The sequence below is a fragment of the Erigeron canadensis genome, chromosome 1, assembly GCF_010389155.1.
Source record: "Erigeron canadensis isolate Cc75 chromosome 1, C_canadensis_v1, whole genome shotgun sequence".
In the NCBI taxonomy this organism is placed as follows: Eukaryota; Viridiplantae; Streptophyta; class Magnoliopsida; order Asterales; family Asteraceae; genus Erigeron; species Erigeron canadensis.
The window spans coordinates 3613814-3685902 of NC_057761.1; the positions used below are offsets into that span (position 1 = coordinate 3613814).

The 72089-nt window shown below is 36.4% G+C and overlaps 2 protein-coding genes and 2 long non-coding RNA genes across 6 annotated transcripts; all 4 read left to right on the forward strand.

The window, feature by feature from the left end:
* Positions 1 to 5577: 5577 nt before the first annotated feature.
* LOC122578981 (hydroxypyruvate reductase) lies at positions 5578 to 10184 on the forward strand. Its single transcript, XM_043751058.1, has 11 exons — positions 5578 to 5667; positions 5757 to 5849; positions 6207 to 6342; positions 6431 to 6575; positions 6685 to 6812; positions 7429 to 7500; positions 8027 to 8153; positions 8234 to 8358; positions 8455 to 8496; positions 9184 to 9396; positions 9914 to 10184. Exons 2-11 carry the CDS (start codon positions 5761 to 5763, stop codon positions 9980 to 9982), a joined length of 1146 nt encoding a protein of 381 aa, XP_043606993.1. The 5' UTR covers positions 5578 to 5667; positions 5757 to 5760; the 3' UTR covers positions 9983 to 10184.
* A 15773-nt stretch (positions 10185 to 25957) lies between these two features.
* LOC122610344 lies at positions 25958 to 27801 on the forward strand. Its single transcript, XR_006325456.1, has 3 exons — positions 25958 to 26079; positions 26528 to 26730; positions 27217 to 27801. It is a non-coding gene; the product is annotated as an uncharacterized LOC122610344 (long non-coding RNA).
* Positions 27802 to 28767: 966 nt separating this feature from the next.
* Positions 28768 to 38290, forward strand: LOC122591555. 3 transcript variants are annotated; one of them, XR_006322696.1, is made up of 7 exons: positions 28768 to 28893; positions 29983 to 30131; positions 36718 to 36808; positions 36887 to 37125; positions 37206 to 37551; positions 37652 to 37750; positions 37851 to 38290. It is a non-coding gene; the product is annotated as an uncharacterized LOC122591555 (long non-coding RNA). The 3 variants fall into 3 exon arrangements; XR_006322695.1 differs by lacking the exon at positions 28768 to 28893 and having other exon boundaries at positions 29827 to 30131; XR_006322697.1 differs by lacking the exons at positions 28768 to 28893; positions 29983 to 30131 and adding an exon at positions 35162 to 35966.
* Positions 31152 to 32059, forward strand: LOC122591550. Its single transcript, XM_043763814.1, has 2 exons — positions 31152 to 31715; positions 31801 to 32059. The coding sequence occupies exons 1-2, from the start codon at positions 31322 to 31324 to the stop codon at positions 31968 to 31970; spliced, it is 564 nt and encodes a 187-aa protein (XP_043619749.1). The 5' UTR covers positions 31152 to 31321; the 3' UTR covers positions 31971 to 32059.
* Positions 38291 to 72089: the final 33799 nt, after the last annotated feature.

Below are 72089 nucleotides of genomic sequence, written 5' to 3' on the forward strand. Positions count from 1 at the left end.
TAGAGGTCGAGCTTGACCTGCCTAGGTCGAGCTAGACCATCCTAGGTCGAGCTAGAACTGGCCGGGTTCGGATTCATACGCGATTTGAGCAAAAGGAACGATTTTGACGCGCTTTTGTTAAAAATAACGAGATCTAAGGCTAGCCAATTCATACCCATGAGTCTTGATTGCACAAAAGTGTCACAAATCAGTACAAACAGGGTGAAGTTCGACCAATTTTATACATCATGTGATCGACAATTGCACAACCTTAATCTTGGATACGGAATCGACTAGTTTTAGAGTCTTTTAGCCAAGTAAATGATATCTTCAATTCTTGTAGTTTCACAAAATCCAAATTACATGAGTGCATAATGTATCAAATCAAAGCCTTAATCAAGGTTCAATTCGTTTCTTACACACAAATGTAACCGAAATTGCACAATCAACAATCAAAGACATGATTCGCTTAGCTTTTGATAAGAACCGAAAGAGTAAACATATATATACATATAAAAACGAATTGGAGAGATTAAGAACAGGACTTACACAAGTTTTTGATGAAGAGAATGATAATATTCACTTGTTTCTTGATAAAAGATCGAAGCCTTGATTGATTGAAAGCGTTTGGAACTGAAATCGAGAGAATGATTTAAGAGAGGATTTGAAAGACAAACTCTTTTCTCTTCTTGTCTATGAAATCTGAATTTTTTGTGAAGAAAGGGTGTTTTTCAAAGAAAACCTTAGAGAGAAATCTTATGTGTGTAAACCCTTTTGATGGAATGAAAGATCAAGTTTATATAGGCATGTATATGGTTGAATTCAACCATAGTCGAACTCAACCAAGTCGACCTCAACCAGGTTGAGCTCGACCCATATCTGTAAACTAGACTCTTTTACGAAAACGTGGCCGCTTGAATCGTCAAAAACGACGTTACGGTTTAAAAGTTATGACCAAAACAAAATCAATACGTTGTTCTGTTGTTGATTCGTTTAATTAATTAAAACGACGCCATATACGGCAAAGGTAAATGCTATCCGTTGATTCGCTTAATGTTTTGAAATTTCATTTTAACTTTATTTGGCATTTCTATGAGACAACTAGTCTTCCTCAATCATTTGCTCCAAGTCTTAAAAAGTTAAAGGCACTAGTACTCAATAAACATGTCTTGTCTTATTCATACTCTAATCCATATAGCCACACGTCTAAAGAGTTAAATTGATAGTTTATGACCTTCTACAAACGGAAAAGTATAGTCAAACGAACGCTCAGGTGACGGTTGTCACAGCATTACCCCGTTAAAAGAATTTCGTCCCGAAATTCAACTCGCACCCATCCCATTAAACAACTGGGGGTATTTTGCCATGAAATGATCTTAAAATAGTCTTATCATTTCCAAGTATATTCAGTCCCACGCTTTAAATTCCAACGAACCTTAACAAGGGTATACTTGGTTTTCTTGAATTTCCGCACCTTACGATCTTTAATCTCCAAAGGCTCTTCAACGAAATTCAAGTTATCGTCAATTTGGATTTCGTCCATAGGCACATGACATTCCTCTTCGGCTAGACATTTTCATAGATGCGACAATTGAAATACATAGTGAACTACCTCAAGCTCTCCCGAATGTCTCAATCGATAACCCACCTTACTAACTCTTTTCAGTACCTCAAATGGTCCAGTGTACCTTGATCCGAGCTTTCCGCTCACAACAAATCTAAGGGGAAACCTTAAGAAGTACACGGTCTCCGACACTGAATTCTAAAGGTCTACGCCTGACGTCAGCATACTTCTTTTGTCGTTCTCGTGCTACTCTAAGTCGCTCTTTAATCTGAATTATTTTCTCGGCAGTATCTTCAATAAGCTCAGGCCCAACCAATTGGCTATCGCCAAAGTCAGACCACGCGACAGGTGATCTACACTTCCGTCCATACAATGCCTCGAAAGGAGCTATCTTAATACTTGTGTGATAACTATTGTTGTAAAAGAATTCTATCAAATGTAGGTGATCATCCCAGTTACTACCAAGGCATAACACACACGCTCTCGACATGTCTTCTAAAGTCTTAATCGTACACTCGCTTTGACCATCGGTCTGAGGATGGTACGCCGTACTCATGTCTATCCTAATTCCGAAAGACCTCTGAAATCTTCGCCTAAAATGAGAATTGAAACGAGTATCATGTCTGAAATGATCAGAACTGGTATACCATGCTTCGACATGATTTCCTTTACATACTTCTTCACCAATTCCTCTGTGGAGACTTTTTCACGAATGACCAAGAAATGAACAGACTTTGTCAATCTATCGACAATCACCCAAATCATATCCTGACCTTCCTTCGTCCTGGCAAATTTGGTAATAAAATTAATAGTCACACACTTCCACTTCCATTCAGGAATCTCTGGTTGTCCGAGTAACCCAACAGGCTTCCGCTGTTCCGCTTTCACTCGTAAATACGTCAAGCATTGCCTTACAAACACAACAACATCCTTTCTCATGTCAGTCCAAGAATACAACTCACGTATGTCATGGTACATCTTGTAAGTATCCGAATGTACCGAATACATTGAATTATATGCTTCATTAATGACCGCATTTCACCAGTGAAAGGAACCCATAGTTTGTCCACAAAACACAAGCCGCCATCGTCTCTTTTTTCCAACCCATACCTCGTAATTCCTTCTTAAGAAGTTCTTCATCATTAATAACCACTGACTGTGCTTCTATGTGCTAGTTGGCAATATGCCTAACCATTTCCCCTGCGTGGGAACTCATCTTAAATTTTATTTGAAAGCTATGGAATTTATGTTTGTGAACTAAGTTTTGCTTATTTGAACTATGTAATCGACTATTTATGCTTAATCTATGCACTCATTTAGTTATTCCTATGTAACATCCATGTGCGCGTGTACTTTATCTAGTATCCCGAGTTTTCCGCCGTAGTCGGGGTGTTACAAAAAAACTGTGTTTGTTATCAATTAAGAGAGAAACAACAATACAAAATTTAATTTGTTTTGCAAATTAACCATGCATCTGATATATTCGGATTTCTAAATAAGTTAGTGGGCCTCATGTAGTCAAATATGAGTTTGCATTGGATAGGCCAAGTACACTACATGAGTAAAAACCTTGAAAATTTATACGTATAGCTATAATATTATTAGTATGTTGGGATGGGCCATGGCCATGCCTACTTCTAACGTAGCTTCGCCACTGTCATTAAGGTTATTATAACTATATTTGGTGAATATATTTAATTTATATCTTAAATAAAGTAAGATCATATATTTAATGGAAGAAAATTTACCAAACCAACCATAGTTATGGAGTGATAAGATTGGTGTTTTAAAAGCCACTCATCCCATGCTCGAGTTTTGACTTTTCAACATTTTAATAAATATGGGGATATTTATGACTTTTCAGATGTTGAAAAGTTAAAAGGAAAAGAATGCTATTTGCTTTGTAAGGGTTAAAGATAATTTAACATATTGTACACTAAATCAATTCTCTCTTTTTTCTGCTATCTCTTTAACGACTCCCTTTCTCTCACTCAACTCTCTTTAGATATTTAGATTTGATATCAAGAGCATGAGATTAAGATCAAGAATTTAGATTGAGAGTTTGAGATCAAGTTTTCTTCTTTTTGACTTTACCTTTGCCTTGGGAGTAAGGAATTTTTTCAAGGATAAAATCTTAAGGTAGAGGTCCTTCTAAGAGCAATATTTTCTATCTTTGGGTAGAGATCAAACTGTATTCATCAAACTCAAGCCCCACTTTACTAGGATTGAATATTGTCATTGTCGTCGTTTTTAAAAATTTCTGATTTGATTATAACCCATTTTAATTTGGTTTATAAATATAAACTTTTGATGGAAAAAATCATTATTCTATGAAACTTGTTTATCTATACTATATTATAAAAAGAATAGCCCACATGTTGAAATACATGGGGAAATGTCTAAGTATTTAGCATTATCAGCCCTTTATCTTTTAAAATGTCTCTATTAACCATCTACATCAATTACTTTTACATCAATAATATATATCACTCGACGCAATCTTTACCACCAATAATTGTCCCCCATCACCACACCACCTTCGTCACGAATACCGTCGCATTGCGCGGGTACCGTATTAGTCTTGAACAAAAAAATGAAAACACATGGAAAAAGTAATGGGGTGTGATCATTTGAAAACTAAAATATTTGTGAAAACTAAAAAACTGACCAAAACACACTGTGATCTGAATTTAACACAATGTGTTTTTATTTTTTTTTCGAAAATACATTGTGTCAACCTCATATTACAGTGTGCTTGAACAATTTTCTGATTTTCACACGCTTAAAACTTAACACAATATATTTTTAGAAAACACAATAAAAAAATATTGTGTTAAATTCAGATAACAGTGTCGTCAATTGTTTAGTTTTTACAAAAATTTTAGTTTTCAAATCAAATCAGTGTGGTCAAGGTTTGATGCATGCCGGAGGTTAGGGCTGTAAACGGTTCGGTTCGGTTCGGTTCGGTTCGGTTAGCTAGAAATTTCGAACCGTTTTTCAGATTTCGGTTCGGTTAGTTAGAAATTTTGAACCGTTAAGTTCGGTTACCCGAAAAAGTCAGTTAATTTCGGTTTTATTTCCGGTTAACCATTTATTAAAGTTATGCTAATATAAAGTTTAAGTTTTAATTACAATAGTCAATTTACATTGCATTAATTAATTTTTTATATATATAATAGTTATTTAACTACATTAATATTTTGTTTTATAAATAAATATACATTTTATCTAATTGTGAATTACTTTTTTCTAACGTTTTATTTATACAATGCAAGTTTCTATCTAAGAGTATCATGATTTACTACTTAAAATGTCTTTTATATGATATTACTAATGTTTTTCATAAATATCTTAAACAAAGTTAACAACTTTTCTTAAAAAGAGTACGAGCATGGTACCCATGCAATACGGCGGTGAGACGACGATGACAGTGGCGGCGACATCTATTGGTATAGGTAAAAATATATTTGATTTAAAGGGGTTAGTATAGATATTTTATAATATAATGTACTAATGGTGTAATTTAATATTATGAGTTGATGGTGATTTAATTCATTAAGGGTATTTTGGTCAATTCACATGTCCAATTTATGTAAACTTTCAACATAGGGGTTATAATTTTTATATAGTAGTATAGATATATATAAGAAAATTACTTATAATATTCAAAATTAATTATAGATTGTGAAAGAAAGTTAGTAAAATTGTTAATATCTTAGACAACAAATACAAAAATTTAGCTAAAGAGATATGTAAATGATGTATTTATGGAATACATATATGTATAAATATACATATATATGATTATATGTAGGTATATATCAAAATTCGGTTCGGTTCGGTTCGGTTAACCGCGGGTAATGAATATTGAAAGCCGTAACCGAACTGTTACACTTCGGTTTTTATGTTTTCGGTTTTTGTTTTTTTCCGGTTTTGATTTTTTCAGTTTCGAATCACGCAGTTCGGACCGATTTTTTGGTTTTCCAGTTCATTTCTTACACCCCTACCGGAGGTACTTCTCACAGCACAGTACCGTGGAGTATATAGAAAAAAGTAAGTCAAACCAAGCAGGCTTTACCAAACTACAAATAATCAAAATCCCACTATTAAAAGTCAAATTTAAGGTAAATTATTCTCATTACACTACATTACTATTTACTAAATACTACTAATTACTTCATAGGTTTAAGAAATATTTTGCATTGCATTGCAGTTCTATGTTGTTTAGGTTTCATAATTCTCTGAACTCCAAGATTTTTGGAAGACGATCTCTGTCCAAAGATGCAACCTATAAGAGTTTCTTAGAGTAAGTGTCTTTTTAAATAATAATCTTGTTGTAATTTGGTAGTGGTTATGTTCTGCACACCAAGTGTTTGATAAAAGTTTCCTATATATATGTAGTATAGTATTTTTGAATGTATCCAAGAAATGCTATAATATATGTCATATATAAAACAAAGGACGTTTTTTAGTATGGTGCGTTTCGATGAAGCTGAAAATGATGAAATGTTTCATCTTTTATATGTTTCGTTTTAAAAAAATCCGCTCTCAGATATTTGTGTTTATCTGAAGGGTAAATTAACGGTTTTTTGTAATTTCTAGCTGGCAATTGTGAAATTTTTCTATATAGCATAAGTAGTTTACTTTATTTTCCTTGATGCAGGTTCTATCGGAATATCGGCAAACGAAATATGTCTGACGATCGGAAGGCTATCACCCGTGTTCTTTTTTGCGGGCCTCACTTTCCAGCTTCACATAACTACACTAAAGAATATTTGAAGAGCTATCCGTTTATCCAGGTTTTTAAATAGATGAAGTACTACTACACATCAGACACGATTTGAAAGTTGCTTAGGTACAAAAATCTCTGCACCTTTTGTTTTGTAGGTTGACGATCTTCCATTTGATACTATACCTGATGTTATCGGTAAGTATGATATGTGCGTGGTAAAAAGCATGCGGCTTACATCAGATCTTATTGCTCGGGCGACCCAAATGAAGCTTATAATGCAATATGGTGTTGGCTTAGAAGGTCTAATATTTTATGCTTAGTATTTGAGTACAGAACAGTTTAACTGAAAATCCCGACCTACTTTGGCTCCAAAAGTACAATTCTAACTGTATTCTGATGTTTAATAAAGGTGTTGATATAGCTGCTGCTACAAACCTTGGAATTAAAGTTGCTAGAATTCCTAGTGGTGAAACAGGAAATGCTGCCTCATGTGCTGAAATGGCCATTTATTTCATGTTAGGTCTTCTTCGTAAGCAGGTAGGTTCCCATAGAGATTAATGCAGTATATTTCTTGCTACAAGTTTCTAATGTAGATAATTAATATTGTATAGTTGAAAAGTGAGTTTTGTTTGGGATTATTTAATTCCTTAACGTAGAGGAGGTTGGCTTAAGAGGACTAGAATGTTATGACTAGGAATCCTAATGCTTATCTCTTTCTGCCAATAGCTGTTCTTTATTAGTTCTTTTTTTCTTATTTGTTAATTACAACAAGTATTTCATGTACCCTTCTTGTGGACTTCTGTGTAACTTACATTCGTAGTGCAAGCATGTGAAGTAGATGTCTAGACCATTTTCAGTAAACCTAGAAACATATATACATTGTTGGGTTCTTTTGCAATGGAGCCTAGAGGGTGGGCTTGATGCGCCAATAAACCCTCGTTTGAAGACCTAAAAGCAGAAACATTATTGGATTTTTTTTTTTTTTTTGCAATCTATAAATTCTTGTTGCAAGATGAGTTTGAGATTTTGAGGGTAGGTTTGAATGCCCATGTTCTTCCTTGTGTTTTCCCCCTTTTTACTTCGCTTTCTGTCTCTGGTTTTGTGCGTGTGTGTGTGTTGTGTTTAGTTATGTAAACCTAAATCTTGGCTGCAGAATGAGATGCAAATTGCTGTGAGGCAGAAGAAAGTTGGAGAACCAGTTGGCGATACATTGCTCGGAAAAACAGTAAGCTCGGTCAATTAATTTGTCATCTATGTGTCTCATATCTAGAATAACGTGCCTCATTATTTATTTATGATGGAAAATGATTTGTTATAAAATAGAAGAGATACTGAATAGCGAATGAACTCCTGCTCCCTACAAAAATAAGTAAAGGTAAAATAACCCTGCTAAGTTCGGATGAAGTACAACCTTGGCTGTTGCCGTTCTAAGGATACTCATTTATATTTATTGAGGGATCTAATAGTTATGCATTATTATTGAAAAATAAAAAGCTTTTTAAATTTAATGCATATTAGAGAAAAATTGAAATTTTCACTGGTAATTCCAAAAAAGCCCATGTGGTTTTCCCAGGAGTCATGAAAAATGTGTACAGTATAGGTACGTGAGAATGCACAGGTCAGGTTAAGTTGCACACCTTTTATCATATATACTGATAGTCCATCTTGAGTATCATTATAGAACTACACAACTTTGCACATCTCTTGACACTGTCCTGGATAACTTTTGTATAATTTGATGCATTTTTAAGGTTTTCATTATGGGCTTTGGAAATATTGGCATTGAATTGGCAAAGCGTCTTCGTCCTTTTGGAGTTAGGATTCTTGCTACAAAACGCAGTTGGCCCTCGTATGTTCCAAATACGTTCAGTCCTACCGGTATCACATAACTTCTAATTTGCTTTAGTTAATTTTCTGCTGTGATTTTCTATTCACTGTTACCATCGTTCTGCTTCCAGAACCAACATCTCAAAACGGCACACATGAGGATTTGGTTGATGAGAAAGGTTCTCATGATGATATATATGAGTTTGCAAAGATATCTGACATAGTTGTCTGCTGCTTGACGATGAACAGGGAAACTGTCAGACACTTTCATCCTCTGTAACATCTCTAATTATAATTCTTTCTAAATGGGGCTGAACTTCTTGTGACTAACCCTATGTTCATCTATAATCAGGCCGGTGTTATAAACAAAAATTTCATTTCTTCAATGAGAAAGGTTAGTTTTTATAGATACACTCATAGTCTACAAACTTATCTATGGTAGTGAGTATTATAAAACTCAATTTCTGCTTCTTACAAGCCAGTCATACATCTAGTTTGGTTGCATTGAATACTAGTAGTTTTGGAAAGTGTTAATTTCATCTCCGTTTGAAGTTATGTGCATAAAAAGAGGGGCATCTTTGTTTAGACTACCTGGGGAGAGTCAAGCACTCGAGCCTTTGGGGGATTTACGTGGCCTAATCGGTATTCCCGTGGCTGTTGTCAGACTCTTCCGTGGCTATGCAAAGATGTTTACCTGGTTAAGTTCTGCGTGCTTTCTTACCGAACCTTGGAGATGTTATTAGTCACCTGTGTTTAATTTTTATACATTTTTCTTGATTCTTCATTAGCTCCAAGCTTCCGATCTATGTGCTCAAATCACCTATCTCATGGCTAGTATTCGGAGGCGTAATATTTGAATTTTTACCTAGTTAGCTATTTTTGAAAATAATGTAGCTACAGCCTACAGAAGACATGGTAGATAATTGTGTGTGGATGAACTGAATGTGGCTTGCACAAAAATAGGATCAGATGAGAAAATACCATAACTTTGATGTTTGCTTACATTGGTTTGGCAAAAGTCAGTCAACTGTGCGGATAGATTTTCTTAATTCTGTTAAAGATGATCAGCTTGATTTTTTAGGGTGGACTACTGGTCAACATCGCTCGAGGTGGTCTCTTGGATTATGAGGCTATTCATAATGGTCTTAAGTCGGGTCATTTGGGAGGCCTTGGGATTGATGTCGCATGGACAGAGCCTTTTGATCCAGATGATCCAGTGTTGAAGTTCCCAAATGTACTTCTCACACCTCATGTTGCAGGCGTTACGGAACATTCATATAGATCCATGGCCAAGGTATGCCTCTTGTGGTACTTTCTGAGTTAATTTTTTTGCGAAGGTATAATATCCTATTTTCTGTCTTCCAAAAAGTTATTTGTATGACCATTGTCATTAGTATTAAAGTTGAATTTTACACAGTTGACATAATGCCAACCATTTTTTTTCTAAACAAACTACTTCCCAAGTTAACCTTGAGAATTTTTGGCATGGTGGTTTTATATAATTTGTCTGTTTTTGGTTATAAATCCATATGGTGATTATATGAAAGGGCTTTTTTCAACTTAAAATCATGACCTGAGATGTATAATTAAGGTGAAATTACTGATATATGTGTTAGCTTTTATAACAAAACGTCAATACTTGAAAAAGGCTAACATTTCCATCTCAAATTTCTTATTTTTGAGACGAGGTTTTACAATTCTGTAAGATTCATTTGTTCTTAACTAATCTTTACTCAAATGGATACCCTTGAGTGGGAATATATCTCGGACGTAGCAAGCTTGTAATCATCTTTATTTTCATAATTCAACAGGTAGTTGGTGATGTTGCCCTTCAACTCCATTCAGGAAAACCTTTGACAGGGATAGAGTATGTCAACTAATGTTACCCGGTTAGCGATTGATTGAATGTCAATATAACATTTTGCAACCTAGTTATCGTTCTTATTCTTGCACAAGAAGAATTACTTGGACCATTCAGTATCTTGAATTCAGTTGTTTTGATAATTCATGTCTAGACGGTGGCTATCTATATCTGTTTCCATTTTCCATAACATATAACATTCTTCATCATTATTCCAACAATTATCATGGACTTCAGATGAATGACTAAGTTGAAGTTCAAAGTTGAGGTTGATGACCAATAAACAGGAGTCATCAAGTCTGCACACTGTGTCAATCTTAGCATCGCAGAATAAAGGAATGTGTGCACCACATCAAGAGCTTATCAATCACATACGTAATTACATAATAATGCGGTAGTTGCAAAGGCTCCATTTTCAGGTGGTGGAAAAGAAGTTGCATTTTGCACCTTTCTGCTGCGTATTTCTGGCTGTCCGGGCAATACACTTGTTAATCTGTGGCCTTTAGTGATTAGTTTCCTATGCAAAAGTTTCAATACGTACACCTGTTTTGTGTTTGAGAAGTTCTTTAGTCACCATTCAAGGTTTACTTGGACATTTGACTAATAGTCAAAGCTTCATTTGAATATGTATAGTCAGATTCTGCAGCTTTATTTAATGAAATCAATCATTTAAATACAAACTAAATAACTTGTAAGATAGAAAAATTCAGTTATGATTAACTAAAGTATAACTAAATTTAATGAATTGTATGTTAATTTTAGATAGAAATCAGAAAAGATTAATTTTATGTAAGTTGAGTTTAAATTAAGTTTAATAAAAGGGAGTCTGCGCATTGCAAAGGCAACGGTTTATAACGCGTGAGATGCCGTAACGGTAATATAAGCTGTTTAGGTTACTTTCATGAGATGTATCGATGAGACATCTAACCGTGGTTATCATTTTGAATATAAGTCGATGATTAGATGCAAAAAATAATAAGGTGCAAAAATTAACAATTTTAAATACAGTACAACCTTTATAATTTAATACTCGATAAATTAATAAGAGAAAGTTACATTTTTAGTCCCCTAAGTTGACATGATTTTCGGTTATTGCCATTAACTGAATTAATTACAGAAAAAACCCTAAATTTGTTCAATTTTTTCACTTTTCACTCCGTGACTAACAATCGTCTATCAGGTCCGTTAAGTGAGGGGCCGATTTATCATTTTACCGTGATCCCTTCTTCTTCTTCCAAACTCAAACACATACCCAGATTTTTGAAGTAATCACTTCGGTAAAATAACTTTTTGGCTTAAAAATTTTTCTAAGTGATCACTTCGAAAAAATAGGATTTGGTGATTTACTGAATTCGAGTTTGGTAAATGAATTTTTACAGACAACACGGTGGTCGGAAAAGTTAAACAATGTGTCAGAAAAGTTAAATTCGCAATATCTCATTCTTTTCTTCGATTCTGAACACGAAATAGGTACGAAAAAGGTCATAATAGAAGTCCGAACAAACCATAACCAACAGATTTCTGATTTAACGATCGCCAGGAAATTCATAATCTCGGCGGAAGACTAAAATTGGCGATTACTCGCACGTTTTTTCGAATCTGGACCCAAAACAAGTTACAATCAACTCAAAATTCAAACGCGCAGAAACCCTAGCCAAGAGAAATCTGATTTATAGTTTGCCGACAAAACTTGACTTCGGCGGAAAAGTGTAACTGTTAACAAAAATCAACTGATCGAGAAATTGAAACCATCATCATGATCAAAATTCAAACGTGATTAAAACTTGATGAATTTCAATTTGATTTGACGAAAAACGACGATAAGATCTATGAAATAAGTTACGAAAAACTTGATAAATCTAGGTTTATGTTTGAGTGTGAAAGAAGAAGAAAAAATGATCATGGTGAAATGACGAAATTGCCCCTCACTTAACGGACTTAATAGACGGTTGTTAGTCGTAGAGTGAAAAGTGAAAAAATTGACCAACTTCATGGTTTTTTCTGTAATTAATTCACTTAAGAACAATAACTGAAAATCCTGCCAACTTGAGGGACCAAAAATGTAATTTTTGTTAGATCTCAACTCGGGACCAATACAAAAATAGTCACCACTTGATAAATAATAAGATAATAACTTTTTAAAAATCATAATATATTTATTAGTACCGACGAAACTATAAATTAATAACTCTAAAAAATTCCAAATTCTAAGATTGTCCAGTAACAAATGAGTTTGTAATCACTTGTTTGTTGTTGAATTTAAAGTCTATATAAGATCTACCCACTTTACTTAAGAGTTGGAATACTATCTTTTTTTAGTGAGTGGTTCCAAAACTATTGAATTATCATTAACTTCTTCATCAATAAGATTTTGAATGGTACTCATCGTATATTCTTTAATGCTTTGAGCCTCATGACATTTATTATTTTCACGAGGATAATCTAGCAAGTGATTCACATATGTTGTGTTGATAATGCATACACGTATTCAAAAACAATAAACTTGACAAATTCAATAAATTCTTGAATTTACATTAGACTTGAAAATTTAAATGTTATACGTAGAATCTCTTTAAATTAAAATATTATCAACTTATCGATATAATAATATCTCATAAATTAATAAAATATCTCAGTCCCAACATTATTAATTTATAAAGGTTTTACTGTATATTTGTTAAGGTTATTTAGGGGTGGTTGGAGATATTAAAAAAAGTGATGAATTTCCAGAAAAAGAAGAAGGCCAATTTGTTTTATAAGGGACTAGAAGGGTACCCACGTAATGCAACGACGGTAAAGGCGACAGTTGGTGGGGTGGAGAGTGGTGGCGGTGATGGGTGGCATTAGTAACGGCGGCGGCGACGGTGGTAGCGGTAGCATGTGATTATTAATGTAAAAAAAATTAGTGTAGTTAATAGTTATATATGGGTTGAGAGATGTATGTTGTAAATAATTTCATGAATACTGTTATAAGTATATTAGATGAAAATATTTAAATAAATAAATAAGAGAGAGAGAGTTAGTTTAAAAAGATTGATGAGTATTTTAAATATATATAGTGTGTGGGGTTGAAAATGTGTTGAAAGTAAAAGGTATTTTAGATTTTTTAAAGATAGAAAGTTTAAAAAGGAAATGAGTAGTTTGTTTTATAAATGAGTAATATATTAGGGATGTTTAAGGCTAGGGTATTTTGGGAATAAAAAAGTGCTAAATTTTTTAAAATAGATCTAGAAGGGTACCCGCGCAATGCAGCGGCAGTAAGCTGACGGTTGGTAGCGAGGGTGGTGACGATGACGATGGGTGGCATTAGTAACGCCGGCGGCGGTGGTTGTAGCGGTAGTGATGTAATTATTAATGTAAAAAAAGATAGTGTAGTTAATAGTTATTTATGGGTTGAGAAATGTATGTTGTAGATAATTTCATTAAGACTTTTATAAGTGTTTCAGATGAAAATATTTACCATTACTGACTTGCTAGATAGAAGCATTGAACTGGAAGGAGGCAACGATTTATTGTATGCAAAAAGACGGGACCTTATGCTAGAATTACATTCATATGAGCTGCTCAATAATTGAGATTTGAGGCAAAAAGCTAAGGTGAAATGGGATGAAAGAGACGGAAATTCGAAGTTCTTTCATGTAATGATTAATTCAAGATGAAGAAATGGGACGATTAACGGGATCAAGAACAAGAACAATGGAGTTTGGCTGGACAATCCTTCGGAAATAAAAAGTTGTTTCAAAAGTTTTTTTACTAACTGATCAGTGTCGTTGAAGCGATCAAAAATAAAACTAAATACCAATAATTAGTACGGGTAAGTAGAGTATCGTATCCACAGGGAATCAAGGGAAAGTGTTAAACAAATTACAAGAGTTAATTGAACTAGACATAAACTTAAAACGATTTGATTGATTAAAACTAAAATTGAGCATAAACTTAACAAAATACTTCAATTAAATAAACGGGATCATTCTCATGCTTCAAATTATGTTTTCAAAAGTATAACCTAACTTATGTTCGTTGGAAACCATATAGACATGATTCGTTATATGCTTGGATTGAATGAATACTAAGAACTAATCAATTAGGTTGTGATAAGTCACGATAATGAAAACCGGGGAATTGACACAACTAAATTATCTATTCATTAACAAGATTACAAGTTCACAAGAGATTTTTTCAATAATAATTGATTAACAAAAAATTGAAATCAAAAGATAGATGGAATTCATTCAAGGTTATAAACTAGTAATCATTCAAACAATCCAAACAACATTAGATGTTAAAAGACTAATGGGAAATTAAACATCTAATCCAACATGAACATAAGAAAAATTGAATACAATTGTCTTACATAATTGTTCACATGAGAATGATCAAAAGAGAATTAGCCTAAAATCTTCATCATTGATTCTTCAATTAGGGCTTGAATCTCCATGGAATTATGAATTGATGATGAAATTGGGGTGTTGTGTGTGTTAGAAAACTGCTCAGGGATGAGAAAATATGAAGTGGTAACTTCCAAATTCGTGTATGAAGGTTATATAAATTGAAAATTAATAAAACCCTTTAAATTCGGAATTTTGGTGCAGCTATGGTCGTCCCAGACTGCCTCCTCGCCGTCTGAGACTGCCCTCCAGAAATGGCAATTTTCCAGATTTTTGCCTTGACACTTCTTGACTTGATTCTTGACTTTGCTTGACTTGTTTATGATCCATTTAACTTCAATTTGTCACCAAAGACCTGAAACACTTAAACAAACATAAAAACGCCCTAATCCTCTATTAACATTCACAAAACATGTCCGTTTTCATACTTTAAGATTAGACGAATTAGGCGTTTATCACTAACAAGTTTGAAAAATTTGTAGGTGTGCCCTTCTCTTTTCGGGAGGAGTCTTTTAAAAAACTCAATGTTACACAAGGAATTAGTCTTGAAGCCCCATTTTCCATGGAAGAGATCAAGTCGGGAGTATGGAGTTGTGGGGGAGATAAAGCGCCTGGTCCTAATGGTTTTTCTTTTGCTTTAATTAAGCGTTACTAGATATTATGAAAGATGATATTTTCAATATGATGGATACATTTTTCTGGTATAAATGCAATTCGGAAGGTTGTAATTCTTCTTTTATTATGTTGATCCCCAAAATTCATAACCCTACTTTGCTTAACGATTTCCGGCCTATTAGTTTAACTGGTGTGCAATACAAAATTTTGGCTAAGGTCTTGGCAAATCGTCTCGCGAGAGTTATTGATTCTATTATTAGCCTGGAATAGCCGACTTTTATTAAAGGCAGACAAATCTTAGACGGTCCTCTTCTTCTTAGCGAGATTATTGATTGGTATAAAGCACGTAAGAAAGGGTTGATGATGTTTAAGATTGATTTCGCGAAAGCATATGGTTCTTTTGCTTGGGAGTACTCACTTTCTGTCCTCATGGTGATGGATTTCGGTAATAAATGGATTGCTTGGATAAAATCGTGTCTTTCTTCTGCTAGATCTTCGGTTTTGATAAATGGCAGTCCTACTGAGGAATTTCCGCTACAGCGTGGTCTTCGTCAGGGCGACCCTATGGCTCCTTTTCTTTTTATAATTGTCATGGAGGGTCTTCATGTGGGTATTAATAATTTGGTTAGTAATGGTGTATTCCATTGTGCTAGGATTAATCAAATTTCTGTCTCGCATTTGTTTTATGTTGATGATGGGAGAATGGTCAGAATGGAACTTGATTAATACTTCCAACGCTCTTAGATTTTTCCATTGCGTGTCGGGTTTGAAAATTAATTTTGAAAGTCATCCATTATTGGTATTGGAAAGCATACTTATGAGGTTAACTTTTTGGCCAACAAGGTTGGATGTAAAACCGAATCTCTTCCCTTTAAGTACCTGGGTATTCCGATAGGTGGTCGACTTGGGAGTGTCTCTATTTGGGAACCAATTGTGGCTAAGTTTCATAAAAAGTTGGCTGATTGGAAAAGTGGGTTGCTATCCATGGGGGGTAGATCCACTCTTGTGTCGTCCGTCAAGGGTTCTCTTGGTATATATTTTATGTCATTCTTTAGGATGCCGAAACAAATTAACTCGAAGTTGGAATCCCTCAAATCTTTTTTTTTTGGGGAGGTTCAACTAATAAAAGAAAAATGGCATGGATCAGTTGGAAATAAGTTTTGGCTGCGAAAGATGATGGGGGTGTGGGAATTGGTAGTCTCAATGCTATGAACTTGGCTCTTCTTTATAGATAAAGATGGCGTGCTATTGCAAAACCTATGTGTCTTTGGTTAAAGTATTGATGGCTATTCATGGTGATAATTGTTTTACTGATTTTAAGGCCTCGACTAAGAGCATATGGTCTAAGATTGTTGATTCCATTAAAAGTATTCATGTCATTTCCGATCGGATGCTTTTCCGCGAGTTTACGCACTGGAGACAGATAAAGATTGCAAGATAAGTGATAGATTCGTTGATGCTCGATGGAGCTGGTCTTGGAGAAGAAGTACCCGATCGGGCTGTGAATAACATCAATTGGAAAATTTAGTGAAGTACTCCCGAGCACTTTAGAATCTGATGTGGAAGATAAATGGATGTGGACAATGAATAACAAATCCCATTTCATTGTGGCCCAGGTACGTACACATATTGACAACATAACTTTGTAGGTCAATAACATCTTCAAGAACCAACGGAATCCTTTGGTTCCAAAGAAAGTCAATCTTTTCATATGGAGGTTGATTCGTGATGCCAATCCTACTTAGTTGAATTTGTTTGCAAGAGGGATAAATGTTGATACTTTTCGCCGCCTTTATTGTGAAAGAGGGATTGAAACGTCTCTACATGTGTTCAAAAATTGTAAGCTAGTGATTGAGATGGGAAATAAAGTGAGGCAGTGGGTTAAATTGAATTTTCCAATGATGTCACCAAAGGCTGTTCTTGACTGGGTGGAGGCGCTCCAATTGCCTCCTAATATATACTCCAGATTGAAAGCTATATTGTTCATCTGGTGGTGGTTTATATGGAAAGCTAGGAATAATTTTGTTCATAATAACATCCGGGAGAAAAGGGATGAGGTTTTTAATGCCGTTGTAGCGACTTCTTTTTTGTGGATTACGAATAGAAGCAACAAACATAACAGTTCTTGGATGGATTGGATAGTAAGCCCCGGGACTATTGATTGAAGACTCCAGTGCAACTTTTTGATCGAGCTAGTTAGGTTTATTTTATTTTATCTTATTAAATCTCTTTTTATTGGTGATTTTATTGTAATTGTACTTTAGTTGTGATCTCTAGGAACGGTTCAAATTGGACACTTCATCAATTTGGACCCTTTTAGAAATCATCCAGAAAGGATTTGAGAGCACGGTCAACACTGATGCAGTAACTCCGGTAAGTATATAACAGAACTGTAAAAGCTCATTCAGAAAACCCACTTCGATGAAAAGGGGGGTTTAGAGAAGATTGCTGGTTTTAAGGGTGGACCCAAAAATGTTTTATACCTTATGTTTGTAATGCTTTCAAAGATGTAGCAGATTTTCCGATGAAGTTGTCGGAGAAGTTTTTTTGTGGTGTAGGAACTTGAGGTGATTTTTTAGATTTGGATGTGGGAACCTATATGGTGCTTTTTTAACGCGATACGTATCCCGACCATGGAATTTTTGGTATCCCAACCATGACTATTTGGAGCGACTGTCGTTGTTATGAATATATACTTGTGTTTATAAATATAGCTTTTAAGAATGTATATTCTTATGATAAATTGATGTGCTTATAGGTTCATAATAACAAAGACGTAGACTTGGTGGATTTGTACGAAGCGAAACACAAGAAAAAACACGATAAGAAATGGGAACACCCCATGGCCGAAGAAATACATGTAACTGTCTCTTTTTAAGCTTATATATTTTTTAGTATAAAATGTCCATTTAATCAACCTTATATATAACGTAACGTGATTCAAGGCAAGCTGAAGCAGAAGAAGGAGGACGCTGCATCGAACCCCATTCCAACACCCAGCCTAGCCTGATGCAGGCAGCATAGGGCGGATCATTCGGTGTATGGGTACCCAGACATATGACTATACGCATTTGACACAGGGAGAGGGTAGTCAGCCTCATCACGCAGAGTGGAGCCATAGTCAGCAGCCACATGCTAGCCAGTCACATTAACTCCGCAACGGAAGGTAGCCAATCCTGGGTTGATGGCTCTCCCCGGATAGATGATGTCTTTTATTTTTGACATCCAGTTTTTCCTCTGGGACTTTGGTTGTTGCTTCATCTGTACCTTAACATCCTTTACTAAATCGTCGATATATTCGTCATCGTTGGACTCTTTTCGATGATCATTGTCTGGTAGGCACGTCGACGGTGTTAGGTCTAGCTTTTTCCAAAAGTCATCTATCTTACCCACCTCAACACGTTTGCCTACAATTTTTAAAACTAAGTATAAATTTTTTGCATTTTTAAAAAATACCATCAACCCACAACTAATCTGAACCTTACACCCGCACTTTCTCTGGTCTTTACCAATCTTATTTTTGAATCGATTAATTTCTTCACCCATAATATCCAGAGCTGTCACACATACAACACAAAGGAGGTATTTCAAACATGAGTAGTTGTATTTACCAGCTGTATCAATCTTGCTCTCCTCCTGTTGTCCCTTGATTTATGCAACTTGTCCGAGGAAGATAGAATTAACACATTCAATTATTTTTCTGTGAAATGTACATCTCCCCCGTAACTCGGATATTAGGAATGAATGAATAGTTGGAGGGAGCTGCTCCAACAGGTATGGAGCCGGAGGACTGGATGGCGTTGTTGCGGTACTACGAGAGGGAAGACCTCGTGAAAAAGGTCAAAACCAACAAGGATAACAGGGACCGACAATTCCTTTTGGGAACCCACGATCGGCAATCTTACTCTCAATATGTCCCGATAAGCGGTAAGTTGTTGTTTTGAAATATATACTTGTGTTTGAAATTATAGTTTGATGAATATATATATTATTATCACAAATTGATGTGCTTATAGCATGATCATGGTAACCCCCCCAATTTGGTTGATATGTACCGGATAGACACAAGCAAAAACATGGGAGATGGGAACACCCGCTCGCTGAAAAGTGACATGTAAATGTCTCTTTTTTAAGCTATGCTTTTAGCATTAAATGTCCATTTTGTTGACTTTATATATATACTGTAACGTGATTCAGGCTAAGCTTAAGCAGAAGGACAAGCGTGCATAGGACCCATCCCAACACGTGACCCTGATCTCTTTTTGGATGCATTTGGAAACCCAGTCGGGGCACCGTCGTGGAATAGGGAGGATCGTTCGTGGTATGGGACCCCAAGAGTTGATTATACTCATTTGACAGAGAGAGGCCAGGCCGGCAGTCAACAGGCATAGGGTATCCAATTGGTGATGCATGACTCGGAAAAACAGTAAGCTCAGTCAAATTTTGTTGTCATATATGTCTTTCATATTTAGAATAATCTGCCGCATTATTTTCTTATTGATTTGGATGAAAAATGATTTCTTATAAGATAGAAGAGACACTTAATAGCAGATCAAGTGCTCCCTACAAAAACGAGTAAAGACAAACAAACCCTGATAAGTTCAGGTGAAGTACAACCTTGGCTGTCTTCGTTCTAAAGATACTTCTTATATATGAGGGATCTAATAGTTGTGCATTATTAATAAACAATTAACAAGTTTTAAGTTTGATGCATATTAGAGTAAAATTGAAATTTCTAACTTCTGGTTCGTAAAAATATCATACAACCGAGTCTCTTAAACTCGGGATTACTAGTTTTGCAAAAGCCACCTTTGATTCTCTAGTTTTGCAAGTTGTATTGGAAAGATTACTATTCTTCCAAAAAATTCTGTAACTTCTTATTTGCTTTAGTTAATTTTCTGCTGTAATGTTCTATTCACTGTTACCTTTGTTTTGTTCCAGAACCATCTCAAAACGGTATACATGAGGATTTGGTTGATGAAAAAGGTTCTCATGATGATATATACGAGTTTGCAAAGATATCTGACTTAGTTATCTGTTGCTTGACGATGAACAGGGAAACTGTAAGACATTTTCATCCTCTGTAACATCTCTAAATTAATTTCTTTCTAAACGGGGCTGAACTTTTTTTTGATTAATCCATGTTATAAATAAGAAATTCGTTTCTTCAATGACAGTTTTAGTTTTTATAGATACAATCTACAAACTTATTTATGGTAGTGAGTGTTACAAAACACAGTTTCTGCTTTTCACAAGCTAGTCATACATGTAGTTTGGTTGCATTGAATACTAGTAGTTTTGGGAAGCGTTTTGTTAATTGTTGGGTGAAGTTATCAGACATAAAAAGAGAGGGATATTTGATGAGCCTTGCACAAATATAGGATTAGATGAGAAAATACCAAATTATTTTGATACATTCTTAGATTGGTTTCTCAAAATTCAGTTAACTGTGCAAATAGAGCCCTTAATTCTATTAATGATGATCAGCTTGATTTTTTAGGGTGGACTACTGGTCAACGTCGCTTTAGGTGGTCTTTTGGATTATGAGGCCATTCATAATGGTTTGAAGTCGGGTCATTTGGGAGGCCTTGGAATTGATGTCGCATGGATGGAGCATTTTGATGCAGATGCTCCAGTGTTGAAGTTCCCAAATGTACTTCTCACACCTCATGCTGCAGGCGTTACGGAACATTCATATATGTCCATGGCCAAGGTATGCCTCTAGTGGTACTTGCTGGATTATTTTTGCGAAAGGATAATCTCCTATTCTCTTTGTTCCATGTTGAAGTTATTTGTATGACTATTGTCATTAGTATGAGTAATGCCAACTATTGTTTTTTAAACTACTTCCCAATTTGAACTTTGAAAATTAATGCCAAGGTGAATCTATCTGATTTGACTGTTTTTTCCTATAAGCTCCATATGGTGATTGATATTAAAGGGCTTTTTCAATTTGAAATCGTGACCTGAGCTGTATAAGTATGGTGAAATTATATATCTGTGTTAGCTTTTATAACAACTCAATACTTGAAAATGGACTACATTTTTAAACTCAAAATTCTTAGGATGAGGTTTTTCATTTCTGTAAGATTTCATTTTTTCTGAACTAATCTTTACTCAAATAGATACCCTTGAGTGAGAATATATTTCGGTAGTAGCAAGCTTGTAATCATCTTCATTTATTTAAATTCAACAGGTAGTTGGTTATGTTTCCCTTCAACCCCATTCAGGAAAACCTTTGACAGGGATAGAGTATGTTAATTGATGTTACCTGGTAAGCGATTGTTTAAATGTCAATCTAAGATTTTGCAACCAAGTTCTTGTTCTTATCGTTGTACAACAATATTACTTGGACCATTCGATATCTTAAATTCAGCTGTTTTGATAATTTGTGTTCTTTTCACTGTACAAAAATAATACTCGTATTATTACATTGACATACCTAATAGCAGCAAATGCAAGAACACAGTTGCAAACTAAAGGCACATATAGGAAAGTTAGATCGCATGTATGCCGCTGGGCATGTGCAAGTCTAGCATATCTATAAACACATCTTTTCCCAACCTGTTCTGTAAGGTATCTGCCTTTGACTGCTGGAATATTCTTCCACATTGAAGTGACATCTGCTTGCTATGTATTGTTGATTTGTTGCTATGATTAACAAGCATGTCTAGATGGTGGCTATCCATATCAGTTTCCATTATCCATAACATATACATGCATAATCATTATTCGGACAATCATCATGGACTTCACATGAGATGCGGAGTTGAAGTTCAAAGTCAAGTATGATGGCCAATTGATTAGGAGTAATCAAGTCTTGCACATTGCGTCAATGTCTAACCATAAAACCGCACTTTAATGTGAATACAGGAATGTATGCACCACATCAAGAACATATCGATCACATACATACAAATGCAGTATTTGCAAGGCTCCATTTTCATGTGGCAGAAAAGTCTCACTTTGCATCTTTCTGCTATCCGGGCAATACCCTTGTGAATTAAAGTGTCCTTTAATGCTTAATTTCCTATGCAGAAGTTCCAATACGTGCACCCCTGTTTTGTGTTGAGGGAAGTTATTTTGAATGTTTACTTGGATACATTTAAATAAGCGATAAGTATCCTGGAATTTAACAAACTTTGGACGAATGTCTATAGTAGGAAATAACTAAAGTTTTGTATATTGTATGCAAACAACTTTAAAAAATATTTATTGTATGTAAGAAAACATATGTGGCAACCATATAGAGGTGCCACTTGTCTGATTTTAATTGGTTGAATACATTTTCTTATACACAATAAATATTATTTTCGAGTTGTTTACATACAATACACACAACTTTAGTTATTTTCTACTATAGACATTTGTTCAAAGTTTGTTACATTACAAGATAATTATCTCTTTGAATAATAGTCAAAGCTTCATTTGAGCATGTAAAGTCAAATGCTATAGGTTTATGTAATGAAATTAATCATTCAAATACAAACAAAATAACTATTTATCTTATATTACATTATAAAATATTTGATCTCCTCTCAATTTAAAAAAAAGAGTTTGATCTACTCAAATTATCCTTCTCCTTTATTCACTAATTTAAATATCTCTACATTATATACCTGTATTACACTTAATAAAATTATTTACAAGATAGATATCTCAACTCTTAAAATAATTAAACAACCCGTTTTCATCAATTACTTTTACATTAATTACCACATCTCTACCGCCACCGCCGCTATAGCCGCTACCACCACTCGTCACTGACGTCCGTCATTGTACTGTCTCATCGTGGGAGCATATGACTAGTTATAATGAAAAGTATATATACAATTACGTTTACATAATGACGTCGTTGTAGATAGAATTTTTGCTTTTTATCAGTTGTGATATTCTAAACATGCATATACATCATTTAGTTAATTAAATTTGTTAATAGGCTAATGGTAGAGATATTTGTATGGAAGGGTTTGGATCTGTGGAGACTCAAGTTTGAGCCTAAGGTGATAAGGTTCTCTCCTAATATATTTTGTGCTTTTTGGGTGGACTACAAGATTTATAGGAGTATTCCTCCTAGTATGTATTGGGTGAGAGAAATTTCTAGTGTAAACCCGATTAAGACAAGGTAATCTAAACTTGTAATATTTGATCTGGCCATTTATAAAAAAAGAAGTTATTCGAAACTTAAACGCAATTTATTTGTGTTCAAACTGATTGGAACGTGTATAAATTGAATCTACTATATCGTAAATATTTTTAAAATAGGAAAATTCGATCATGATTAGCTAAACATAACTTTTAATAATTTGAAGTATGTTGACTTTAAATTACGTTAATGAACGAGTATTTCATGTACGCTTCTTGTTAACTTCTGTGTAACGTGCATTCGTAGTGCAAGCGTGAGCACTAGATGTCTAGACCATGTTCAGAAAACCTAGAAGCGTATATACATCGTTGGGATCTATTAAAATTTGTAGGTTCTCATTACGAGAAAATTTTGAGACTTGGAGGGTGGGTTTGATGCATGACGCAACGAGAAAAAAGGGATAGATAATTGATCCTGTTGATTCTAAGAATACCAGGAACAACTCTTCAAATTATCGTTGATTCACAATGAATACCGACAACTTGGAAAATTCACACACTAACACACACTTGTGATAGGGAGGAAAAACGAAATTCATATATTGATAAAAAACTATTGAATAACAAGACTTACATCCCAATTTATAGTGGGAATTGTGATAAAGAAATCAAAATATTAAATAAACTATTAAATATTTTGGAAACTAAAAGGTTTGTAACATATAATATTTTGATTGTTCCATATTATTCTAGATTATTCCATTCGGGTCGAGTACCGAATCGGGTCTCGACGAGTCCAAGTCTTACTACTGCATCATTCTCCCCTCCTTAAAAAAAACTCGGCCTCGAGTTTTGCATACACCTGGGTTGAATGGAACCAAGCGTCTCTTGTTTAATTGTCGTTTAAGCTCACAAGTTGTCCTGGTCCGTGTCAAGTATATACAACTTGCATTGACGGGTCCCACGTCTATCGGGTTGCCGGGTGGATTTGCTCCAACGTCGAACAAGAGATCAGTGATAACTTGGCAAATCAAATCTTTTCGCTTCGAATCAAGACCAAGTTTAAATCGTTTGGAACAAGCGCAACTAATACTAAAATTTTCAATTAATGCATTAGTTAATGGCTTGCCTTGAAAATCTCTAGTAACTTCGGGGTTACTTTTGGAATGTAACTCTTGATTTTCCATAACAATTAAACCCCATGAGACACCTGTATTTTGAGAAAGAGTCATTTTATCGTCATATGCAGTTCCATAGTATCCATACTCTTTTTTCACGTGTGATAAGATGATGGGACCTCCTTGTGATAAATATAACTTGTCTTTCTTCATTATATTCACAATAAGAGTTGTGAAGTTCTGCCTATAATGCAACAGATTAGTTTTAGACATGAGTATTTTATGCACTTGCAGCCCACCGATAACAACCCTATTGTCTTCACCCATACATCTGATCAAAACGCAGTTGGAGTTGACAATCTTATTTGGATTGAAATTGTTGATTTGGATTCTATTCACATCACCGGTAGCCCAAGCGTACCAATCTTCATCTCTGTATTCGTCAAACACCGGTGGATAATCATAGATTATACCATCAATTGAAGACATCTTGATCAGGATATTCGTCTCTGGTACCAACTGACACAGCGAGAAAAAAAGGATAGATAATTGATCCTGTTGATTCTAAGAATACCAGGAACAACTCTTCAAATTATCGTTGATTCACAATGAATACCGACAACTTGGAAAATTCACACACTAACACACACTTGTGATAAAGAGGAAAAACGAAATTCATATATTGATGAAAAACTATTGAATAACAAGACTTACATCCCAATTTATAGTGGGATTGTGATAAAGAAATCAAAATATTAAATAAACTATTAAATATTTTGAAAACTAAAAGGTTTTGAACATATAATATTTTGATTGTTCCATATTATTCTATATTATTCCATTCAGGTCGGGTACCGAATCGGGTCTTGACGAGTCCAAGTCTTACTACCGCATTCTACCGCATCAATGCATCACTAAACCCCCTTCTGAAGGCCTAAAAACAGAAACATTATTGTTTTTTGTTCTTCCTTTTTTGCAGTTTAATAATTTATAAATTCTCGTTGCAAGATGAGTTCGATATTTGGAGAGTAGTTTTTAGTGCTGGCATAATATCTTCCTTATGTTTTCTCCTTTGTACTTCTCTTTCTGTCTTTGGTTCTGTGTGTGTGTTGTCCTATTTAGTTATGTGAACCCAAATCTTGGCTCTGCAGAATGGGATGCAAATTGCCGTGAGGCAGAAGAAAGATGGAGAACCAATTGGTGACGCATTATTCGGAAAAGCAGTAAGCTCGGTCAAATTTTATTGTCAGTTATGTCTTTCATATTTAGAATAATCTGCCGCATAATTTTCTTATTTATTTGGATGAAAAGTGATTTGTTATAAGATAGAAGAGACACTTAGTAGCGGATCAAGTGCTCCCTACAAAAACGAGTGAAGATAAAGAAACCCTTATAAGTTCAGGCAAAGTATAACCTTGGCTGTCGTCGTTGTAAAGATACCCATTCTTATATATGAGGGATCTAATAGTTGTGCATTATAAATAAACAACCAACAAGTTTTTAAGTTTGATGCATGTTAGAATAAAATTGATATTTCTAACTGCTGATCCCAAGAAGTCCGGCCTGGGTTTGCCAATCTCGGTTCGTAAAAATATTATACAACCAAGTCTCTTATACTCGGGATTACTAGTTTCGCAAAAGCCACCTTTGATTCTCTAGTTTTGCAAGTTGTATTGGAAAGATTACTAGCTTCCAAAAAATTCTGTAACTTTAGTTGTATTGGAAAGATTGCTTTAGTTAATATTCTGCTGTCATGTACTATTCACTGTTAGCTTTGTTTTGCTTCCAGAACCATCTCAAAAAGGCAGACATGAGGATTTGGTTGATGAGAAAGGTTCTCATGAAGATATATACGAGTTGCAAAGATATCTGACATAGTTACCTGTCGCTTGACGATGAACAGGGAAACTGTAAGACACTTTCATCCTCTGTAACATCTCTAAATTGATTTCTTTGTAAACGGGGCGGAACTTCTTTTGACTAACCCATGTTCATCTTTGACGACGGCGGTGTTATAAATAAGAAATTAATTTCTGCAATGACAAAGTTTAGTTTTTATAGATATAATCTACAAAGTTATCCATGGTAGAAAGTGTTACAAAACTCAGTTTCTGCTTTTCATACATGTAGTTTGGTTGCATTGAATACTAGTAGTTTTGGGAAGTGTTTTGTTAATTTTTGTGTGAAGTTGTCGGACATAAAAAGAGAGGGATTTTTGATGAGGCTTGCACAAAAATAGGATCAGATGAGAAAATACTAAATTTTCTTGATGTTTTCTTACATTGGTTTCTCAAAATTTAGTCAATTGTGCAAATAGAGCCCTTAATGCTATTAATGATGATCAGCTTAATTTTTCAGGGTGGACTACTGGTCAATGTCGCTCGAGGTAGTCTCTTGGATTATGAGGCCATTCATAATGGTCTGAAGTCGGGTCATTTGGGAGGCCTTGGAATTGATGTCGCATGGTCTTTTGGTCCCAGATGATCCAGTGTTAAAGTTCCCAAATGTAGTTCTCACACCTCATGTTGCAGGCGGAACATTCATATATATCCATGGCCAAGGTATGCCTCTTGTGGTACTTGCTGGATTATTTTTTGCTAAAGGGTAATCTCCTATTCTCTTTGTTTCATGTTTAAGTTATTTGTATGACCATTGTCATTAATATTACAGTAATAAGCTGATAATATTGATTTCGGTCCATATCAAAGGGCTTTTTCAATTCGAAATCGTGACCTCAGCTGTATAATTATGGTGAAATTATATATCTGTGTTAGCTTTTATAACAAAACTCAATACTTGAAAAAGGACAACATTTCCAACAGGTAGTTGGTGATGTTGCCCTTCAACTCCATTCAGGAAAACCTTTGACATGGATAGAGTATGTTACTTGGTGTTACCCAGTTAGCGATTGGTTAAATGTCAATCTAAGATTTTGCCACAAAGTTCTTGTTTTTATCATTGCACCACAATAATTACTTCGACCATTCAATATCTTGAATTCAGCTGTTTTGATAATTCATGTTCTTATCGCTGGGGCTTCATTGAAGGATGTCTCGTATGAAGGGAATCTCAGCAATAATTATCTTGAGCATCCTGGGCAGATTATTAATACTAATAAGGCTGTGACTAAGAAAAACTGCATCTAAACAATGAAATTGACATGCCTAATAGCAGCAAATGGAAGAACACAACTGCAGACCAAAAGGCATGTATAGGAAAGGTAGATCGCATGTATGTTGCTAGGCATGTGCTCGTTTAGCACATCTATAAACACATCTTTTTCGGACATGTTCTGTAAGCTACCGGCCTTTGACTTCTGGAATATTCTTCCACATTGAACTTACTTCTGCTTGCTATGCATTGTTGCTATGATTAATAAGTGTGCCTAGACGTTGGCTATCGATATCTCTTTCCATTTTTCATAGCATATACATTCCTAATCATTATTACAACCATGATCATGGACTTCTGATGAGATGATGGCCAATAAAATAGGAGTCATCAAGTCTGCACATTGCGTCAATGTCTAACTATGATTACTAGAACCACACTTAATGTGAATAACGGAATGTGGTGTTACTGTCAAGAAAGGAATATGGTGCTAAGGTGAATAAAGTAATGTCTGCACCACATCAAGGGCGTATCAATCACGTATATACAAATTCGGTAGTTGCAAAGGCTCCGTTTTCGGGTGGCCGAAAAGAGTCACATTTTGTACATTTCTGCTGTGTATTTCTGGCAATACCCTTGTTAATTAAAGTGTGTCCTTTAATGCTTAGTTTCTTATGCAAAAGCTCCAAAACATGCACCCTGTTTTGTCCTGAGAGGTTATTTTGTCACCAATACCATTGATGGTTTACTTGGACATTTGACTAATAGTCAAAACTAAATACGAGTATAACTTTTATAATGAAAACTGAAAAGCATACACACGGTTAGGTTAACATAATACATTGTTATATATTAGACTTTTTTTTTATTTTTTTATTTTTATGGTTTGTGATATTTTAGACATGTATATACATTATTTAATTATAAAAGTTTTCACCTTCAATCAAAGACAATATCTGAGAATTAAGCACAAAATTATTTTGAATTCAAATTTTATATAAACTAAATATAATACATTGTAGATATTTTTAAGAATAGGAAGATTCAAACTTATACATTGTTTGATTTTAAACTAAATTTAACGAATTGGATGCTTTTTTTAGATCGAAAAGTTTAATTTTAAGTAATTTGAGTTTAAATTAAGTTGTATAAATTTTCAGATTTTTATATTTTAAAATAAGTTACTTTTGTATTCTATAATAAAGTTTTATTTTTCATTTATTGGCTTGGATCAGAATAGGAGAAAGTATTAAAAATGAATACTTTTATAACTATCACATGACTATGACCCCACCTCCACATGCATTGCAGACACTTTTTGAAAATTCATAGTCATTCACCCTACATCCTACAAATAAACATCAATTACTTTTTTTTTTTTTTTTTACTTTCTTAATTTTTTCCTAAAATTAAACCGTATTTGCTATTTGACCTGTCATCAAAAACAAAATACCAAATCTTCATTTTTTAAGTTGAAAAAGAAAAAAAAAGGTTCCCAAGTCTGTAGGTATGAGGTTTGCTCAGATCTGTAAAATTGCACATCTTCAATGGCGCATGATTCATCATCATCATCATCATCTTGTTTTTTCCAGACGTGTTTTTGAAGTTCAGAGGTAATATCACTTTTTTCTTGTAAATCACATGAGGTTTAGTTGTATTTGATGGATGATGAAAGTTGTTTCCTTTTCTTGTCGTTCTTTAAAATCTGTTTATCCATATAGCGTAGTGGCGGCATTATATTTTTCTTTGAATCTGTTTATGAACCACAATGTTCAATTGACTAGCCTACAAATTGACCATGTTCTTTTTTATAACAAACAAACATCGATATATTTTGTTGGTTAATCTGTTACATAACAAATAAGTAGCAGTGTCAGTTTAGCATGTTGTAATAATTATGGGGGTAAAATTATGAACTCTAAAAGATAGTTTTAGGTCGGTTAGAACATTCACATTGCCCCTCACTCATTCTTCAAGGACTAGTTAGATATGATATGATAGGATTTTATTTTACTAAATTACTAAAAGAAAATACCAAATGTTAACTCAATATTCTGGAAACTATCTTTTAGATCAATATGTAGATTGGTTAACTGTTATATCATTTTGAACATATAATGTCAATTCCAAATGACAACAACATTAGACGCATTGTAATTCCAAATGTTGTTGTTGTTGTAATTCCAAATGAACAAAATTATGACCCTGTGTACTTTTACTCAAACCTTAAGTCAATTGGCAAACAATTGAATCCAAATTGTGGATATATATAGGGGACGTGTAGGCCTACCACCCCATATGTAATCCGACCACCCCTTTTGGAGCGGCTGTCGCTCCTAAAGGGGTAGTAGGATACGACAACAGGCGACAGCATACGACAAATGTTATGTACGATTCGAACCTACCACCCCTTTAGGAGTGACTGTCGCTCCTAAAGGGGTAGTAGGTTCGAATCTAACTATTTGCCCCTATAATGTTTCTGTTTCCCCGTGACGATTCATATTCCCTTTAAAAGTTCGATCGATCGAGGCATTTCATTCGCTCACTTTTACACTTCATAATCTACACATTCCTCATTTGAATTTGCTCACTTTTACACTTCATAATGTTTCTGTTTTCATTTATTCAAACTCATTCGGTCGTTTTTGGATATAAAGTATAGTAAGTATAGATATTACTGATAAGTGTTTTTATTATTTTAGATGGATTGCTTGGAGGAAATTTTCTTAAATCCAAATGCGCCGGAAGGTGTAAATGACGAGTTTGTGTACGAAGAGCCCGATGACGAATTTGAATCCCCAGATGTCCGTGCTAATTTGATTACGATCACGATGTTTTTTATACCAAGGAGGTATGTATATAATCCAACCTTTTCATTTTTTGTGTTGTTATTTTGTGAGTAATTGTATTTTGTTATTATTCATTAGATTTGTTGCTATAAAAGCATGTAAGAAAACTAATTATTAAAACTACGGATAAAAAATTGTTTATAAAAACATATTAAAAAATGTACGTAAAAATGTAGATTAACAAAAGCTATTGAAAAATTGTTAAAAAAAAAGTGTATAAAAAAGTGTATTATAAAAAAGTGTATAAAAAGTGTATTATAAAAAAGTGTATAAGAAAGTGGATTATAAAAAAGTATATAAAATAGTGTATTAAAAAAATGTATTATAAAAAAGTGCATATAAAATCTAATTATAAAAAAGTATATAAAAAAGTAAAATTAAAAGTGTATAAAAAGTGTATTAAAAAAAAGTGTATAAAATATTTCAGGTGTTTGACACACACATAGATTTGGTAGACTGGGCTCAAAGAACGGCAAAAGAGCTTGGTTATGTGTTAGTAACACGAAGATCAAATGCCACAAAAGGCGGAGAAGTTAAAAAGGTGGTCCTTATTTGCAACCGTGGTGAAAAAAAAGATAAGCGGTCAACCGGGGCACCCAAAGGGAGTACCAAAATTGACTGTCCATTCAAATTGGTAGGCCGTCTCACAAAGGACCATAGTTGGTGGGTTGAAGTTATAGATCACCGACATAACCATCCATCAGCTCGTAATTTAGAAGGTATTGCGTACGCAAGACGACTAACCAATGTTCAAAAAGAATTTGTGGACGAAAAGGCGTTGCTAGGTTTTGGGCCAAATAGCATAAGGGACCAATTGAAGGATGCATTTCCCGGCATCTTGACCCGTTCACAAGATATTTCTAACTACCTGCGGCAACACCGGCTAAAGCACGCCCAACAACGAGGGGAAACTCGAACGCAGGTGAAATAAGAAACATACCTGCATGTGAATCGTATAACTATATGTTTATTTTTTAAAAAAATACGACTTCCTTATACTTTGGTTGTTTACCCGTTGCAGATCGTGCTCCAATTACTATCTGACCATCAGTACACGTATCAGTACACGACGGATAGCAAAACCGGATGTTTGACCAATCTCTTTTTCGTACATCCTACATCACTTGACATATGGCGTGCATTTCCTTGGATCATTGAAATAGACGCCACGTATAAAACCAACGTTTACAACATGCCGCTTGTTGAGATTGTGGGTGTCACTCCAACTGGCAAGACATTCAGCATTGCGCACGCACTTATTGAAAATGAGCAACATGCGGCATACACATGGGTGTTACAGTGCTTGAGGTCGACGCTCGAAGAAGGGTTCGTCGTGCGTGTGGCACTCACTGATCGGGATCTGGCCCTCATGAAAGCGGTTAAGGATGTGATGCCGGAAACGAAGCTGATACTGTGTAGAATACACATTTGGAGGAATATTGAGTTACATGCCAACCCATCGTTTGGGTCAAAAAAAGATTATGGTTCGTTTAGACACCGGTGGGATAAACTCGTAAAGTCAATCACGGTTAAAGAATACGCAGAGAATGAGCAGCGGCTAAAAGTATTCTTGGCAGATAAACCAAGTATATACATCCCGTCCCCATACTGTTTTTATGATAACGCTTACGATGTAACCATGTAGCTAAATCACTTTTTATTTTCCTGCAGATCTTTATAAGTATCTACAAATACAGTGGCTTGCCTCGTACAAGGAGTTATTTGTGTCATGTTGGGTCGACCAACACCGCAACTATCGTAACTATACTACCAACAGGGTTGAGAGCGAGCAACTCAACAGGGAAATCATGGGATCCGAAACCCCTGAGAATCCTCCCTAGTCCGCGCTGATGTCCCGATCGCGATCCAAACGCTTCCGGGAACAACTGGGTTGGAGGTGTTGGTGCAGGATCCTGTGAATGTCTCACCTGCACAGCTTCCAGAAGGGACTGCATGTAAATAGTAAGGTAAGTTTAATAAATGGAGCAGTAATTAAAAGTAATTTAACTTAAAGTTATGTATATACCGCAACTTCTGGAGGTTGTAGTCTGTGGGTTGCCGCCCAAGTCGACTCCCACGTGGGCGGTAGCCCCTCCTTCTTTTCGTTATGGTGCTTGGCCTGCAAACAAGTCAAATAATTAGCATAAAAAAAACACAAGAATTGTATACTTTTGTTAAAACCAAACGTACCAACGCCCGATCGTGGGCAAGAGAAATAGATCGCCGACCCTGAGTCCCCACCGCCTGTTTGGACCGGTTTGTCTTGTTTGTCTCGGCCCGCTTGACCCGGTCATCCCTCGTATAGAAACGCAATAGTTTTCCCCACTCTTCCGGGTCCATACCAGTTGGCGGTGCTGTCTGCAGGGTATCTGCTGCGCCTACACCGCCCCGTGCTGTAAAATGCTGAGATTTGAATTTTGACTTTCTCTGCCTATATATGCTAGCTGCATCAGCACGGAAAGCCTGTTTTGCTGCCTTCCGGGTGGGGTCGTCTTCATCAAGCTCTAAGTACTGGTCCATCGCAAACCAGCGCTACATTGTTTACAAATACAAGTTAGCATTTTCGGGGTTATCATTGTAAAACATATTAAGTAAAAAAATATAAAAAGAAACATATTCTAACCTGTATTTCCTCCAAGATATTGTCCCTTAGAGACTCAGGCACATCGTCCCATGACTCGTAGTACTGGGGGATATCTCCGATCAATGAGCCTAACAAAGATTTGTACATAGCCCCGTAGTCCCCGATCGACTGAAAGGTCTTTGATTTGTAATCGAAGTACATGGGTAACGGGCCTCCATTTTTCTTGAAGGCAGCCTCAAGGTTTAGATGTTTGGCTGCCCCTCTTGGTGGTGGTGGTGTTTTCTTTGACCCTACAAAACCAATAAGTAACAATAACATAAATAAGTTACTTTAAACGATAAGAATACAATTATTTCAATGCATAACTAAATTTAATGTAAAGTCAATTTTCTTACCGCTGTTTTTGCAGCCTGTTATTTTCTTCCACCACGATCGGTGCGGATCGTTTCCATCGTCGTCGCCGCCGTGAGCTCCTAGCATTTTTCTTATATCTACATAAATAATACACGTATTATAATACTTTTTATATCAACTTTTTTAACTACTTTTTTTTAACTTAATTTTTTATATGACTTTTGTACTACTACTTTTTCAATATATGTTTTAATATCTTTTTATACTTATGTTTTAATACCTTTTTTATTTATACATTTTATATTTTCTAATACAAACATTTTCTAGTACAAACTTTTATAAACTTTTTTTAAATATATTTTTTATATACTATGTAATACACTTTTTTTACATTTTATATTTTTTACACTTTTTTACAAACATTTTTACATAACAAAAACAAGAACAACAACAAGAACACAAGAACAACAATACATTAAATCTATGGGCGTATACAATACGTTAAATCTATGGGCATATAAGATCGATCCTAATACATCTATGCATAACAAGAATAACATCAAACTAATACATATACTATATAGTAAATTAATAGATACGAAATAAAAAAATAAAAATAAAAACTTACTTCAACATTGGGTTTATGAAAGGGGTAACGACGGATCGCTCCTAAAGCCTCACTGAAAAACTGGGTCGCTCCTAAAGCCTCACCGGAATATCTTGGCCGGAAAATATGGGGGAGAGGGGGGTTGGATCGGTTGGAATGGAGAAGAGAAAGGGAGAAGGGAATGAATAAGGGGATGGATCGGTACAGAGAAAGAATATATTAATTTTTTCGAGGCACCCCTTTAGGAGCGACAGTCGCTCCTAAAGAGGGGTTTGACGGGTCAACGGTTCCAACGGGTATATGCATAGGTATCCGCGAGCAATAAATGGGTTGACCCTTTAGGAGCGACAGTCGCTCCTAAAGAGGGGTGGTCGGGTTACCGAACATTCCGTGGTCGGGGTATGTGGCCTGTATATATATAACATCAATACTATTATGAATGTAGCTCCAAGTTAGAAGTCCATTTCATTTACTATAAATAACTCAAATGAAACCAAAGTTAGTAGACAAGCTACTACACGACAACCAACTAAAAGGAACAAAAATCTATTTGATATCAAGCAATATCCTCCTATTGTCAGACAATATTCTCACAATATACCTTCTTTCTTTAGTTAACCATAAGACCTTGATAATATTCTTAAGTAAAAGATTCTTTTGAACACATTAATACACAAAGCAGCCCATTTCCCCATTGTTTCCTTTAAGCTGATCGGTTCCAAGGAGGAACCATGTCTACATTTGACAAAGTCCAAAACTTACTTTCAATTTTAGGAACACAAACCTCTTAGTTTAGGCAAGTTCTCTACAGGAATTTTTCCACCGTGGAGCCACCCTTCTTGACCACTAATGTGACCAGTTTTTGGCCTCCTCCATCACCTCTCCAAACCATCCTCAACCTTCTATAAATACCACAATGTATTCAAATTGCACAACATCTCTACTCATACAACACTAAAAGACTCCTTCAGAATATGTTACTTATCACTATCTTGGAGCAACAAGAACAACCTGGTACTCATTACGAGTTCATTACCCAATACGACTACAATGCTCACGGGTCCAAAGGTAGTAGGGGTTATCTTTTGTCGATCTTCGTTACGGTTTCGGGTTCTATTTTCAAAGGCACAATCACTCTCGTAAATATCCATGTATTCTTCTTATGCCATTCGAATTCTCTATGTTTCTAAATATGTCATTAAACTCGAACTTCCTTGTTCGTCAGCCATACGTTTTCAATCACCACAGTCCAGGAGCTCGTTTCGTCTTAGAATCATCCCTACGTTCTCGATTCCTGTTGGTGTAAGTCTTATTACCCTACATACGGATGTATCGATCTAAAAACTCATGTCACGATATCCCTTTGTCAACACCATGAATGAACTTATGAAAAAATGGACTAAAAACATGAAATGCTAAGTGATACTCTAAAACTTGTTTCACAGGACCTTAGGTAAATCATATAAGCAAACCTTCACTAAGTAGTGTTGTACTCACAGAGATCAAGAATCATGTATGTAGAAATATAAATGTGTCAACACGATATATGGATATCTAAAGAACTGTTGGACTAGACTTCTTTTTTCCTGTCAATTAACTGTTAGTCCTACACTCTCTAGCTGGTAAAAGATTGTCGACCTTATAGTCATGTCACGTACAATAGTTAACACCTAAAATGAGTTATGGAAAAAATATAAGATACGAAGCGCGTAACACGACCAGGTCAAAAAGGGTATCCCCACCACCCACTATTAGCGGCGACGTCGCCGCAAATAGTGGGTCCCACTGACAAATTGTAGCCATTCAACGCGACCGTTTCATGTGCCATGGACCCCACTATTTGCGGCGACATCGCCGCTAATAGTGGACCCCACTGAAACTACATAGATTTAAACGCGCAGATCTCTTCCTTTCTTCTTCACACCTCCTCCGGCCATCTCTTCCTTCCTTTCATCTATTTTTGAGGCAATATATCCTTTTTATTTGCATAATCCGGCCATCTATCCCCTCATCCTCGTTATCAACAATCTTATTTGTTTGTCCCACGTTTTCCGGCGTCCCGACCTCCATTTTCAGACGCGGTATTAGCGGCGACTGTTTTCTGGCGAATAAGTTATCCGGCGAACCAGTTTTACGAGGAACGATTTTTCCGGCGATATCCGGCGAACCAGTTTTTGATTTTTCCGGCGATATCCGGCGAACCAGTTTTCCGGCGAATGGATTTTTTCCGGTGACCCAGTTTTTCCGGTTTTCCGACTACTCATTTTTCCGGTGAACTAGTTTTCAGACGAGGTAACACTCGTTTACCTTTTAAATTGTTTTTATTTTAATATATAAAAATGTTATAAAATATGTATTTGTTATAGAAATTATTAGTTATAGAAAATAAATGTTAGAAAATATATGTTTGTTAGAAAATATATGTTGAAAAAAAATGTTAGAAAATATGTGTTAGAAAATATTAGTTATAGAAATGTTATAGTTTAATGTTATAAAATATATGTTTCTATAGAAAATATATGTTAGAAAATAAGTGTTAGAAAATATATGTTAGAAAATATTAGTTATAGACATGTTATAGTATTATAGTTAGGAAATATATGTTTGTTAGTTTGATTGTAAAAACTTTGTAGAATATGATTGTTAAAATATTATGTTATTATAGTTAGAAATGATATGATTCTTAGATATTAATTGATTTTTAGGAATTATTGGTAGTTAGAATTATTGTTTAAAGTGTTATATTATTATAGTTAAAAATTATATGATTATTAGAAAATTTATGGTTATTGTTAATATGATTGTTAGTATTATGTTAGAAAACACTTGTTAGTATGATTGTAATTGTTAATATAATTGTTATTAGGTTAGTATTAATGTTAGAAAAGAAGGTTTGAAAAATAAGTTGCAAAAATGTGGTCATTTTAGGTATAATAAGTTTGAAAAACAATTGTGTCCAAAATATGTTAATTTAATTTGCGCCTTTTTTTTTGACATTTATGATTGTTTTTATTATTTTATAAGTTGTGTATAACTTATGTAGGTTAAAATGGCTGCCCTTCATGGCGGAGATGGTGGTAATGACCCTCCAAATTGGGGGTGAAATCCCGAATGGGGCTGTAGGCGTACGGGTGGTAAGTATATATTGATGTATTAAGCATATAAATATATTATATATGTATATATATTTGTTATTTTATTTTGTTTTGCAGGTATTAGCACAGGGAGAGCTGCCGCTGTTAACAATGATCTGGAGCGGGAGTTTCAGAATTTCGAACGCCGTATATCTCTTATGCTTAATAACAATCTTAGTAGGTGGCAGGCCATCGGGGACCACGCCAAATGGTACAAGAGCTATTTGGGGACCTATGTCGCTACCGTCCCACATAATTACGAGTCGTGGGATCAGGTGCCCCAGCCCATCAAGGATGGACTTACTGAATGGCTTGTGGTATAAAACATTAATTTTTACAATTTAAATACTTCATTAAAAAAATAGGGTAGATGCTAACTATTACTACAAAATTGTAGAGACGGTTCTACTTGGAACCCTATCTAGATCACCCAGAAACTCACCCCTTACGAGAGGCCGTGACTAAGATGATTCGTCAGGATGCCCTGAAGATCTACAGGGACAAAAAATCAAAATTCAAGAAGACTTGGTTCACTGACAGGGGTGGGTCACAGAGGCGGGCAGAATTGGAGAGTCAACCGCCGTATGGAATGTCTCCACAGGTCTGGAGTCATCTACTACGTTACTGGACCAGCGAGCCCCGGATGATTGCTGCCCAAAGAAACACGACTAACAGGCATCAACAAGATAGTATTGTCAGTACTCACGGTCGGCAGTCATACGCTCAGCGTGAATAGCGTTATGGTGTAAGTTATACGTAAATATTTATATCCACATATGTGTGTATATATATATAGAGAGAGATACACATACATATATATAACTTTGATTAATGTATATACAGGAAGATAATGAGGGGCGACGTGAGGAGCCGCCTGAGTTCTATTTGCGGGCCCACACGAGACGAGATGGGACGGTGCAGAACGCAGCTATGCCCATTTATGTAAGTTCTCGCACAACACTTAAATTCGTAATTTTTTGTAAATTTCTATTAAGTATAACTAATTGGTAGTTTTTTGTAATTTTTTGTTCATGTGGTACAGGAGCGGCTTGTTGATACCCACCATAGACTTTCCGAAGTGCCCAATACCCCTCCTACGCAGACATTTGTGGACGCTTTAGGGACCCGATCGGGACATACTCGTGTGGTTGGGCGTGTCGTTAGGGGAACACGTGGACTGAATGTCCCCCTCCTAGAGGATATAGAGGAACCTCTCCTAGCCTAGCAGTCACCCGTCGTTTAACGTGAATGATATGTTCGCCCAGGTTAGCCCTGGAGCCAGGCATCATTCCAGGCCGGGCCTAGGACGTCATCATCCCAGGCTGGGCCTAGCACGTCACGGGCCCACACACAGCGGTTGGGTACTGATAGTGATAGTGAAAGTGATTAGTTTTTATTTTTTACGAACTTGTTCGTTTATGTTTGTATTCATGGTTTAACTGAAGTTCGATTTCCTTTTATAATCTTTTTTTTTTTATGATCCGATCATTTGTTTTTTTATGATTGTAACAAATTTGATGCTAAAAAAAAATATTATAAAAATATAATCCGATGCACTTTATAAAAATACGATGGATATCAACTTTACAACAAAATTAATGATGGTAAACTTGTTTTGGAACAATGAAAACTCGAACATAAAAAATATGTACAATAAAAAAATACACAAACATACAACCTATATACAACATCGAATGAATTTAATCATTTATTACAATAGGAGGCCTAGGTGGTACTCTTGGTATGTTTGCATACATCCAATTTTGATACGCTCGTTCTTGATTTGCGTACATTGATGCTAGTCGACGTGCAGGACCGCTTGCGTGGAAATCCCACTCTGGATTCTTGTAAGCCATTGGGTACTGGCCTGCTAATTGCACTGCAACAAAATGGTTTTCGCCATTTATGAGAGCAATACTTATCGGTTGCTCGAATAACAGTTCATCCAAGCCGTGATGCATCGGGAATACCGTGCGGGGGTCACGTAGGCTTATGCAGTTGATTATTATACCCAGCTTATTGGCCAGGAGGATATGGAACCACACTTTACTCATCCAATGATCTTTGGGTCGGCTTCTTCCATAATAAGATGTTCGCAGATCCGACAACATGCGGGTGCCCTCAGTTTGCCCAAACATTCACATATACCCATCGAGGTCAGATTCATACTCCGCGAGCATCTGCGTACGAACCCACTCTGTACCCATCTTCTCATCTAGCCCCAAAGCAATAGCGGTAGCTCGAAATCCACAATTACCATCTCCTTTGACATTCTGTGCGCCGACAACGTACGGGCGTATGTACGATGGTAGTTCATCTAGTACCCAATCTTAATTTTTGGACAAACTGGCGTTATACGGTTCCGCAACATACCCAACCCAACTGGCGGAGGATTGTGCCTCTGACTCTGGATCTGACACCTGCTCTTGCGTTGTTTCATATATGGGTGCATAGTTAGGTTGTGTCGGTGGTGCCCGGAACAAGTCATCGACAAATTCAGAATATGGTTGCTCAAAGTTGACCCCATAGGACGGGTCCCCGAAGCCATATAATTTTTCAAAAATGTAGGACGTTTCCCCGACGCTATATACTTTTCCGACCCCATAGGATTGGGTTGGGTCCCCGAATGTATATATATCATCAAGACCTGGATATGGGTGTAGGTTTTCGAAAAAGTCAGGATTATCTTTGACCCACTCTGCCTCGGAATGGGACTGCTCCCCGAACAAGTTTCATTTCTCGGGATAACGACAGGATTGGGACGGCTCGTACATACTGTGTCGCGCACCCTTTAGGTCATCAAAATAATCATGTGTGTTGTCGAACCGTGATGTGGTGGGGGCGTACTCACTTTGTTTGGCGGGCTGCGCAGGTGGGCGTTTGTTCAGATCGGGCACCTCGTCTTCCCTCGGTCGACTAGACTTGGATTTTCGAAGCCCAGGTGGGTTTTTGTTGAGATCTGGCACCTACACCATTAGTAAGAATCAATTACCTAAACTGAGGTAGTTATATATGATGTATTTCTTTAATCAGCTTGAAAAATTTATGATGTATTTTGTATACCTTTGGCGGCTTTTGTTTCGACCCGACTGGTCTTCCGCGTGTGCTCTTTTGAACAAGAGGATCTTTCACTAGTGTCTTACCGGGCTTAAACATGTCCTTAATCTTTGACAACCAATGTTTCTGTTGGGCCTTGGGTTGCTCAACCAAGAAATTCGTAAGACCATCGACGACTTTATGGACATCGTCTTCATCGTCTACGTCTTCTACACATGTCCACGGTGTTAAGTCAAGCTTTCTCCAAAACGGGTCTATCACATGAGGCTGAATACGAGTCCCTGCATTTTTTTGATATCAATAAGTATACGACATTATGTCCTTATCATGGAAAAAAATTGTAATAAAACATACTAACCGCGCTGCATGTACTCGATAATCTTGCAGGCACATGGTAGCCCGCAACTAGACTGAACCTTGCACCCACATTTTTTTACGTGTCTTTTAAGAACTTTGTCTAAGCGTACGATTTCACCAGCCATGATGTCTAAAGCTTTATGTGAAACCTTTCCCAACAGGTCCTTCATACAGTTGTAGTTATGACTCCCCTTCTGGGTCCCGTTGCTGTACCCCAGTTGGCCCCTTATTTCTGTCTCTTGACCGATCAGGACAGAATCAACACATTGCAGGATTCTAGTAAATGTGCATTTCCCTTTTGATATGTCCATTTATATGCATATTCCCATATCGTTTATAAGTCGTTTTAAGCTTAATAATGTGCAAATTGTATGTATATTCGATGCTTTGATGGTATTGTTAGTGATTGCAGGCTTAGAACAGGTACATTGGTTAGAAATGGCATTTGGAAGGTTGAAAGATGCATTAGGATGATTCTTGGACGAGTACGAGTGAAGACGAGTTGAAAAATACAAGTTTCGTGAATTCTGGAGCTTTATGCGGCGCACAAAAGGTCTATGCGGCGCACAAGAAGAAGGAACTTTGATCAGGGAATTTGGCAATAGTTCCTGTGTGGCGCACAGGAGGGGCATGCGACGCATATCGGGCGTCCAAAAATAAGGAAAGTAAGGTTTGTGCGGCGCACAGACCATTTGTGTGACGCATAAACTAGGTCGGCTGAAGGGTTTTTGATTTTTCACTATAAATACAAGACCAAAACCCTCCCATTCGATATATAATCAACTCCAGTCGATTTTAGGGTTCTTTGGGGCAATATTCAGCAGCTTTTTCGTCCATCAAGGTCTAGGGGTTGTTCGTGAGCTTCAAGGCATTCGGTTATCGATTTTCTTAGCTTCTACTTGTTTTCTACACATTGGTACAATATGTTCTCTTATACTTTTACTCTTTGTGCTATGTTTATGATTATGAGTAGCTAAATAATTCGTCATCCACTGAGATGAAGTGATACATTGACTATGGTTGCATATTTTTAATCCAAGTTGATTTTATTAATGTTATGTCGTGATCTTAATGAATCGTTTTCTTGTTCTATATTATTGTGCTTGTTGGTGATTCTTACATGCTTTGTCGATTGTGTCGGAAGTATATAGACAAATAATTGAAATCAAAACAAATTAATTAATTGGGGTAAATCTTATTAAACGTTGGTGGTGCCAATTTTTCTAGGATTGAACTAGTTAGTTAATGGGTTTGAAAAGAGTTATAAGCTTGTTGGCCACCAAGTGAGTTTCTTTGTTCGAGTCTAGGTTATCTTGTCAACAATTTTGGACTGGGTCTTAATTTAAATGCAACCGGAGTTAGTGTATCACGGAGTCGAAAGTGGATGATCTTCTCATCCTATTTGATATAAGACAATTTTCTTTTCGATAAATTCTTAGGAATTTCTAACTCTTTCAATCAACTAACTTTTAATATAAAATCAAGATGACGTGGTGTCTTTAAAAACCAAAATCTTTTTAACTACTTTAAACTTGCTAGCTCTTTGTAGTCTCCGTGGAACGAACCTTTACTTACTTTAATCTATATTGCATATGGACGGGTCCACTGCCCCATTGTATGTGGTATTCGATTCGGAGTATTTTTTAAGGATTTTAATTTAACTAGATTTTCACACATCAAGTTTTTGGTGCCACTGCCGGGGATTAATTAAGGAGCTTTAGGTTGAGATTTCGTAGTTGATCCTTTCTTGTACTCACGTGCAAGAGAGTTACTTGTTTTTTTAGGTTAATTTTCGATTTTTAGTTTTAAATTTTCTGTTTTGTTTTGTTTGTGTAACTCGGTGCGTTTTACGGTTTTCTTTGTTTGTGTTTTCAGGTTGTTTCTTAGTTGATGACCACAAGGGCTGCCGGTGTACCACTAGTAAGTCCTCAATCTAATCCGGGAAAGACGAAGAGACGTGGGAAGAAACCTTCTAAAACCGTTAACCTTTCACTTAGCAAAATAGATTCCTTAAACTTAAACGTTGAAGCTGAAAGTTCCATCCACTCCACACCACCGGAAAATAAACAACCAACTCCATCGAAAACTTCACCTAAAAATTCATCACAATCAACACCAAACTCCACTCCACCCTCTACACCTCCTACTACACCTAGAAACATGGCCGAAGACATGGTTCATCCGTTTGATAGGACTATTGGGGAGAGTACTCGAGTCATTGCACCTAATAGGGGCTCGGCTATTCGTCCTCCAACCACCGCTCCGAATTTCAATGTCAAGGGTAATCATTTGTCTCGGGTTGAGAAAAATCAGTTTGACGGGGTTGTTAAGTGGGATCCGTATGATCATGTGGAGAAGTTTGAAAAGTTTGTCGATTGTTCAAGTATGGGGAGACTCAAATGCCACATGTTAAGCTTGAATTGTTTCCGTTGTCTCTCACGGGAGAGGCGGCGACTTGGTATAAGAATCTCGATGAAAACATGTTTGAGACATGGGAAGAGTTGAGGGAAGGATTCATTGAGCGGTTCTTTCCAGCTCAATTAGTTGAAACAATGAAGTTGGAGATCCGGGCGTTTAAGCAACATAGAGGTGAGGATTTGGTAGATGCTTGGAAAAGATTGAAGGAGTTGATGAGGAATTGTCCCGGGCATGGTATTCGATTAATTGAGCACATTCTTATTTTCTTCCGGGGTTTAGATAGCCGCACTCAAAGGGAATTGGATTGGGCTTGTGGAGGTAACATTAATAATGTCACTTACAACGAAGCCTATAAGATTATGGAAGATATGGTTCGTACAAGTGTGATTCAAGAAGCGGGTAGAATTAAACCGGATCTTATGAAAATGGGAAGAAGAAGTGTGGCTCGGGTTGATAGTAGTGGAAGTAATGATGTTGTGGCTGAAATTAAGGCATTGGCAAGTCACATGGATAAGCAATTTGCAAGTATGGATGGTAGGCTTGGATTGATTGAAAAAGATTTGAAGACGGCCGTTGCGGGTTGTGATATCTGTGGTGATAGGCATTACACGGAAGATTGTGATTAAGCACCACAAAATGAAGAAGTTGATTATGTTCAAAATCAATATCAACCACCGTTTGCAAATCGAGGGCTGTTTCAAAGGAATGGAGCTTATCAAAACCGGTACCAAGGTAATTCAAATTCTAATTTTAATTCTAATGGTGCAGGAAATTATAGGTCTACATTGGGAGCTTCATGGCAAGGAAGAAATCAAGGAGGTCTTTCGGTTCAACCGGTTGAAATAGTTGATCCTAATGCCGAGCTTAGGGATCTTGTTAAGAAGTTTATGGTTGATCAAGAAAAGAAGAATGAGAACTACCGAACCGATATCACCGCTTTGAATGATAAGATGAATCAAAATATCAAAAGTCAACAAGCGGCGATCAAGGATTTAGGTGTGAGGCTTGATAGAATGGGTAATTCTAATCGTCAACAAGGATCTTTGCCAAGTCATACCCAACAAAATCCTAAGCCTTCCGGTTCAAATGATGGAGGTAATAAGTATCAACACCCGAATGTTAGGAATGAGCATGTAAATGCCATTACTACTCGGTCCGGTAAGGTAGTTAATTCTCCTATTTCTCCTCCTCTTTCTAGTGCTACTAATGTTCCTATGCAGGTTGATAGTGAGGATGAAGATGAACAAGTTGATGAAGAGATTGTAGTGGAGCCGAACCAAGCCGTGAAAACACCGGCCGTTCCACTTACATCTACTACACCGGTTGCTACACCGGTAGCTAAATCGGCGGCTGTTGAGCTTCAAGTAAAGCCATATAAGCCTAAAGTTCCTTTCCCTCAAAGATTGAAGAAGGAGAAGCTCAAGGAACAATACGGTAAGTTTGTAGACATGATTAAATCGGTTTATATTAATGTGTCTTTGGTTGATTTGCTTTCAGGAATGCCGAACTATGCCAAGTTTATCAAGGATCTTATAACGGACAAGAGGAAGCTAGAGGAAGCTAAGGCTACTTTCCTAAATGCGGAGTGTTCGACAATTGTGCAAAATCAAATCCCTCCTAAGCTTGAAGATCCAGGGAGTTTTTTGATTACTTGTTCTCTTGATGCTAAGCTTACTTGTGATGCTTTGGCCGATATTGGTGCAAGCATTAATTTGATGCCTTTTTCAGTTTATAGGCGATTGTCTTTAGCGGCTTTAAAGCCAAGTCGGATGAGCATTAGGCTCGCCGATCATTCATTTCAGTATCCTATGGGGATTGCTGAAAATTTGTGTGTTAAAGTAGCCCATATCGTTTTTTTTGCCGATTTTGTTATCCTTGAGATGGAAGAGGATGCCAAGGTGCCTCTTATTTTAGGCCGACCTTTCTTGTATACAGCCGCTGCCATCATTCGTGTTAAGGATAAGATTATTTCGTTGGGTATAGGAAATGATAGAATTTCGTTTTCAATTGATAAAGCTTTGCAACATCCTTACTCTACCGATGATTCATGTTTCAGGATTGATGTGATTGACGAGGATGAAGCTTTTGAGATAGAATTGATGAACTTCTTAGACACGGATGAAGGAAAAGCTTTGCTAGCTTGTAGTGAAGAGGAGCAAGTAATGGTGGCGGATATGGTAAGAGAAATCATGGAGTTAAGCACGGATGAGTCACCACCGGAGGATGAGACTTTTGAGGAGATTGAGAAGGATGGTTTGAAGATTGAAACTTCGGTGGACAATCCACCAACCGATTTGGAGCTCAAGCCACTTCCCGAGCACTTGGAATATGCATTCCTCGAAGGTAAGTCACTTCTTCCCGTTGTCATATCATCATCACTTTCGGATGATGAAAAAGGTAAGTTAATGACTATGTTGAAGGCTCATAAAAGAGCCTTTGCTTGGCGTACAACTGATATACCCGGAATTAGCCCCGAATTTTGCAAACATAAGATTAATTTGCATGAAAATTTCAAACCAAGTGTTCAAAGACGAAGGAGGCTAAATCCTAATATGAAAGATGTTAAGAAAGAGATAATAAAACTTTTAGATGCTGGAATTATTTATCCTATCTCTGATAGTCCATGGATAAGTCCGGTCCATTGTGTACCAAAGAAGGTGGGAATGACCGTTGTCACTAATGAACGTAATGAACTTGTACCTACTAGAACGGTTACCGGGTGGCGGGTGTGTATTGATTATAGGAAGTTAAATGATGCAACCCGTAAAGACCATTTTCCCTTACCCTTCATTGACCAAATGCTCGAACGGTTAGCCAGAAACGAGTATTTTTGTTTTCTTGATGGTTTCTCCGGGTACTTTCAAATACCCATTGACACCAATGATCAAGAAAAGACGACCTTTACATGTCCCTTTGGCACGTATGCTTATTGTAGGATGCCATTTGGATTGTGTAATGTTCCCGCCACCTTCCAAAGGTGTATGATCGCGATATTCCAAGACATGTTGGAGACATCTATGGAGGTTTTCATGGATGACTTCTCGGTCTTTGGTGACTCTTTTGACAAGTGTCTTTCCAACTTGGATAAGATGCTTAAGCGATGTGAGCGGGCACACCTTGTTTTTAATTGGGAAAAATGTCATTTCATGGTTAGAGAGGGCATTGTGTTAGGTCATAAGGTGTCTAGTGTGGGGATTGAGGTAGATAAGGCTAAAATTGATGTCATCGCTAAGTTACCTCCACCAACTAATGTAAAGGGCGTTAGAAGTTTCTTAGGTCATGTCGGGTTCTACCGTAGGTTTATTAAAGACTTTCCTAAGATAACCCGACCTATGACTCGTTTGCTTGAAAAAGATGTGCCTTTTGAGTTTAATTCGGATTGTTTGAAGGCATTTGAATTGTTAAAAGATTGTTTGACTCACTAACCCATTATGGTTTCTCCTGATTGGTCTCAACCTTTTGAATTAATGTGTGATGCGAGTGATTTTGCAGTTGGAGCTGTTTTAGGACAACAAGAAGGTAATCATTTTCGTCCGATTTACTTTGCTAGCGAAACTCTTAACAGTGCTCAACAGAATTATACCACTACTGAGAAAGAGTTGCTTGCGATTGTGTATGCGTTTGATAAGTTTAGGTCGTATTTGGTGCTTAGTAAGACCATTGTTTTTACCGATCATTCAGTCCTTAAGTACTTGTTTGCTAAACAAGATGCTAAACCTCGTCTCATACGTTGGGTCTTGCTTTTGCAAGAGTTCGATATTGAGATAAAGGATAAGAAAGGGGCTGAAAATTTAGCGGCCGATCATTTAAGTAGGTTAGAGGATCCTCACCGTGAGGAACCAAAGGGGGATGATATTGATGATACGTTCCCGGATGAGTCTTTGATGAGTATTGTATCTAATGTTCCATGGTATGCAGATTTTTGCTAATTATCTTGTTGTAGGGGTACTTCCAAAAGGATGGACACATCAACAAAGGAAAAAGTTCTTATTGATGTTAAACATTACTTTTGGGAAGACCCATATTTGTTTTGTGTTTGTGTAGATGGAATGATTAGAAGATATGTTTCCGGTGGCGAAACCCGGAAAATCTTGGATGAATGTCACCGAGGGCCAACCGGTGGTCATTATGGACCATCTATCACCGGTAAGAAAGTTTTTGATGCAGGATTTTATTGGCCAACAATCTTCAAGGAAGCTTAAACTTTGGTGGAGACTTGTGATGCATGTCAACGCCAAGGTACTATCACAAGAAGAGATGAGACGCCTCAAAATTAAATCTAGGTTTGCGAAATTTTTGATATTTGGGGTATTGATTTCATGGGTCCATTTCCACCTTCAAATAAGAATGTATATATTTTGGTGGGGGTAGATTATGTTTCAAAATAGGCCGAAGCAAAGGCTTTGCCAACAAATGATGCTAGAGTTGTCATAAATTTTTTGAAACAATTGTTTAGTAGGTTTGGTTGTCCTAGAGCCTTGATTAGTGATAGAGGAAGTCATTTTGCTAATTCACAAATTGATAAAGTACTTAAGAAATATGGGGTCGAACATAGGTTTTCTACTTCGTATCATCCTCAAACTAGTGGTCAAGTTGAGAATACAAATAGGGCTTTAAAAAGGATTTTGGAGAAAACCATAGGGGATAACCCGAAAAATTGGTCTAGTAAGTTAGATGATGCTTTATAGGCATTTCGAACCGCTTATAAGACTCCAATTGGGACTACACCCTATAGGTTATATGGGAAAACTTGTCACTTGCCAATTGAGATAGAGCATAAGGCATATTGGACTCTTAAAAATTGCAATACAGATTTGATAGAGGCGGGTGAGTTGAGGTTTTTACAATTGCATGAACTTGATGAATTTCGATTGCAAGTTTATGATAATTCTAGGCTCTATAAAGAGAAAACTAAAATGTGGCATGATCGTAAGCTTAAAGATTGTAAGGTTGGTGATAAGGTGTTGTTGTTTCTTTCTAGATACAATATTAAACAACCTAAATTGACCTCTAGATGGATTGGACCGTTTGTTATTAAACATGTTTATCCTACGGGGTATGTGTAAGGTGCCCTATTGTTGCGTGGATCGTAATAAGATATGATTCGTTATGTCAAGAGTGCGGAATCCTCTTGAGATAACTAGATTGCTATTGCCTTTTGTTGATTAATAAGCAATTAACCAACTCAAGGAGATGCACAAGGCTTGTGGTTTGTGTAGGAGGTCACACGAAGGAACAAATAACCTTGATCCGTGTATAATCACTAAGATCTAAAAGGATTAGAAACGATTAACCTAATTCCGTAGATTAGGTCTTGTATTTATACTAGTTAAGTATTGGATCGTGTGGGCTTAGGCCTTAATCGCAGATTAGGCCCGAAACAATAAGTCAATCGACTTACCTCGTGCTGACGTCAGCACGAGGTTGTTTCTACATACTGATGACGTCAGCACGAGGGACAACCTTTGACTCTTTGTTTAGCTTCGTTTGGCTCGTACATAACATCCAATCATTGTTCAAGTGTTCTACGACACTTATAAACCTTGATTCTATGTTCTTGTACCTGCAAAACAATATATAACACACAAACACAATACAAAACACGAACAGATATAATATTGAAGTTCAAACGTAATCATTAAATATCAACACAAGTTCTTATTTAAATGATTACAAACATAGTTCCTAAAACATAAACGATAATCAAATCTATGTTGCGATTGTCACAACCAATCTGCATCTACAGACTCCCCCTTGACGATTGCAACTAGATCTTTTTAAAGTCTTCAAAACTTGAACTTCAAAGCTATCCGTTAAATAAAAGTCTTGTGCTATTCGCATGAATTCTCTCTTGCAAACAATGTGCGAGAATGTTGCGATAGCGTCTTTCTTCAATTCTCCAAAAATCCACTGCTGAACAAGGTGTATCCAAAAGTCTTCTCTGATCACCTCTTGACAAATTGACAACCTGCATTGGATCATACATGCGTAGCAACATTTGTTTTTGTGAATCATCAACAAACATCTGAGCTTCGCCTGACTTGATATCTATTTGCCAAAATGTCATCTCTGTCAGCATATCTTGATCCCATCTGATAGCGGGAACTTTCTTAACACATTTAATCCTTCGTTGGACAAAAAGAAATGTGCCATCTTGATTCTTAATCTTCTTCAAAGGTGTCGGCTTTATCAACCTTTCTTCTGGCTTCAGACCTCTATCACTGAAATACTTAATCCTTTCATCTCTAAATCTATTCCAGTAGAAATCTTCAAGTCCATTGCTCTGAAGATTAACGAACCATCTTCTCCCCAAATCTATCATGTCAGAATCACTAAGAGAGTGGAAATGTCTTTGACTCATCGACATGTACTAGCATCCCTCTTTTCTCTTGATAACAAATAAATCAATTCTCTGATCATTAAACCAACTTTGTATCACTGAGAAATACTTGGGTGCATCCTTGTCTGAGATAAACTCCCAAAACATCGATGGCTTATACGTATCACGTATTATCAAACCAGTATGTCCTCTATAACCTGGAATCAGTCTATTAATAATAAACTCATGATCTTGCTGCAGCGGAGGTATGTTAAATCTTCTAAGATCAATCTCTCGTGTAGCATCTATATTCCAGTATAGATCAAAAATATTATCATGTCCTTCATCAACTATATTTGCATATACAGCAAACCTCAAACTTGCAGTATTCTTAGATTCATTTGGACTGTCTCTGATTGGATTGAGATTGAGATGTTCCACTTCAGCTATTGGTTCAACTTGAATGACTTCATCTTCATTAAAGACACGATCAAAGTCGTTTTTCTATCAGCTTCCGAAGTAATGAACTTCCCTTCTTCGATATCTTCATCATTGATACTTTCTAAATCTTCTTCAACATCAAGATCGTCCAACGCACCTATCCTTTGAAGCTTATCTGCAATTCAAACGATTTACATATACAAAGATAAAGAACATAAATCATAAATCAAGACATAATAAATAGTATAAATACATAAAAGAAATTAAAATAAATAATACTATATCATAAATATAATGCAACAATTACATTAATATTTATCTTATAATCTTTATCTATTTTAACTTACAATAATGTTATATCATAAATATAATGTAACAAATACATTCATATTTAGGTTTTAGGTAAAATAAAACAAGTATTAAAGTAAAACAAATAAAACAATAGGTTTTTCTTCACTGAAGATCACCGTGCAGCATGAAAATCATTGTGCATCAATTGCTTCGTGAATCTTCGTGCATCAATTTAACCATGATCCAAGGGTCAATATCATGTCTTATTTGTTTTACTTTAATACTTATTTTACAATACCCAACCCCTTCATATTTATCTTATAATTATTACAAAAACAAAAATCATTAGCACTAAGGTTCATAATTTGAATCCGAATCTGACTCTGACTCTGACTCTGAAGATGTATGAGTTAACCCTGACTGTTTTTTCATTTGATCCCTAAGTGATCCTGGATCATAATAATCATCATAGTCCATAATCTCTGCTCTAGCTCTCATATGAGCTTATGGATCATATCCCAATCTCTTTTCTAGTCTATGCACAAGTAAAGGGTGCAAATCTGACTCTGTAGAGGCATTGGTAGTAGAATCAGTCTTAGTTGACTCACTATCCTGAGTAGATTTTCCTTTGCTAGGATTTTCTTTTTCTGTATGATTATGAGGATCATTCACTAGCTTTTCTCGAATCTCCCTTTCTATTCTATCAAAATTAGAATTGGAGTTACCTGAATTGGAATCCTCCTTATCATCATTATTTGGATCATCAGGATCTGCATCTGGAGCGGCCATCACAACTTTGCCTTTATTTTGAGTCCTAGAAGTACTAGCACCAGCTGTACCAGCAACCTTTGACTCTCTTTGTCTTGATGACTCCCCCTGAACATCTGCAGTCTCTGTATCCATAGCATCATCAGCAGCATCTTGATATTGACGTCTATTCTCTGGCTCACCATCTGTTGGTTGTTGTTGATTTAGATCTTGAGCTCGATCTTGATCTTCATGATCATCATCTCTAGTCTTCTTAGCAAGCTCATCATCTTTACAACTACTTTTATCTTCCCCTTGAGCCAAGCATTGGTCAAGTCTAGATCCAAGAGAATGAACAAGAGCTGTCATTACGTCCATCTCTTCTTGATGCTTAACAGCTTGGAGCTGTAGCTGATTCTCCAAAGTTGTAACCCTCAACTCTAACATCTTCTTTTCAGAAAACAAACGACTCAGCTGCACTTGAACAGGAGCAACTGGACGTGACGTAGAAGCAACATCAGATGTAGAGGCCTGACGTGGCATCATAGCTTCAAAAGAAGGCATACAAGCATTGAAAGTTCCTGTCGGAGGCATCTGAGGTCTTTGCAGAGGAGCCAACAGACGCCCCATGACAGTAGAAACAGGAACCGTTGCCTGAATAGGAGCAGACGAAGGCCTAGGAGCAACAAGTGTCGGCTCTGGCTCTTGACGAACTGTAGACTCCGGAGCAGTAGGAATCGTAACAGTTGTAGCCTCAGTAACAACTTGTGCACAAGAACCAATTCCTCGAATAATAAACTTTGGTCTCGACCTTCTCTCCCCAATAACAACATCAGAAGCAGAAGTAGCCGACACAGAAACAGGAATCTCAAAAACAGAAGCTCTTAAAGCAGCAACCAATGGAGTATCACCAACAGTAGGTGCATGAGACCTCTCCATGGCTTCATTATAAGCAGCAAATTCTCTATCAACTTGAGCTTGAGATCTTTCTAGTCTTCTTCTTCGCTTTGGTAGCCTTTCTTCCTCTTCTTCATCTGATTAACTAGCAATTCAGAAGGACCAACAACATCAACACCAACTGGAGCAGAGGTAGAAATAGAAACTCCAGAAGTTGGTGGAACAAGATTTGCAGGATCATCAATATCCTCCATAAGAGCATCCATATCCGGATCATGCTCCAGATCTCCAGCATATAAAGGAACATCATTAAGTCCTTCAAACTGATCAGCTCGTTCTTCTTGAGGATCATCTTGAGCCTGATCATCACTATCAGCAGCAACAACGGGTTCTTCATCTTCCCAACCTTGTCTAGGTGCAACATAGTTAGGATCAATCAAATGTCCGAACAAAGGTGGATTATCAACATGTACTGGAACATCTACCCGACAAGTGCTTCATACTTTCAACAAATGCCTTATAAGTAAGACGACCTAAATTGAACGTAGGTCCGTCAAATGGCAATTCAGTTGCAAAGTGACGAATGATTATCATCACAAATCTTGGAAACAGAAAGAATTTATTGTCTGTACGAAATGACCTCAACTGCTTCTCCAAATGATAAAAAACGTACTGAGAAAAGCTATACGGCTTGTTCAGCACCAAGGCAACCATCTGAGAAGCATTCTGTATATTCATCTGGTTATAGCCTGTACTCCGATGACTAACGGACCTCAACATATAATAAGCAAGCAGCTTCCATTTGCCACGAAGATGATTCCTGAAGTATGGGTGAGAAATAGCACCAGTATACCCCATACGACGTAGAGCACCGTCAGAAAATTCCTCTGAAAAGTCAGTCGGACCTTGCTCTATCTTGACATCAACTAAGTGTAATATTGTCCATAAGTCTCCAGCCGAAAACAAGAATGAACGTCCTCCAACAGTAGTGTGAATGTACATATGATCACCCATCTGCACTGATCGGGCTGAGTTCCAAAAATCCTGAATGAGACTTATTACCAACGGAGGGTTCTCTGTTACTGCAAAATGTACACGAGAACGTGCAAGAAACTGTAGGACACCGTGAAACTCTGGTGTGCACCCCGTCTGAGTAATACTGAGATCGAGTGCAGCATTGTGCTCCTTGACGAACACACGAGCATTATTACCTTGTCCTGCCATACCTGCACAAAAACAGACAAAAACGACAAGAAAATGAAAAATTAGAAATTAAAAATCATCTAAAAATTTTCTCAGTATCACGACTGACTTCGTGGTGACGTCATCACGGGAGAAATCCTCTTCGTGTGACGTCATCACGAAGTGTTCTTCGATAACCCAGAAACACGAGGCATAAAACACCTCCATTCGACGATTCAACCAAATAAAATCATCAACGTGGACTTGTTTATGGATCGTGTTAACCCAGAAAATCAACAATCGAAACAAATTCAATGTATATGAACACGAAGTAAAGTGTTCTTCGTGTTCTTCATCTGCTTCGTGTGAATAGTAAACGAGCCATAATTTCTTCAATTAATCTTGATTTTAATCATGATAATATGAACTTTTGTTAGATTTAAAGTGTACAAACATCAATTAATCCAATTTTAAGTCCAAATCATCAAAAATTGAAGATCAAAATCTTGGTTTGTCCTAGTTACTGTTCACGCGAAGAGGATTCAAAATTTGGCCATTAAAACGACATGAAATCGTTAGTTCTTATAGTCAAAACATCAATAATCAATCATAGATCGTGAAAGTACCAACAAATCCAAGTAACAAACACGGAAAGATGAAATCGATCGAAAAGAGCTACGAATGAATAGTGCGCACGAGGGAGGCAAGTTCGTGTGATTTACTTAGGGTTAATTTTCGATTAATGGTAATTAATGAATGGTAATAACCCATATTTATATTCGAATCCTCATGGGCCGGGCTGAACACTCAGTTCGTAGGCTTCGTGATGACGTCAGCGCGAGGCATGCTGTCAGCACGAACGAAGTTGAATTTTCAGTTTTTAAACTCATACGAATTGCTTTCCTTAGCCAAATTTTGTCAAATTTTCCAGAAAACTTATTTAGGAAGACTACAAAAATTCCAAAAACATAAACCTGTAGACACTCGTTACTAAAAACCTGTATCTACTTGAATATGCAATCGTAGATCATCCGTACTAACTTGTCATCACAATAATGTATGAAATAAATCTTACATTATTATCTTGACATAAAATCGATCATTTCTTCATTGATGTTTAACTCAACAATGCAAACTTACATTAAAACATATTTAATGTATAATACATTACAATAGATCAAAATATCATATCAACAACTTATCACATTACATCTTAGGTTGTGATCTTAATAATACAATGGTAACCTATCACACTAAGTCTTAGATTAAATACAAGGCAATCCATCCTTGTAACACAGTTCTTGTAATTTCTGAGCAACTTTTATTGTCCGTCGCAATGCAATTCTAATAAGCAAGCGAATACAATTTTGCCTTCAATCACAATCTGAAATTTTTGATGCCAATTTCATTATAAAATGAGTGTATCATCTGTAACCTGCACACTTAACAAACTTCATCAAAGCATCAAAAACAATAAAAATATCATAAATATGCAAAACAACCAAAATCTTAACCTAGCAATCATTACAAGATGTAAGGCAAGTCCAATCTTTGTCAAGCATACTTATCAACCAAAAAAATTGAAATTTCAAAAATTTACTTGAAACACATTCAAAAATTTTTGACTTTTCAATTTTCAAAACATTTCATTTTCTAAATTAAACAACTTATGTATTAATTAGAAAATCCATCTTTTAAACATTTATACCGTAAGCAACAAGCCTTATATAATTCACTAAGAATTATAACATTTAATGCTTATCAAATCTCTCGTGCAATAAGAACTAGTTTGACACACAAACTGACACTTATTACAAAAAATAAAAATAAAAATAAAGACGAAACAAAATAAAAATAAAAATAAAAACAAAACACTATGCTACTTTATTTATTTACAAGAAATCTTAAATTTCTACAGATTAGATCAGATTAGCATTTACATAAGTCTGCAAGTGAGAAATAATTCTCTTATTATTAATTATGAACAGTGATTCAACCATGATTACCGGTATATTTGTCCTCTTAAACACTCGGTACTTCCAGTTTCCTTTGAGTTATGACACTTTCGACATACCCTGGCCAAGGACAGTCACCATGTAACCCGAGTAGCCTAATATGCCACTGAATAGTTTGCGAACTTATGTGACCCACATTCAGATATACTTCCGTAATCGATACAAGCACTAAGATAACAAATATTCAATATATATTCAAAAACATCCTTAAACAAATCATGAGACACTTTTTAGATAACTGAACTTAATTACTTTGTGATTTAACTTATTTGCTTTTGCATTTCATTATTTATAAGGAACCCGTGATTTTTTGTGAGACCCATGTAGTGAACTTTCTGACAACCTAACCCAAGTTGGAAGCTTTAGGTAAGCTAGGTATACAAAGACACCCCGAGGACATACTTGTCCGAATCTCAAAGACTACATTAGCCCCTTAGTTAACATTCATTTCATTTGCATAAACAATATCACATTTAACTTTTATGCTCATGATTGGTAGAGATTTTTGCCTGTACATTGAACAAATCTTATAGTAATGCTAGATCTTTCACAAAATTTAAGGACTAAATCAGTTCATTACTGAAAAGCAAGCATTCTCAGCCATATATCTGAATATGTTTCCCACAAGAACATTGTAAAAATTAAGTTCAGATTAAGGAAACCTTGCTACTTTGTGTCTACCAATATATCCCAAATTGTAATCACTGAACTAAGCAGTTATATTACGATTAAGCAGACTTAAAAGCTAAGTATCCTCACTTCTAATCATCTGACAGCATTAACTTAAATCTCTCCCATATTTTTGTCATTTTCTCATTTTTCACATTTTTATGGTTTTTATGACACTAAGAACTCTTTTTGTATTTTTATGACTCTAGCTATTTACAGACACAAACTTACAAAATTAGTTCTTTGAGAGATTTAATATGAATCAACATTCTTCATCCCATTGAGAAGAATTAACTTCTCAAATCGAGTCTTATCAAATGCTTTGGTATACAGATTAGCTAAATTATCATCGGTTATAACCTTTTCCAAATGAATTAACTTCTTTTGGGCACAATCACGCAAGAAATGATGTCGAATATCAATATGCTTGGTGACCTTATGCATGACAGGGTTATTTGTAATGTCTATAGCTGACTTATTGTCTATTCTAATAGGAGTATCAAGAAAATCCATACCGTAGTCACGAAGTTGTTGCTGAATCCACAATACCTGGGAACAACAGCTACCAGCAGCCATATACTCTGCCTCACACGAAGACTGAGCAACACATGTTTGCTTCTTGCACTGCCACGATACTAATCTTCCTCCTAACAACTGACAACCTCCAGTCTTAGACTTTCTGTCATTATTAGAACCGCCAAAGTCCGAATCAGTATATGCAACAAAATCAAACGTTCCTCCCATAGGATACCATAGACCAAGCCCTTGGTTTCCCTTAAGATAATGTAGAATACGTTTTGCTGCAGTCAAATGTGACTCTTTCGGACTAGCTTGAAATCTAGCGCAAAGACAAACAACGAACATAATATCTGGACGTGAAGCAGTCAGATACATCAATGAGCCAATAATAGCACGATAATAAGTTGCATCCACAAGTTCATCTTTCGGATCAAGAACCCCTAAACCATGATTTTGTTGAATAGGAGTACCATATGTCTTGGATTCTAGCATTTGAAACCTTTCCAAGATGTCATCGACATACTTAGACTGGTGAATAAAGAATCCATCTTTCCTTTGATCTACTTGTAGTCCAAGGAAAAATTGTAATTCCCCCATAGCACTCATTTCAAATACATTTTTCATGCTCATTTCAAACTCTTTGCACATCTTTATATTAGATGAACCAAAAATGATATCATCTACGTAAACTTGTACAATTAGATAATCTCGCTTCTTCCACTTGATAAACAATGTGCTATTTATTGATCCTCTTGTAAATCCATTTGTCAACAAATGTGTCGACAACTTTTCATACCACACTCTGGGTGCTTGATGTAATCCATAAAGAGCCTTATCCAAACGATATGCTCTTCTTGGATAATTCGGATCTTCAAACCCCGATTGTTGGTGAACATGCACTTCTTCTTTAACTTCACCGTATAAGAAGGCACTCTTAACGTCTAACTGATACACCTTTATACCTTTGAAACTTGCATAGGCTAAAAATAACCTTATAGCTTCAATCCTAGCAACTGGTGCAAAAGTTTCGTTATAGTAATATCCTTCTCGTTGTGCAAACCCCTGAACAACCAAACGTTCTTTATTTCTAGTAATGATCCCTTTGTCATCTCGTTTGCATTTATATACCCAACGAGTTCCAATTGGTTCTTTACCTCTAGGCACATCTACTAACTCCCAAACTCCAAGTTGTTCAAATTGAGCTAATTCTTCTTGCATAGCTTCAACCTAACATGGATCTGGAAGTGCTGCCTTAACATTCTTAGGTTCTACTTGTGAAATGAAACCTGAATATAAACACTCAGTTATCAATCCAGTGTCTTTCACTTCACAAAACAAACTAGTCAGATCCTTATTCAACTGATTTGTAGTTCGAACAGGTTCTGTAGCATTTCCAAGAATATTTTCAACTGGATGATCCTTATTAATTCGATATTGAGGAACCGAATCAACATTCAGTCTTTCTCCTAACTTTGTTCTAATATGAAACTCAGGAGAGCTAAAATCATCTTCCGATTCTTCAGAAATAGGATCATCATCAGGCAGTGTAACCTTTGATGGAGTAAGTGGTGTAGTGTTCGCGGGTTCACTATTATCTGAATCTGGTGTCTTATTCTTGTCCTTACCACTTTCATCAACATCAGTAGTCGACAGAACGTTGGATGGAGTAGTATCGACATTTCGAGTAGGCGGAGATATAGGAGTATTATCCATGTGATCTCTTAAAATAATCACATCATCAACTGTCTCAGGATCTGAATAAGAATCAGGACCATGTAGTGAACTAAACACACTATCATAGTCGAAGTTTTTACCACTTCCAGAATGAATAGCGGGCTTATGACTGACAATCTTGACATTTGTTCCCAAATCAACTTTGCCGGTCTGTTTGTTGTAAACCCGTCTAATTGATGTTCCCGGTTTATAACCCATGAGAAATCCCTCTTCAACCTTTGAATCAAACTTTGACTGAGGTAGAAACTTCAAGAAAGTACACGGTACACCAAATGGTTCAGCATTCTGTAAATTCGGTTTCTTCTTATGTAAAAGCTCATAACATGTCTTATTATGACGCTTAACTACAGTAACCCTATTTAAAATATGACAAGCTGTATTCACCGCCTCCGCCCAAAACATAGTAGGAAGCCCTGAATCTGCAAGCATAGTTCTGGCTGTCTCGATTAGAGTCTTATTCTTTCTTTCAGCAACTCCATTTTGTTGTGGTTCTACGGAGAACTGTATTGATGTTGGATTCCCTTTGACAAACAAAAGACATCCATCACATTATTCTTGAATTCAGTTCCGTTGTCACTCCTGATTCTCTTAACATGAACTCCATAAATGTTTTCAGTTTCAACAAAGAAATTTATCAAAATTTGCGGAGTTTCATCTTTCGATTTAAGAAAGAATACCCATGAGAATCTCGAGTAATCATCAGTAACCACCAAACAGTAGTACATCCCACCGATACTTCTTACATTCACTGGACCAAATAAATCCATGTGAAGTAACTCAAAAGGATTAGCAATAGAATTTTCTTATTTCGGTTTATGTGCAGACATTTGCTGTTTACCTTTCACACAAGGTACATATTTGTCTTTTATTCCAAACCGTTTCATGGGAACGCCTTCAACCAAACCATGTTTGACAATGTCATTCATCTTTCGGAAATTGATTTTTCCCATTCTTCTATGCCATAACAAAGATTCAGATTCGTTTGCTTTTGATAACAAGCAAACAGACTCCTTTGGATCATCAACACCTAACACAAAGCCATAGATGTCTCTCTTCCTAGGAGCTTTCAGCAGGATCCAGTCTTCAGGAATAACATATCCTGGTTTCAAAATAAGTGCTTCTTTCTCATTAAAATGGACATTGTTACCCTTGTCACAAATCTGAGAAACACTTAATAAATTATGTGCTAACTGTTCCACATAATTGACTTTATCCAGTGTAATCTTCCCATTGACAACATCACCTTGGCCCGAGATGTTGCCGCCCTTGGGACCAGCGAAACTAACATATGAACCATTTACATCTTCATAATTGGACAAGACATTCTTGTCCCCTGTCATGTGCCGAGAGCATCCACTGTCAACATACCAAAGATTGATAGGCTTCCTTGGTTCTTCCTGCACATCAGACAATAAGATGGTTAGTTTCTGAAGGGAACCCAAACCTTTTGAGGTTTAGGTTTTCCGAATTCATCTCTAATGATCAATTCGATCCAATATCCATTGCTCTGTAATGGAGCCTTGGATGAAGATGGTGTCACAGACTGTTTCTTAGGTGAAGTGAAATGAGTCTTAGGAGTAGAATTCCTTGGTGAGTGAGTAGCAAATCTAGGTTGACTCCCTAATCGATCATAGAATTTAGACGAACTATTAATTCTAGAAGGAGGAGATCGATTTTGTTGAGCCATCTTCCTAGGTGAATAACTCCTTTGAGGTGTACGAGAACGACTCGGACTTACACTACTAGAAGTAGTATTCTGTGAAGGTCCTTGTCGTTTTGGAGTCTTAGATCTATTATTATGAGCAACATTATCTGAGTCACTAGATCCTCCAGAACACATACCCTTTTCTGGACATCTTCGTTTCCTATTTGGACAGCAAGAAGAGGTCGTGGTGAAAACGAAGACTCTGGTCAGGGTCGTGGTATTGGTCGAGGAACTGGACAGGGTGGAGGCCGTGGTATTGGTCGTGGCACTGGGCCTGAGGTAGTTCAAGGTGTTGGTCGTGGAAATGAAAAGGTTGGAGGTGGAAGTGCTGGCCGTGGCGTTGGTCGTGGTGGCGGCCGAGGTAGTGGTCGTGGAAACGGTCGTGGTGGAGCTGAAAATGAAACTACTAATGAGCAACCTGGAATGCAACCAGACCCAGCTATGATTGCCATGATTACCCAAGTGGTTAATACTATACTCGCACAAAATGCTCAAAATGCACAAAATGCAGAGAATGAAGATGCTTGGTATGAGGATGCTCATAATGAGTATGCTCAGTATGAGGATGCAGAGGATGATCATGGTGGTGAATACTATGAAGACGTTGATCAAGGAATTCGTGTTGGAAATGTACCGAGAGGACTTAGAAGTGGCGTCAGGACCTGTACTTACAAAAATTTCAAGGACTATGGTGTGCAAGAGTATGATGGTAGAGGTGGAGCAGTCAAGTTTATCCAATGGTTAGAAAATATGGAGGCTGTGATCGGTATTAGCGAATGTACCCATGAACAAAGAGTTAAGTATGTGGCAAACTCTTTTACTAAAGATGCTTTGTCTTGGTGGAACACTCAGTGCTTAATCAGAGGCAGATTAGCGGCAGAGGCGATGCCTTGGTATAACTTCAGAGAGTTGATGATGAGAAAGTTCTGTACAGCAACCGAACTGGTGAAGCTAGAACGAGAGTTTTTGGAACATAAGATGGTCGGTGCTGATCATGCTGGATATACTACCCGTTTTAATGAACTCTCAAGGCTCATTCCACATTTGGTTGAACCTGGAAACAAAGGTATAGAGAAGTATCTTAGTAAGTTAATACCTCAGGTTAGGTCGACTATGGCTGCTGTTCACCCACTTACCCTAAAGGAGGCTATATTGAGGTTTGAAGCTATGACAGAGGAGTTGGTTCAGTGTGGAACTATTACTGCTGTTAGGAGGAAAAGGAAGGAAGGCAGTGGGACGAGTAGTAGTAAAAAAGTTTGGTGATCTGATGGGAAGAGACAGAACAGAGGCAAGGTATTTGCAGTGACTGATGCTAGCAAAAAGGAATATGTGGGTTCTCACCCTAAGTGTACCAAGTGCAATCTTCACCATGCAAATCAGAATTGCTTAACATGCTACAACTGCAATAAGACTGGGCATTTGGCAAATTACTGTCCGGAACCAAGGACTCAGGTGGAACCATTGATAGGGCACCATTGAATGTCGTACCATTGAATCAAAGGAGACCTACCGGAGTTCGGGGAGGATGTTATGAATATGGGGCCACTAATCACTATCGGAACATGTGTCCTCAGTGGGTTGGGCAACAGGTTCAAGTGGCAGTTCATCCTAACCAGCTACAGAATACTGGACCCAATCAGAATAGGGGCAATCAGGCTCCAGCTGCTAGAGGTCGTGCTTTTGTTCTAAATGCTGCTGAGGCTCGCAACGACCCGAATGTTGTTGCAGGTACTTTTCTTCTAAATGGTCATTATGCTATTGTTCTCTTTGATTCTGGAGCTGATTATAGTTTTGAAATGACTAGTTTCGTTCCTTTATTGAGTGCTAAGCCGAGCCCTATGTATTTATGTTTTGAAGTAGAAATGGCTAATGGTAGGTTAGTCAGATTAGACCAAGTCATCCGTTCGTGCACATTAGTTTTTAAATAAACACGCTTTCTTTATTCACTTAGTACCTTTTGAAATGGGGAGTTTTGACGTTATTATTGGTATGGACTGGATGTCTTTGGTCGATGCGACGATTCTATTTAGTGCAAAAATTGTTAGAATTCCCTTACCAGATGGCGAGATTTTAGAAGTTCAGGGTGAGGTGTCTAATTCTTTTGAGGGTCGTGTCATGAGTGTGTCTGGTAAAGAGGTTAGCTTGATTAATGTCCTCGTCGTTCAGGACTATCAGGATGTTTTCCCTGATGATTTACCCGGCTTACCTCCGTCTCGACAACTTGATTTTCGCATTAGCCTTGTTCCAAACACAACTCCTGTAGCAAAATCCCCCTACAGATTAGCAACAACTGAATTACAAGAATTGGCTACACAATTAAAAGAACTTCAAGACAAGGGATTTATTAGACCTAGTCAGTCACTGTGGGGAGCACCTGTCTTATTCGTCAAAAAGAAGGATGGTTCTTTTCGCATGTGTATCGACTGCCGTGAGTTGAATAAGTTAACAGTAAAGAATCGTTATCCCCTTCCTAGGATTGATGACCCGTTCAATCAACTTCAAGGTGCAAAGCGTTTCTCAAAATTTGACTTACATTCAGGGTATCATCAACTGCGTGTACACGAGGACGATATACCAATGACTGCCTTTAGAACGAGATATGGACATTTTGAGTTCACAGTGATGCCTTTTGGATTAACTAACGCACGAGCAGTATTCATGGATTTGATGAATAGAGTGTGTCGACCGTATTTAGATAAGTTTGTAATTGTGTTTATCGACGACATCCTAATTTACTCAAAGACAAAGGAAGAACATGCTGAACATCTGAGAAAGGTACTAAAATTACTGAGGAAGGAAAAACTGTACGGAAAATTTTCTACATGTGAGTTTTGGCTTGATGAGGTACACTTTTTGGGACATGTCGTGAGCAAGGATGGAATACACGTAGATCCTAGCAAGATTGATTCAGTCAAGAACTAGAGAACACCAGAGACACCGACTGAAGTCAAACAATTCGTTGGTCTGGCTGGCTACTATAGAAGGTTCATCGAGAATTTCTCTAAGATTGCGTTTCCGCTTACGCAATTAACCCAGAAGGATAGGCCGTATGTCTAGGGTGAAAAACAAGAAGCAGCGTTTCAAATCTTGAAAGATAAGCTATGTAATGCGCCGATTTTGAGTATGCCTGAAGGGTCTGATGACTTTATAGTGTACTGCGATGCATCGGGTCAAGGATTAGGTTGTGTGCTCATGCAAAGAGGCAAGGTGATTGCATATGCCTCACGACAATTGAAAGTCCATGAGAAGAATTACACAACTCTTGACTTGGAATTAAGAGCAGTTGTTTTTGCATTAAAATGCTGGAGGCATTATTTGTATGGAACCAAGTGTGTAATTTACACGGATCACAAGAGTCAACAACATATTTTCAATCAACAGGATTTGAATATGTGACAACGAAGATGGCTTGAGTTACTCAGTGATTATGACTGTGACATTCGTTATCACCCGGGGAAAGCCAATTTAGTGGCCGATGCCTTAAGTCATATGGAAAGGGTTAAGCCTAGACGAGTACGTGTTATGAGTATTATAGTGCAAAGAAGTGTTAGAGATCAAATCATAGAAGCACAATTGGTGGTTGTTGGAGATAAAGATCTTCTTAAGAAGGAACTACGAGGAATGGAACAACATTTGGATAGAAGAGACGATGACGACTTGTATTTCGTGGACAGACTATGGGTTCCTTCCGCTGGTGATTTACGAACATTGATATTGAACTAAGCTCATAATACAAGGTATTCGCTACATCCAGGCACCGACAAGATGTACTATGATTTGCGTGAGTTATATTGGTGGCCTGGCATGAAGAAAGAGGTTGCTGAGTTTGTAAGTCGATGCTTGACATGTCTACAGGTGAAAGCGGAACATCAAAAGCCTGCGGGATTACTCAGACAACCAGAAATTCCTGAATGGAAGTGGGAGAACATAACTATGGATTTCATTACCAAGCTACCTAGGACGAAGGAGGGTCATGATATGATTTGGGTGATCGTCGATAGATTGACAAAGTCCGCTCATTTCTTGGCCATTCATGAAAAAGACCCCACAGAGAAATTGATGAGGAAGTATGTAAAGGAAGTCGTGTCGAAACATGGCGTACCAGTTTCGATTATCTCAGACAGAGATACTCGCTTTAGTTCTCAATTTTGGCGAGTGTTTCAAAAGGCCTTTGGGACTAGGATAGACATGAGTACGGCGTACCATCCTCAAACTGATGGTCAGAGTGAACGTACGATTCAGAACTTAGAAGACATCTTGAGAGCATGTGTCTTAGATTTTGGTGGCAACTAGGATGACCATCTACATTTGATAGAATTCTCTTACAACAATAGTTATCACCCAAGTATTAATATGGCACCTTTCAAGGCATTGTATGGACGGAAGTGTAGATCACCTGTCGCATGGTCTGACTTTGGCGATAGCCAGTTGGTTGGGCCAGAGCTTATTGAAGAGACTGGCGAGAAAATAATTCAGATTAAAGAGAGACTTAGATTAGCACGTGAATGTCAAAAGAAGTATGCTGACGTCAGACGTAGACCCTTGGAATTCAGTGTCGGGGACCGTGTACTTCTTAAGGTTTCCCCGTGGAAAGGAGTGGTTAGATTCGTCAAGAGTGGAAAACTCAGACCAAGATTTATTGGACCTTTCGAGATATTAGAAAGAATTGGCGAGGTAGCTTATCGATTAAGACTTTCGGAAGAGCTTAAGGGAGTTCACAACGTATTTCATGTGTCGCATCTTCGAAAATGTCTAGCTGAAGAAGATCGTCATGTGCCTATGGACGAAATCCGGATTGACGATAAGTTGAATTTTGTTGAAGAGCCTTTAGAGATTGTGGATAAGAGTCGAGTCGATCAGGCTCGACGACCGGGAGAAGCAAAACGAAATCAGGATTTGGCCAAGGTGCGGAAACTAAAGAAAACCAAGTATACACTTGTCAAAGTCGATGGAATTCAAAGCGAGGGCCTGAGTATACTTGGGAACGGGAAGATCATTTCAAGACAAAATACCCCCAATTGTTTAATAGGACTAGTTCGAGTTGAATTTTCGGACGAAATTCTTTTAACGGGGTAATGATGTAACAATTGTCACCTGAGCGTTCGTCTGACTGTAGTAACCGTCAAACATAAGTCTAAAGACGCGAGTTTCTATGGATTAAAGTATGATTAAGACATGTCATTTTATTGTATACTAGTGTTTTAGACTTTTTAAGACTTGGTGTGAATGTTTGAGAAAGACTAGCTGTTTAATAGAAATGCCTAAATAAAGACTTAAAATACTTTTGTGAGTCAAATATGGTCATGTGACTAGTCGTTGTGTTCGTAATTCAAAAATATATCATAAAATATGGTCAAATCATTTCTATGACATTCGGTGTTCGCTCGGTAAGCAAAAAGGACTAAAACTGTCAGACGTTCCGTTAGTCTGACGGACCCCCCCCCCCTCTCCCTTGGCCTTGCCTATAAATACAAGGCCAAGCCTTTTGCTTTTCTTTTCTTGTTTTGGTCGTCCATATCACCTCACACACATAGAATTTTGCTTTCAAATTCTATCTTGCAAAAATCGCTTGATTTCGGTTCTTAACGCTTGCAAATCAATCAAGGCTTCAATCTTCAATCAAGAAACTAGTGTGTGTTATCATTTTCTTCATCAAAAACATAAAAAGGTACTGATTTCCATGTTTTTAATTCGGACCTTAACATATTTATGTAATTAATTTTCGGTTCTTATCAAAAGTTAAGCGAATCATGTCTTTGATTGTTGATTGTTCAATTTCGGTTACAATTGTGTGTAAGAAACGAATTGAACCTTGATTAAGGCTTTGATTTGATACATTATGCACTTTTGTAATTTGGATTTTGTGCAACTACAAACATTGAAGATATCCTTTACTTGGCTAAAAGACTCTAAAACTAGTCGATTTCATATCCAAGATTAAGGTTGTGCAATTGTCGATCACATGATGTATGAAATCGGTTGAACTTCACCCTTTTTGTACTGATTTGTGACACTTTTGTGCAATCAAGACTCATGGGTATGAATTGGCTAGCCTTAGATCTCGTTATTTTAACAAAATCGCGTCAAAATCGTTCGTTTTTGCTCAAATAGCGTATGAACCCGACCCCGGCCAGGTCTAGCTCTACCTAGACTGGTCTAGCTCGACCTAGGCAGGTCTAGCTCGACCTCTACCTGGTCTAGCTCGACCTCTGGTGGTCTAGGTTGACCCTCTGTTGACTTTTGCCGCTTAAACATCACGTAAAGTTACTAGTTTGACCCTAAATGACTTGCTTTAACTCTCGGACATTTAAGACTTGGAATAAACTCATTTTGATCTCTGTCCAGGTCCAACTAAACCTGTCTTGGTCGAGTTCGGCCACTTTCAAACTCATATAGTCGATTTCATTAGCCTTTCGTGTCCATACGCGCTTAACCGGTTCTTAAACTTGACTAGTTTTCTCAAAAAGTGTATTTTTGGTCCAATTGATTAACTTATGATTAAATGGTTTCAAAATAACATTTTTGGGCAGTAGTTGGTCAAGTTCAACCATAAGGTTGAGCTCAACCTCAACTCGTTTCGGTTTCGTAAGCTTTTCGGTTAAAATCTCCGGTTTCGTCTAGTTTTGATTAAATTCAAGTAAAACTTATTTTGGGCTATGTAATGATTTCAAATCAGGTTGTATTGATAAAATAATGTATTTTAAACTTAAGAAAGGTCATTGGTGTCAAATCCAGACTCTTGTTCGGTTTATTCGAGTCTCGTAAATTTTAACAAAAGTCGTTTTAAAAGTAAAATAAAGACATACAGACTTAAAGGCATCTCTAATAGGCTAAGACTTAAAACAAAAGACGTTCATTTTGACTTGTCACGTATTATTTATAGGTGTTGATTGAAGTGGACTTTGATTGTGCTTGTCGTGCTCTTTCATTTTAATGTCATAACACTTTTCAGGTGAGTTTCGTAGCCCCTCTTTTAACATGTTTTGGGGTGGAAAGTATACTTGTTCTTTTTAAACAGTTTTGTCGATTTCTGTTTATGTTAAATATTGAGCCTGTGCGTATAGAGTTACTTATGCCATTTGACGTGCTTATGTCTTATTGTATGTGTGTAATTATGTGTTTGTTATTGTGCTATATGACGTGCTTATTTGACGTGCTTTTGTGTGTTTGGTAACTTGAGACTTTAGACTAAGGCAGGTACCGTAAGGCCGGACTTTGAGACATTGAGATTTTTGGACTTATTATGGCGTAACTCTGCTCGTTATATATTGAACTATCACTTGTTTAGATTTAAAAGAATCTACAAAAGACTTATTTCTTTTACTAAGACTTTTGACATAAAACCTACGAACTCACCAGCCTTTGTGTTGGCACGTTTTAGTATACTTTTTAGGTACTCAGGCTAATCAGGATTAAAGACTACTATGCTAGGCTTGGACTTCGGAGATTAGTGCTCCTTTATTTATTTTCAGACTTTAAGGCTACATGTCGTAAGCTATTTTAGCACTTTTATGACTTTGAACTCGTGTATTTGGGAATATATTTATTATATTCTATTTCATTTAGCAGTATCTATGTAATTCCATGTCGTGCTGTACTTTTCATGACACCTCATGTTTCCGTCAATGGTGAGGTGTTACAATGCAAGAAATGTTCATAACCATACATGTTTGCAAAAATAATATAAATTAAAATGGCACTTATACATAGTATATGCAAACACTCATAAATAGCCACCTACATAATGACAAACATATCCAATCATATACACAAAGGCAAAATTTGGGTTGTTAGCTAGATCATTTTAATTGTATATAAAATGTTTTCAGTTATAAATTTGTAAGAGACCGGGAATATTCGGGTTTTAAATTTAGGTCACACGCGTCAATGTGGGTTAGCCTATATATTTGGTATAGTCTTAAAGCTTTTGGGGATTATACCAAGATTCAAATTTTGACATAGGCAAATTGGGGTAGTTAAAAAGGTCACAGGCAATTGTACTGATTCACACAATAAAAAGTATAGTACCAATAAGCTGTTTTGGACAAAAAGTACATGTTAGTTGTTTGTTACCCATCTTCCTTGATGGTCCGTTTGCCAACCTTTACTTAACAAATCGTACATGAAACAAAATATAGTTCTTAGTCAAGTCATATATATGTCACCTGATAAGTGATTATTATAAATGTATTAAGGTGGTCTAAAACTGATTAAATGAGTTATGTGTATTTCAGGTTTGAGTTAAAATGACAAAATTAATATGGCTTAAAATGGTGATAAGCGGATCAAAAGTCCATAGGTGATTGGGACTGCCATATTACAAATCAATCAAACCATGCATCAATGTACAAGTGGATAAAGGTGGTGTACAATTCTTCAAAGGATAAACCATAGAATGCTAGTTGTTATATTTATAAGCATGGAATTAGTTCCACCTGCATGTTCACGAGAGCAAAAATAAAGCAGCCATAACTGTTTTGGGCCTTAGCTGCGAATGGACTACATCACAAAAGAAAAAATAAACCCAACTTTAATTCTTGATTTTTGGTTTTGTTCTTTTGCGGCTGGATATGAGACGAGGAAGTCAACAACCCTTTTTATTATGGGAAAGCATAAATCCTCTATAGAAAATAGCCTAATTATGTGTATAAATCAATAGATAGAATTAGAAAAAAAGTATAAGTGGATAACACATGTTATATTTTATTGTTATTAGGAAGATTATTATGCTAACTTTTAAAAAAATCTATCATTTCTTTTTAATTATTATTCCCATATCACATTCGAGACATTCTTGGGGAGATATTATGGACAAATGCGGAGCCAAAATTTTCAGTTGGAGGGACTAATGATGATAAATGTACAATTTCAAAGCTAGATTTGAAATTACAAGGCGCCGGCATCTTTTGTTCTAAATTTGTATACCATGCTATTTTCATAATATATTAAAAAGTAAGAACTAATTTTATCTAGAACTAATTATAGTTAATAAGTTAATTAAATCTACATGAAATGTTCTATATATTTCTTAAAAAATGTTAGTGCATCAGTTTTTGTGACTCGTTAATAAAAAAATCCATTGCATTCATAAAATATTTTTAAGTGAATAAAAATAATCTTCAATGGGCTAATAATATACTTGTAATAGTGTAACACTACACACTCACTTCTATCTCTAAAAAATCACACAAACAAATATTACTCCGACTTGTGTAACTCTCTCTGTCATCACCGCCTTCTTCACTCTTTTCAATTCCCTTCTTCTCAATAGTCAACACCGTCCAAACACCCCCACACCTCTGCCAATCTCCAACGCTTGCAACGATATCTTCCTACCCTACACACAGCGGCGGTACCACATGGGGCAAAGGCGGCGGTACCACATGGGGCAAAGGGGCAAATGTCTTTTTCAAAATTTAGATTTTGTCATGTATTTTCAAATTTTTTCATCGATTTTAAAAAACTTCTTATAGGTTTTTAATATTTTGACCCCTTTTATATTTATAATTCACGGATTTTTTAATTTTGCCCCTTCTGGAGTTTTTTTCTAATACCGCCTCTGCCTACACATACACATCCGTATCATCTAATCTCCTACGTGAAACACCCATCGGCCACACCATCGCCGTATCACCGTCAATTCTTTTATCTAGCTCGTTCACAGGTAAAATCAATTACTATGTGAAGGCTGAAGTTTATATGCAATTATTTGCTCATCGATTCATCATTCATGTTATCTTTCTGATTAACATGACCATATATTATTGGAGATTGGGGGTGGCTCGGTTCATTAAAAGCCTTTGTAGCAGTGGGCTATGGCTAGTCTACCAACGGAAACCATGGATGGTTAGCGGGGGCTAAGCACCCCCTAGCCCCTCCCCTAGCTCTGCCAGATGGAGCGGCAACAACACACGCACACCTTATCAATTTCGACCAGACGGAATAAATCTTATCAACCCTTGGTGATTTGAGGATCACAATGTCCGGCTAAATTCAGGTTACCTCTTCTTATGAACAATTATTGACTATTTTACTTTATGAACTTTATTTTTAGTCGCATAAACATTGATCTTCTGGATGATTGGTGTGGGACCGAATGATGTCGTCAAAAATCAACAGGCCGCAGTCAATAATAATGGAGGTGGAAAATGAAATGATGGAAAGAAAGTCAAAAACTCGACCAAATACAAAGTATATGGCAAGTATGACTCGAGTGTCAAACAAGGAAGCGATGAACTGAAGATCTTATGCAAATTAAAATGAAAATGAAATGCACCTTGTTAAATTAAAAAGAGAAGGATTTTATATTACTTAAACTACGAAAATAAAAAGCATGTAATAACTAGACTAAGAAAACAAGTAAGCAAATAACAATATCAATCTCAAACAAATGTGTTTGCTTGGGCGAATCTCCCTCTTTTTTTTCAATGAAAATGGTTGAACAAGATAGCAAGAAAAACCAGATTGACAAATTGAAATCTATGACCGTTGACTTCATATGAGTGCGGCGTAAGCCAAAATATCTATTTAATATTTAGAGGTTCCTCTTTTACATACTAACAAACTTCAATTTAGACTCACTTGAAATAACAAAGTTAAGTATAGGATTGTCTAGTATTTCCCAACTTCATTACTTAAACGTTAAAAATGGCTCATGTTGGTTCATCTGATCATAAGGTGAATGTCTTCTTTTTATAATCAAACAAACCCCAATAAAATATGTACACACTTAATGGTTGCATTTATAGTAATATCATATTCTATTAGTTGAAAAAGACAAGTTTAACTAATCATAATTAAGCCTAATGTAACAACCCTACTTTTTAAATATTATATACGTGCTAGTTAGGTTGTCTATGTTCCCGCAAGCCATAGTATACTTGAAGCTAGTAGATAATGCCCCTAACTTAGCAATCTAAAGCTATTATTAGTGATAAGTTCAATTCAATAAAATGACATTGAACAAAATTTTAATAAATATTTAACCAACTTATAAATAATAATATAAGTCTCACAAGTTGAGCTAGCCGATTAAAAATACTTGTAAATGCCCAACAATTTAACCATCAAGCCAACTAGATAATATTTGATCATAGAAATAGTATGAACACCTTGAAATAATTGTAAGTCCTTTATGTACATAAAATGCTTGAATAATAATAAGAATATGTATGTATGTTTAATATAAATACAAGAATTACAACCAATGAGCCATGTAGTAAACTTAAAACACAAAAATATATATACATACACATATATATACACATGACATATATACATATGCATATACTAGGATAAATAATCCACTAACATTACAAACTTATACAAATTAATACTCTTACAAAATATATACAAACACCTAACTTATACAAATATCCTTACACTTTTTATAAAAAAAAAAGAAAAAGAAGGAAGAAACCCCTTCATTACCCTCTTTTGGCCGTCCCCCCCCCCCCCCCTTCACACACATACACTCCACATTTTGAATTTTTACTTCTTCCAACTCACTCTTGAAACTCATACAAAACACACTTATCACACTTTACACATACTAGCTATTATTCTCTCTCAAAGAAACTCTTCTCCTCTCCTCTTTTCTTCATCATTTTCGGCTGGAAAAAGGGCAAAAAGGCAAGCAAAAATCAACTTAAACTTGTAATAATAATAAGGGTTTAGGTTAGATTAAGCAATGGTTACATTAAGCTACAAAGTAAGGGTTGTTTCAAGGTTTGAATAAGGGTTTATTGGAGGTTAAAGGCCACGATTTTTCTGCACTATTTTCATCTTCAAAAAAACGTGTTCAAGAGGGTATATATCTTCATCTCTTTACTAGTTTAATCTTGTTCTTGTTTATATTAAAAATGTTTTATCATAAGGTTATGTTTTCTTTATGTTTTCTCTTGAATATGCACTTGATGAGGGCAAAGTTAATAGGATCTTTCTTTCCATGCTCATGGATGTTGAATCCATGAAGAAAGATCCAAGAATTTAACTAGTTTAAGACCCAAAAGTGTTGTTATGGATTAAACAGCTTTTAAAGTAGTTTTTCCTTTGAAAGATGGTCATGTTTTTATATATTTTGAAGTATGAGTTTCTGGAAGTTTGATAAAGATATGGACTTTTGTTGTTGGAAAATTAGATCTATAAAAGTTAGCATGAAAAGTGTTGAGATATGTTGATAGTTGTAAGATAATCTTTTTGCATGAAAGGATGGACATGTTTTATATAATTTTTATGTCCATATTTCTGGAAATTTTCTGGAATTTTTGATGAGAGTATGTTTTTATATTGATGGTTTATAGATGGATAAAGATTTATTGTTAAAAAGTTGAGATAATTGCATGTTTGTTACATTTAAGAAAGTTGAATTTTTTGTTGGATTATGAGATGAAGCTAGGCTTGTCATAAGTGAAAAATATGTTAATCTTGATGTTAAATATTCTGGAAAAATTTACAAAATGACAAGGATATAAAGCTTGAATCAAAACTTGTTAAAATAAAATATGTTTGAAATCGTAAACCAAAAGCTTGGAAAAACGCATTTTGAGCACACACATGCACCATAATCTTTTGAGCAGGAAAATATAATGAACCTACTGGAAATAATGTGTTTCAAAAGTATAAAATTCAAGTCATTTGATGCATGGCAATAACAAGCTCAAAAATCACCTTTTCGGGTCAAATAATCACTAACTGAAAGCACAAATTTACACATATCACACCACCACCACTCTCACGACTTGAACCATCAAAAGATGATGCACTTTCTGGACAAAATGAAACAAGTTCAAAAATCCTTTTTGAAGTACCTAAATTGCTTAAGAAATGAGGCTTAAAACGTTATTTCGGTAACCGATTTTTATGCTTAAAAGTCCTCAAATTACAAAGACACGAGAGAGGTTGAATTGATATAAATTTTTATTGATATAA

Excerpts from the sequence above, each read along its gene's own strand:
- LOC122578981 (XM_043751058.1), top strand. The coding sequence starts at position 5,761 with ATGTTGTTTAGGTTTCATAATTCTCTGAACTCCAAGATTTTTGGAAGA. Across the intron at positions 7,501-8,026 it reads ATACATTGCTCGGAAAAACA|GTTTTCATTATGGGCTTTGG; the intron begins GTAAGCTCGGTC and ends TGCATTTTTAAG. Across the intron at positions 9,397-9,913 it reads CATATAGATCCATGGCCAAG|GTAGTTGGTGATGTTGCCCT; the intron begins GTATGCCTCTTG and ends ATAATTCAACAG.
- LOC122591550 (XM_043763814.1), top strand. The coding sequence starts at position 31,322 with ATGCCGCTTGTTGAGATTGTGGGTGTCACTCCAACTGGCAAGACATTC. Across the intron at positions 31,716-31,800 it reads ATTCTTGGCAGATAAACCAA|ATCTTTATAAGTATCTACAA; the intron begins GTATATACATCC and ends ATTTTCCTGCAG.